Below are 60,961 nucleotides of genomic sequence, written 5' to 3' on the forward strand. Positions count from 1 at the left end.
AAACTGTCGTCATGTGGCAGTGGTGGTGGCGATGCTCACTCTCTTGAGTGTAAGAGGAGGAGGGAAGGTTTGTATTCAGAGAGCATATGAACATGTTGGTCCCACGCTGTCACTTATTAGCACCCTGGTGGCTGTTTTTTTTTTTTTTTGGGGGGGTAGAAGAGTTTTAGTCGAATGAAGAAGAGCAGATGTTTGCGCTCTGAACAATCAAATCAAGCTCTCCCTTTTTTTCCCCCTGGTTTTTTGGAATGAAAACATATTATTTTATTTAATATTTTCTCCTTTTGGATGCTGCATGGCCAGGCCAAGACAGACGCTGCATAGCGACGCAACATTAAGCAGATTAAGGAGCATGATGCGTTGTCTCTTGATATTGTTTGCTGCTGTAAATGCTGTGCCCCCTTATCTCTCACCACTCCTTTATACTGTAATACAAAGCCGTCTCTTTCAACCCCCCCCATCCCCATCCCCTCTTTCTTCCCCCCACCTTCTCCCTCTCCCATTTTCTTATTGGAAGGTAAGAAACACAAGATAAGATTTTTGAAACGTGTGTGTCAGTGGAAAATGAGAGAAAAGGAAGCAACAGACAGTTGAGAGCTTTAGACTGAGAGGGGGGAAAGTGACTGGGGCCCTTAAAGGAAATCAATGATTTACATTAACCTAGCTCATCAGCAGTCGTCAGTCCTGGCGGCAGTTTGAGTCTGACCATCACTCTCTTTTTTAGATCTGCTGGGGTCTTTCTAGACAGGAAATGGATTGAGGAAGTTTACTTTGCTCTCATGTTTCTCTTTTATCCCCAGATGGCAATGAATGGACTTATGATGTGAATGGGTTTTGCAGAGTGTAGCAACCTGTACAGCCAAAGCGAAGGGGGGGAAGAAAAAAAAATGCCCAAGAAATCCATTAAATGCATGTTATTCTCTAGAGACTATGAGCTTACGTTGTCACAAAGAGTCAGGTTTTTTTGGGGGGGTGGTTGAGTAGATATGACAAATTTAGATTCAGATTTGTTGTGGGTTTCTTTTTCTTTTTTAAAAAAAGGAGGATTGGGTGATTTAAAAGATGCTGTCGTCAACAGTGAAACTCAGTTATCTTCCCCTTTCTCTCCCTTTCTATCCTCTTTTCTTTAATTTTTTTTTTTTTACAGCTTGCAAAAGTTTACTCAACAAGAAGTCAGATTCTGCTAAGGTAAGGTTGTCTCGTCACCTCGCTGCCCTCTTTTGTTCTGTTACCTCGTGTCCTGTCTCTCCTCCGTTAGCTTTGACCCCCTTTCTCTACCTTCTGTTCTCTTTCTGTGCCTCTCGCTGTTTCTGTTTCTTCTTGACTCGCTCTCACTCTTCTCTTCCTTTGTATTATTTATTTCAAACGGTTACCCAGGGGGCAAAGCAAAAAAACGGACACGGAGCGTTGTAAAAGGTTTGACACCAGAAATGATATCTAGGAACTTCAAGGATTAAAACCTGGGTGGACAACCCGGTCAACTAGCTGCTGGAAAGCTACAGGGGGCCAAAACCCCTTTCTGGGGTCATTTTGCTGGCGAAATGATGTAAATGCAAATATTTAGGTACTACAATGGCATAAATAGTCATACAACTATAAAATTTGGCAGAGAGTATCTTGACACATAGGGGGAGGCATGAAAAAAAGATTCTGGGGTTTGTTGCAACTCAATTTTAAGATATCTCCCTCAACATCCCAAAAAAGACAAAAAAAAGTACTGTTCGCCTGACAAATTCTCATGAAAATTATTATTTTTCAGCACTTTATGCAGAATATCTATGCTTAACATGTATATAGAAAATTTCCTTAATTCATAAGCTTCCATTTGAGTCCAAGATAGCCTTTCTATCTCCAAAGCCCCACTTGCTGTGGCCAACGGTCTTCTCTATCTATCTGTTCACTTTGGGGAGACCAGAAATAGAATGGTTTCTGATCATGCCAGTTAACATGTAGTTTTTCACAATAGGTGTTGCATTGTTTGGAGACAGCCTGTAGCTTTCCAGTAGCTAGTAGAAAGGCTATCTTGGACTCAAATGGAAGCTTATGAATTAAGGAAATTTTCTATATATATGTTAAGCATAGATATTCTCCATAAAGTGCTGAAAAATAATAATTTTCATGAGAATTTGTCAGGCGAACAGTACTTTTTTTGGTCTTTTTTGGGATGTTGGGGGTGATATCTTAAAATTGAGTTGCAACAAACCCCAGAATCTTTTTTTCATGCCTCCCCCTATGTGTCAAGATACTCTCTGCCAAATTTCATAGTTGTATGACTATTTATGCCATTGTAGTACCTAAATATTTGCATTTACATCATTTCGCCATCAAAATGACCCCAGAAAGGGGTTTTGGCCCCCTGTAGCTTTCCAGCAGCTAGTTGACCGGGTTGTCCACCCAGGTTTTAATCCTTGAAGTTCCTAGATATCATTTCTGGTGTCAAACCTTTTACAACGCTCCGTGTCCGTTTTTCAAAAAACTGGGATTTTGCCCCCTGGGTAGGTTCCTTTTTTTTGTTTGTTTGTCAAGGTTTTGGGTTTTTTTTTGGTTTTTACCTCCAGGGTTTCTCTGCCCTTCTTAGGCCGTAACAATTCCTGTAGCCACATCCACAAGTTGACAGTCCACCGGTCATAATCTTGTGTGTAATTATCACTTAATTATTTTTTTTATATTCGTTTTATTCTTTCACCTTTTTAATGGGCCTCTGTCAGAGGTTTTGCTGCTCTCGTTCCCGAGCAGTCTCTCTCCATCATTCTCTCGCTGCTGCTGCTACTACTACTAAGCATCTCTCTCTCCTCCCCTCCTCCTCCTACTCCTCCCCCCTTCTCTCTCTCTCTCTCTCTGCTGCTGCCTCCCTCTCTTTCTCCTCTGCCCCAGGGGTCTCTCTGTGCAGTTAAGTGGCGGAGGCATAGAGGGTTAGTGAGGCAGTAAAAAGGATGATCTAGAGGCCATTCTGTGGCACTCACCCTCTCATTTACCCTGTTAGCTCTCAACAGCCCGGGAGCCTCCACCGACAATTAGCCCCGTTCCCTAAAAGGCGGATAATTCTAATGCATCTGTGTATATGTGTGTGTGTGTGTGTGTTTGTGTGTGCGTTTGTGTGTGTGTGTAAAAAAACAACAACCTGTGTTCACTCTGAGTGTTTGCGTTCTCGTCCCAGCCTTCTACCAACAACAGTAAGAACAGTATAGTGAGCGCCATCAATGCCCTGAAAGACACCAACATGGCGACCAACACCCAGATGGTACAGTAGGCCGCCGCAGTGTCGGTCCCCCCCCCCCCGCTCCCCTACCGCCTCCTTACACCCCCCACCCCCACCCACCCACTCGCCCGTCCGCCACAACCACAACCACCAACACCCAGCCAGTAGTTGCATCGTAGTCGCCCGTTGTGCCTCATCCTCCATTATCATCATGTACACTGCCCGTCCAAAAAAAAGTCACACTCTGATATTTCGTTGGATTACGAAACGCTTTCGCTGTGACATCGTTTCGAAAAGCTTCTGCAATGTCACAACATTTATTTCCGTCCACAGAGTTGCATTCATTTTTCAAAGATTCTCAGTGAGGTTAAGGTCTGGACTCTCTGGTCACATTAGACCACATTTCTTCCTTGAAGATGATGGTTCCCCACTCTCCTTCCAGTTTTTAATAATGCGTTGGACAGTTCTTAACCCACTTTCAGTCTCAGCGATCTCCTTACTGTACGTTCACACCAAAAGCTTCCAAAGAGGCAAAATCACCCGATCGTTGCGGTCAGACAAGACAGCTTCCAAAATATTTTTAGCTGCTTTGGTCACTCTTCACGTGACTGAGGTCAAAGTTCAATCGCCCTGGTCATTTGAAGGAGCAGGACACATGGAAGGACGTCTCTATTCTGACCGGTTGCCGCCGAACTGCGTCATAGCTAATTACCATAAAGTTAACCGAGACTCAACTTCTCGTCTGGTGACGCTTTGGAAGCTTTGGACGCCTTGGAAGCGCGGCTGACAGCAGTTGACGCTCTCATTGAAAATGAATGACTATTGGCATTTTTGAAGCTTTGGATGCTTTTGGTGTGAACGCACAGTATCATGTTTTTATCTGCTTTATTCATGCCAATAATTTGACCCTTCTCAAAAAAGATGAACATCTTTTCCACGACCACAAGATGTGTTGTCCAACATAGTAACATACTTAGAAATGAGACTGCATCAGTTAGGGTTAAATAGGTTGTTGCCAGCTGAAACATATTCATCCATGCAGTCCTCGCTCCTACAGTACCTATTATATTAGTTAAATCCAAGTGGTGACTTTTTTTTTTTTGGACAGGCAGTGTAGTTGCTGCTTGTTATTATCCTTCATCTACCATCCGGGAGGTGTCGTCGCTCCATGACAGTACCCATCCTCTGGCCATTATACCTCCCCCCTCCATTCCCCCCTCCCTCACCCTCTCCATCCCTAAGGTGCACATGTGGTCCTGACTTGTAAATCAAGCGGATAAAAAAAAAAAAAAAGGAATAAAAAACACGTTTTGGGAAATTATTTCAAATCTCAGGCTGCACATGTGCACCTTTGAGATTTTCTAAGGAGCATGACCTTGTCTCCGGGATTATGTGTCTCTAAAGAGGCAGCACGGCACAGAGACGTGTGTGTGGAGTCGTGGCTCAGAGCTCCAGCTGCTGATACATCCAAGTAGAGTTTAGTCTTATCATGTAATGGCCTCTGTGTTATTCTCTGTGTATAATCCTCCTCCTGCCATGATTAACCAGCTATCCTGTGCGACTTCCTCATTAAAGTCGACACGGCCTTGCAACCATCCATCCTAACATCTTACTCTGTCATCCAGCTCCTCTTCATCCAATCCAGCCCATCATACTCACTCTAACCTGTTTATCCTGCGCCTCATTAACAACCCCCTCATCGACATCCTTATCATAACTGCCAGGCTTTTTAATGCTCACACTCGGTCCTCAGTAGCATGTTGTGGTTTTTTTAAGATGCTTTACTAGCATGATGCATTACACATGACATCCTGTAGCGCTGTGGTGTGGATAGTTCACTATCTTGTCTTGGTTTAGTGCTTCTCAACGGGTGCAGAACCCCAAAACAGGCCGCGAGTAGGGCTGGGCCAGTTATTTATTTAATTTATTTTGCACACATATCATTTTAAAATAATATAAACAGTTATTATGACTGGGATGTGTGGAGGAGAGGTATGAAACCCAAAAGGGCTTATATGAAAACCTCAGATGAAGAACATAATCAAAAACCAAATGTTACAAAGGCAAAAAAACAAGGAACAATTAAATGATGACAAAAATGAATAGAAAAAAGTAGCAGTCAACTGAGTGATTATACATTGAATATAAGAAGGAAAGGAAAAATAGGCTAAGACAATGCCATCAGGTTAAGATACTATACTAATACTAATAAGGATAGCTTTCATTTTATAGAAAATGTCCCACTTTTATGTTTTAAATTATATAAAAGGAAAGTATTTCAATAGTTCTGATCTAATAGTTCATAATATTGATGTTTCTCTATATTGTTGTAGACCAGAAATTATTCAGCTTTTCTGCCTCTTGTTGGATAAAACAAGATTAATGATTATTTTTTGCACTTGTCTCCTGGAAAAGTGTGAGAGATTGCTATTTAAATATAGCAGGTTTTTAAACCAAAGATAATGTGCAGATGAATTGATGATGACAAAAACTTAGTTCAAGCACTAGATAAAAAGGTTCAGGAGAAATTACTCAGTACTTTAATTTCTTTAGTTTATCTTTGAAGTTATGATCCTGTCATCACAATCGGAAAGTGAAAGTTAATCAGCAGAAAACTATCGCGTCTTAGATGTAAATATGCGCTGGTTATCTTTGTCCTTATCGTCAACAGTGAAATAAAAACATCTTTCAGGTTTGTGATGAGCATTTATTTTATTTCCCAGCATTTTAAAGACCAAACAGTCATTAATTAAATTAAATAAAAGGCTGATAATGATGACCGATAAAGAAAATAATCATTATTTACAGCCTTGATCGTGTTGTTTCATCTTCTAGTCTGGACAGAGCAGGTGTAGTGCAGCTGAGGTAGAACAGGGGGCCCAGTTTGAATCCAGTTGAGAGGCACTGGTTTGGGATCGTGGCGTGTCGTGGACTCACTTTTCTGTCTCTTGCATCGCAGGAATCGCAGAGCACGGTGGTGCACAACCCTCCCGACGGAGTCAAGGTGAGACTCACGCTCCCTTCGTATGTAAAAAGGGGGCGGAGCTTCACTTCACTCGGCTCGGAGACGAGACAAGACGAGACCCTGGCCTCTTTCTTTTCCTTTCTTTTTTTTTTTTAACCTGAGTGTCTTTGTGTCGGTCTGTCTTGACTCCAGGGATCAACGGAGAGCAACGCCACCAACGACGAGGAGGAAATGAAAGGTAGGAAAGGTACTCGAGTGTTTTACTCCCCTTTTCCTGTTCTTATCCCGCTCTCTCTCTTCTCTCTGTCTCCCCATCTAGCCAAGTGTGTGCATTTGACTGTTGTGACTGACAGGCGTGCCGAGATGCAGCAAACACGTGTCTCTCACACTCTTGACCGTGTGCCTGTGATATGTGTGTATGTTTGTGTGTGTACGTGTGTGTATTTACTGTGTGTCCGGCTGCGTTCTGTGTGTGTGTGTTCTAGCGGACAGTTCGGCGCTGAGTCAGAGCAGCGCCACCGAGGAGATGCCCCCACTTCTGCCCTCACCTCAAAGCTCACCTGCCAGTAAGTTTATCCATGGCAACCAGAAGCCATAACGGTTGCCCCTGGCAAGGACCTAACACCCCCACCCACCCACCCACCTACCCCACTCCCCCTCCTCCCCCCTGGCTTTATGTACCGGCAATGACGTCTTACATCTTTGAGCTCCCTCACTCTGATCCACCAAGCTTTTTGAGGGTTCCCACTGGTTTTCTTTTTTTTATTTATAAATATACAGTATATTCCTGATTTTTATGTTTCTTTCGGGACTTTTTTCTTCAGGGAAAACTCAGGGAACATTACAAAATTTGATACCGATTGACAGTATTGATTTATTTAAAGGATAATTCCACTTTATTACAACTTGACTCTTATTTGTCTCATTTTGACTTAAAAAAAATACGATTTCACTCACCATGTTGATTGAGTCTGACAGGCGGTAACAAGCGCAAGCAGAAAGTCAAGTTTTTAAATAAACCCCCAGAGGTGCGGAGCTGTTGTCAGCTTTTAGGAAGAAGTCTGGATATTTCTGCAGTTGTTGTTTTTTTTCTTGTACCGAAAAGTACAGATGGAAAACACCCACATCTGAACTTATTTTTAAACACACGTTTCTCCTTTTTGTGGAAGCGTGATGATTTTAGGTTTATTATGTAACCATTATAAGTTGTCAGTGGAACATAAAATCATAGTATTATAAAAGAAACAAAAGAAACTAAATGTTGTGTTACCAGTACAATATTAAAATATAAAATACAACTCTGAACACTGGCTTACATCTTACGATACGCAATCAATAAATCTCTGCCTCACATCCTGATGGTCCAACCATTAATGTTTTTACCAGGGCCGTGATGATTACAGGTTAATGCGATTTCCTTTAACTGATTAATTGAACGTTTGAATCAGTTGCTGGAAATGAATCAGTTCTCGTTTATTTATTTATGGGTTTATTTAACAGGGACAATGCAACACTAATCACCAGTATTTAAAAGAAACTGCAAGTGAGCCAGAGTTGTTGGCCAGTAAGCCTAATATTCATCCATTGTCACTGGCCAGATGTTAAAGGCAACCTAAAAACCAAAAAGGGGCAACATTTAAGTAATGCATTGAAATACAACTTGCATATGAATTTACCTGATAACAGCTCATAATAACAAATAACACGTGTATATATTAAAAAAAATTACATAATGGTATAACAGCAGCTCAGATGGAGCCATTAATGTTTGATAATTTCACGTTAATGCAAATTCCTTTAACTGTTTGATTGAAAGTTTTAATCAGTTGCTGGAAATGAATCAGTTCTCAAGTTAAATCGTCTCAGCTGAAAGTTAAAACTCAGATGGAGCTGTCGTCATGTTAATTTAATGTAATAAATAAATTATACATAATGTAGTTACAATTGCATAAAGCCAACATATTTGTCCATTATTAAACACTCACAATAAATGTAAGATTGATCATGATTCACTTGTGCAACTAATCCCGATTGATCAGATCTCAGTTTGAATACAATGTTACTAAACTACAAAAACAGTAAGACCCAAGTTGTAATAAGGCAGAATGATCCTCACTCTTGTGTATTTCCCATTGTTTTGTACATTGTGTGCCAGACGACGACACTTCCACCGCTTCACCTCTGTGCTCGCAACAAATAACTTCAAAAAACAGAAGGGGCTCGTTCTTCAGGAGGCGCTTTGACCTCCGTCTGGAAACTCATTAGGAAGAGAGGAGGAGAAAAAAGTCGAAAAGTAGATTTTTATTTTTTTTTTTGGTTTTGTTTTCATCAGGGCCACTGTGGGAACCCTGAAATGTGTATGTGTGCGTGCGTTTGAGTGTGTGTGTGTGAGTCTTGGTGATCACAGCATCTATCCCCTTGTCCTCCCGATGCGACGGCTCCAGCTGGAGGAGGAAGCCTTGCTCGCCTTGCAGCTGGGCGTCCTAAAACCAGCTCTCCCAGTCTGACAAGGCCCCCGGACCCATGCGCCACCATCAGAGCATCGTGTTTTCTCTCTCTTTGTCCTCACATTTTCCTCCTCTCTCCGCTCTCTAACGCTTTCTTATTCTCCGTTATGATCTTTAATCCTCTCTCTGATTTACTCTTTCAACCATCCTCTGCTACTTTTCTTCTCTCGTCCTCACGACTCTCCGCTCTAATCTCTCTCCTCTCCCCTCCCTTCGTCTCTTGACCTCCTGACCTTGTCCTGCTGCTCTCATCAGACACACCTGCACCAAAGGACGGTCTGACCTCTCTCCTCCATCGACTCTCTACCTTTTCTACCTCTCCTCCTTTCCTGATCATGCCAAGTTCCCCCCTCCTCCCTTCACCACCCCTCCCTTCACAGGCTTTAAAAAAAAAACATGAGCTAATAACAAACAGCAGCTTTCGATTCCTCCTCTTTCTTTCTGTCTTTCTTCTTCGCCGCTGCTGCAGCTCGTCAGAAGAAGGGCGTCTTTCTGTCGTTAATGTTACAATACACGAGCATTAAGAGCAGAGTTAGACGTGAGCGGAGCAGGCAGTTAAATGACTTCCACATCACGTAGCATCACGATCAAGAGCTGCGCCGATCTCATCTCGCTTCCAGCTGCCATCCTGTCCTCACGTTACCCATCTGCATGTCTGTCACAAAACCCACGCTCACTCCTCATGCCTCACTCACTCACTCACTCACTCACTCATCCTCCTGACACTAGCCCACGTCATCTTTGTGTCTCCTTCACTTTTTGTTACTTTTGTTTAACTGCATGAGCTGTGCGTGCATGATTGCTGTGTGTGTATATGTATATATACTATATGTGTGTGTGTGTGTGTGTTTGTAGGGGAGGGGGTTCATCACATTTGTGTTTTCTGTCTCCCCTTGTCATCCGTCCATGTCGTTTGTGTTTCTGTTGACCATCCGTTGTGTGTTTCAGTACCACCGCATGACGTAAAGCGCATGGCATGGAACAGCACAGGCAACAGCTCCTGCCCCGAGTCTGAGCTCTCGCAGTCCCCCATGTCCGCCGCTCCACTAGGGAGCAACACTGTCGCTGCTAAAAGCAACACTAAGCAGAGTAAGAACACATCTGGACTAAACTGCACATCAGCTTTTTCCCCCTTTAACCCTCTACTCACTGTAGCTGCTGCACGCCTGAAGCTCGTCTCATCTTTACCAAGGGGGGCGTCGACTCGTCGAGTCTTTTATTTTCAGCTCATCTGATCGTTCTTCCTGTTTCAAGACTTAAAGGACAATTCAACCTGGAGCTGTAGTTTCCTAATATTTTAGGTCTGAAAGAATGAATCTGGAGATTTTCTTTCTGTCCCCGCATCGCCACAGCAGCGTGTAATGGGAGCGGACAGATATTAGGCTATTTTGGGCTGTTTACATCCCAAAAAAACCACAATTTATTTCCACAGACAGCGTCGGATGGCTTTAAACATACAGCGAGGGGTTTGTTTGCTTCCAGAAAGCCGACATGTTTGTAAACAGAGCTGTAATACAAAGTCTCGCGAGAGTCAGTGTGTTTACAGGTAGACAGATTCACTCTTACTGCTACGAAGACGTTGTGCCTCCGAGTTGATATTCCTTCGTTGGTAAAACAAACGGGAGCTTCGGACGACCTGGAAACATAGTGAGCCGTCAACTTGACTCTCGCAAGACTTTATATTGCAGCTATATTTACAAACATGTCTGCTTTCTTGAAGTAAACAAACCCCTCGCTGTATTTTTGAATAGACATCTGACATTTTCTTTCAGCCTAAGCTCCGTCCGCTCCCATTATAGCAGTGGCACTGGTTCCCAACCTTTTTTTGGCTCGTGACCCCATTTTAACATCACATCAGTGCAGTCATAATCTTAAAAAGAATAATAATTCGTTAAAAGAACATTTTTATCAGTCATTTTTTTTATTTTAATCAATTACTAGACATTTCAGGTGACCCCATTTGAATTCCAGGCGACCCCACATGGCGCCCCAACCCCAAGGTTGAAAAACACTGCCCTTATACGCTGCTGTGGCGATGTGCGGACAGACATAACTGCTGCATCACAGGAGACATTAAAAAGAAAATCTTCAGATTCATTCCTTTAGACCTAAAAAAAAATATCAGGAAACTACAGCCCCAGGTTGAATTTGCCTGGAATTGTCCTTTAAACGTCCATCTTGAAAATGAAGGAGATCACCGGTTCCCTCCGCCCCCCCCGCATGTATCGCACACTTTGTCTCGATACACGCTCGGGTCTCGAATCAGTTAATTTTGGCAGCGAGAGTCGCACGAGCTCTCAGTGGCAGCTTGTGGTCTTCCTCAGGGGATCGTCTGCTAATGTCATGGAGCGAGGTCAGCTGTCGCTATGTGTGAAGCTCCAGTCACGTGAGGGAGAGGAGAGGAGAGGAGACGAGATGAGGTTGAAAGGATAAAGTTAGTACGAGGAGCCTGTAGCGTCGAGTCGGTCTGTGCCGTCGCAGAGGAAGCTGCTGCTGCTGCTGCTGCTGCTGCTGCTGTCGGACTGATGAGGTTAAAAAGCGGCGGCGAGCTGTAGCTGTAGCCGCAGAGCCCGAAGGAAGGCAGGAGCTAAAGTGATGAGAGAAAATGTCATCAAGCAAATCCACCACATAGTTAATTGTTGTCTCACCCTCTCAAGTGGCTTCTCATCATTCACCATCTGTATCTCTCTCCCTCTCCCTCTCTCTCTCATTTGCTCTGCAGCTCGTAAACAGGAGATCATCAAGATAACGGAGCAGCTGATTGAAGCGATCAACAACGGAGATTTCGATGCCTACACGTAAGAACGACTGTTTATAGTGATTTTTTTTCCTCCTAATTGTTTCTCTTCTTGCTTTCTTACAACTATCTGGTGTCTCCCACTCTTTCTCCCTCCTCCTCCTCCTCCTCCTCCTCCTCCTCCTCCTCCTCTTCCTCTTCTTCTCGTCCCTCAGGAGGATTTGTGATCCTGGACTCACCTCTTTTGAACCCGAGGCCCTGGGGAACCTGGTGGAGGGCATGGACTTTCACAAGTTCTACTTTGAAAACTGTGAGTTTCTTCCTCTCTCCTCACTCCAGCAACTCGTCTCTTTTTTTTTTATTATTTGACTCTTGCTCTGAAAACCTGCTGCGTGAGAGCACAGGAACGTGCTGTGGGGAAATATCAAGCGAATTTGTCTTTTTGTGCTCGACGCCGGCACTGAAACATCCCGACGTTTACTCTTCCAGTTTAATATTCTTGTTACTGATTAATGTGTCGGATACTTTGAGAGATTGTTTTTTCCTCCAGAATATCATATAGTTGTGAAAAAACAATTCAGTTTTCTACCATAGATTGAATTTTCTCTCACTGATTAATCAACTTAAATGTTTCAACTCTGCCACCAGAAACTGGGATTTGATCAGTGAAGATGTTTTCCTCCTTTTTTTTTCTCATCCCACCGTCATAAATAGATGTTTTCAGATTTTAGTGTCTCAGCTTTAATGTGCAGCAGTTTTCCTAATTCTACGTCCACTCTGAGACTTTTACATCTTGACATTAAAATGATCTGCGTCCAAACTAATGCACCTGAAACATGTGAGCCAATGTAAACAGGAAGTAACAAAAGTAATGTAAGAGATGTATTTCAAATTAAAACACAGCGTCACCCTCTGTGCAGTGTTTTTAAACCGACTCCACAGTAGATCAGCTGTTCGGCACCTTTTAAAAACAAGGGTTTACAAAGTGTTTTGACATGAATCATAGATTTTAATTAAATTTCCTGTAACGCAGCGACACGTGAGACTCCCTGACTCTGTTTAGTCGACCAACGATCGTGTTTAAAGATGAATGAACTCGGTTTTTTTGTGTCTGTGTTTTTCTCCCAGTGCTGAGTAAGAACAGCAAGCCCGTGCACACCACCCTGCTCAACCCACACGTGCACCTGATCGGCGAGGACGCGGCGTGCATCGCCTACATCCGGCTCACGCAGTTCGTGGACACCACAGGCCTCCCTCGCTCCAGCCAATCAGAGGAGACCAGGGTGTGGCATCGCCGCGAGGGAAAGTGGCTCAACGTTCACTTCCACTGCTCAGGAGCGCCTGCCGCGCCACTACAGTGATCAGGTACACAACAACACACACACACCAGACAATGTTAAAGGGATAGTCCGGCATAAGTTCAACCCATGGTGTAACGCACCGTGAGACCAAGTAGAGCACCGCCCCCAGAGATCGAGTTTACCGACTGCAAACTTCTGGAGTTAAAGCAACTTCAGCACAGACAGCCAGACAGCAAAACACTGCTGTCTATGGAGCCAAGAGCCAAGAGCCAACCGCGATCAAAAAGCTGCTTATAGCCACAAATAATGCTCAGAACAGCACCAAACAGTACAAACAGGGTCCCAGCACATAATACGAGGCATTAAACACCTGCTGGCTTTGCCTGGATTCAATTGAAAACACAACTCACCCACTCTCCTCTACGCTACGGACGCTGATGGGATTTCTTGGTTTCCCTCATCAAACTCATCAAATACACAATCCAACAACTCCACAACACTCTGGTGGACAAGTTGTGACCTGCACATTCACCACGCTATGAGATAACGGATCGTTACAAGACTGAGGAAGAACTGCAGAGACTGCTTGCCTAAAAACTGCTCCCGACGGGAACGCGCATCAGCGGTTTTGCATGAATTTGCCTCTAAAACAACTCTGTCTCATAACGGTCCGTTATTATGTCATAGTGTGGTGAATGTGCAGGTCACAACTTGTCCACCAGAGTGTTTTGGAGTTGTTGGATTGTGTATTTGATGAATTTGATGAGGGAAACCAAGAAATCCCATTAGCCTCCGTAGCGTAGCTCTGCTCCGCCGTTCTAAAAATAGCTTGCACCGACAATTAAAGGTAACGAACCTACTGCTATGACTATAGGGATTATGGCAATGGGCCAATTTGCCAAAATGTTGAACTATCCCTTTCAACTTACGCCGGAGTAACCCTTTAAAGCTGATATGAGTCATCACAATTTGATTATTGATTAAACAAAACCTAACCCCCCCCCCTCCCTCCTCTTCCTCTGCCCTCCCAGTGGTCCTGAGCCTCCAGTCTACTGGAGTGTGTGTTTTGGGGGGCAGTTTTTTTCAGCGAGCGTGTTTAAGAGGCACGTCCTCTGCGTGGATTGGCTAGTGCCAGGAGCCCGGCCGGGCGAGATCGCATCCCTCTCCACGATAACCAACCAATCCTGTCCCTCCTTTGACCTGCTGGGGGCCGGCTGAACACAAGACACCGCCCCCTATGGGATGATGCATGCATCTGGCGCCTGATTGGAGGGCGCGTCTTTGCCCTCTATCCCTCCCCTGGCAGCCATCTTTTTTCTGCCCGCGCGAGATGAGACGTCCTGGGGGAGGAGAGGATTTACAGTTGAACTTGTGACAGTTTATGAGTATGAGTTATGAATATACTGTGTAAATTATGACTAGATGTACCAGAAAAACCACCAAAACCCAAACCAAGCATTTATATTCACTATCTAATAAAAAGGGAGGAACAGAGGAGGAGGAGTGTGAAGTTAGCAGCTGAGATTTCGGAAACACATTTTCTTTGGCTTTTCTGCGGGTTTACCGGGTAGAAAGTGTTTGTGCTCTTGATACCCGGACGTATGTAACGCATACGTTAACGCAAAACCCGGAAGGATGATGTAAACACATAGGGAGTTTTTTCCCCCACATGAATTATAAGAGGGAAAAAAAAATAAATCAAGTCGGCTCAGTCAGAGAAGTTGACGACGAGAGAAACTTGATATCAAAAACATGAAGCACCAAAGTGTAGAACTTTAGGCTTTTTATGTGTTTGTGTTTTCGTTCGTGTGCTTGTTTTTTTGTTTTTTTTTTTTGTTTTCCGTTTTAAAAAAAAAAAAAAAGCGGAAAATCGTGTTGTCGTGGGATTTTAGGGGTTTGGGGGCGGGGAGGGGAAAGGGGCGTGTGTTTTGGGGTTTACGTGTTTTTTGTTTTTACCGTCCTGTTCCCTTTGCGTTCCTGTGAAAAACCGGAGCCTTTTCTTTCATTCTTTTCTTTTCCTTTTTTTCCTTTTTTGTTTTTGTTTTGTCGTGTCGGACAGATCCTTTACATTCGAGGCTCCTTTTTAATGCAGCTGAGTTTTTAAAAAAAAAAGAGAGAGAGATTTTACTGTGCAAGTTTAAAACGCTTAACCTGCGCGTGATGATAATGATGATGACGATGATGTTGATGATGATGCTGAAAATGAAAACACGTTCTGTTGTGTCTGTATGCAGTGGAGGGAGAGAGCGAGCCGGGGAAGGCGTCTGCGTTTTGCATGTTTGCCCGCCGCCTCTCCCTCATCCTCCCCCCCGCCCCGCCCGCCCATCCCTCTCCCCCCACCTACAACCCTTCTCTCTCTCTTTAGCCATTCCCCTCTTTTATCCGTCCTTCCCGCTCCTTTTTCTCTTCTCTCTCTCTCTCCGCTTTTTTCTGCAAGGGCCTGGTTTGTTTATAATCACTGTGTAAATACAGTGTATGTATAGATATATGTAGAAAAGTGTAATATATGTACATGTATCTAAGAGACACTCATCCTGTGCATCTGGGTAATAGCAACCACCCCCTGACCTCTGTAAACCCCCTGAGCAACATTTTCCTCAGACTCAGACTTTTCAATTTGCCTCCTTAAAAAAAATACTTCCTTAAGACACTGGTAGCTCTCGATTATTCTCACACACACACACAGACACACACACACAGATACACACACTCTCCTGTGGGCTACCAGCTCAGTCCCATGGCCGTAAGACTGTTTATAGGAGACGGACGGGGAATAAAAAGAAAAACAACAAGTTGAAAATAGTTTGACGCCCTCAACAACCTCCTCCTCTTCTCTTCTTCTTCTTCTTCAATGAGTTTTTGAAATATATATTAAAAAAAAAAAACCTTCATCATAGTTTCCTGAACCTCTGATTCCACAATGCTGTGAGCCGTCTCTTCATATCATATGCACACACACACACACACACACACAGACAGACACACACACACACACACACGCCTGGTGGTGTGTTTAGGCTTTGTAACATATCTGCACCACTACTGTGTGACCACGGTGCCACCCTTGCTGTGCTGCTTAATTGTCTCCATCCATCAGCGACAGTTGTATCTTTAACCCCCTCCTCTTCCTCCTCCTCCTCCTCCTCCTCCTCCTCCTCCCCCCCCCCCCCTCCTCGTTGTACCCACAAGCCCCCTCTGCTCTTGAGATGTTTAGTTGTACCTCTCTCTGTTTCTCTGTTCAAAGTGTTAACTGGTTTGAGTTCTTTCGTTGTCGTCGCTGTTGCTGTTATAACTTTGTCGTTTGGTAATTTTTGCCGATCTGCCAAGCTGGAGTTCTGCACTCTCCCTTTGCACACAGGAAAAAGAGAATTTAATAAGCAAAAAAAAAAAAAAAAAAAAGGGAAAAGAGGGAGAAAGAAGTAAAGACAACACAAAATTACACATTGAATGATCATAGATTGATCAGGACTAAATTATTTATTAATGTAATCTACCCTTGGTGGTTTTAAATCGTGCCTGCTCAGTTGAGGAGTTGTGAGAGTCGGAGACAAAAGAGTGGAGTTGAGTTGTGGTGTGTGGGTGTTGTGGGTCTTGTGCGACCTGCGCCGTCGAAAAACCAGAGCGGGAGACCTAGTTATATGCATGTTTCAGTTACGCATTTCTACCATGTACCTACCTGAATAAAAAAGGATGGAGCCTAGTGTTAATATATGATATTTGCATCTTTTGAAATAAGAATTTTCCTCCATCCAGAATGTTGAATAGGTGACATGAAATAAAAAATATTTAAAAAAAGGAATTAAAAAATGCAAAATTTTTTTCAAAAAGTGGTTTAAAAAAAAAAAATGGATTCAGGAGCCGTAGCTTGGTATGAGGCCCTCGATGTTAGCGTTTTCCCTGCGTTGTAATGATATACTATTGGGCTGCGCTTTCTCCCCCAGCCTTCACATGGATGCTGGAGTTTTTTTGCATGATCATGATGTACAATGAAATACAAAACCATGAATTGACGACTATCAAGTGTTTGTCTGAGTGTTAGTTGGTCTTCATCATAGCTTTGTTATTCTTCAAACTTGGATCTTGAAAGTATTTAATAAAAATACTATTTCAGCACTGGTCTGTCTCTCACGACTCGTTCATTTCTTGAAGGAGAAGATTTTTTTTCTTTCTTTTTTTTGACGTCAAACGGAAACATTTTTATTTTTGTCCCGTGTCCAACAGATATCTTATTGGAAAGGCAGCTAGGCTATTTAATCCCCAGACTGAACAACCTGCCAAAATGGATTTCTGTTCACCCTGTGGTTTCACATCCTTACTGTCCAAACACACACACACACACACACACACACTCACAACAGAGCTTTTTAGTTTAGTAGTTTTCTTTTTATTCTCTAGTTTCATGAGCCGTGATTATGTGTGAGAAGCCGAGTCTCGCCCTGAAATCACCAAATTTGGAGCTAATAGAAACATTCAAGACACGTTACAGATTATATAACACTGCAACATTGATTAGTCATGCTGAATATCCTGCTCACGTACTCTTCCTGTCCAATTTTAGGAGAGAAAAAAATCATCAGCTCGACATTTAAAAGCCACAGAGAAGCTGCTGCATTAAAAAAAAAAAAAAAAAAAGAAAGAAAGAAAAACCTGCTCCTGGTTCACCACGATGCTCGGCTCCCAACATCACATCAGCATCACAGCAGGCATCATATTTACCCTCCATACTTGTCTGTCATCACATAACAAAGTCAAATTAAGCTCTGAATAACACTGCGTAGACTGCAGGCCATTAACACAAAGACACACACACACAGACACACACCAGCATCGTCCATTCAGCATCTCTCCCTCTTCTGCTCCCATTTTAGCCGAGCTGAACACAGTCAAGTGTTGAGTAATGCTTCAGCCTTATTTAAAAAAGGGTTTGTGGCGTTATTTATGATGGTCCCAGTTATTTTAAGGAGTGTGTATATATGTGTGTGTGTGTGTGTGTGTGTGTGTGTATGTGTCTCTGGGATGTAGGACAGCTCCCCCTGGTTCTTCTGCTCTCTGTGTGATTAATGAGGAGAAGCTCAGCAGTTGGTTAAGTTGGACACTCACATTTACTTTTCTCAAAGACGCACACACACGTTAAAAGAAAAGAAAGAATAATAAAATAAAAAAAGGAAAGAAAGGAAGAAAGTCTGGAGGGAGCTCGTCTTCGCTCTGCGACCTCCAACTCTTCAGTGTCAATAAAAAAAACCGAGGAGAAGTCGACCCAGAACGAGACGTGTGAATCTAAATTACTCTTGACTTTGTTCAGCTCTTAAAGGACGAGTTCCCTGTTTAATCAGCTCCAAATATAGATTTTACATTTTATTTATAGTCGAGTAGATGTGCAACTCCAAAACAATGACGGTGTACTTTCAGAGAACAACTTTTGTTTTGTTTTTTAACAACTTTGTTTTTAAATGAACCATCATCTGCAGAATTATTGCACTGGTAAGTAATTTTTCACAGATAAAGAAAATAAAAATAACAACAACAATACACCCACAAATGCACTTAAAGATGAGATCAAGGGCAAAAAGAAAGCATCAACAAAATAAAAATAATTCAAAGATATTTTAAAACAGTGGTTCACAGGTCAACTATCAAATATTGAGGCAACACGTGTCATAGTGGAGCTGCTTTACAGAGAGTTTACCTGTCGACTTCAAGTGCAAACCTGTTATACCAGTTATACACACTTTAAAATAGTTATAGAAACAGTTATACACACTTTAAAATGTTATAAAAACAGTTATGCACACTTTAAAATGTTATAAAAACAGTTATACATACTTTAAAATGTTATAAAAACAGTTATACATACTTTAAAATGTTATAAAAACAGTTATACATACTTTAAAATGTTATAAAAACAGTTATACATACTTTAAAATGTTATAAAAACAGTTATGCACACTTTAAAATAGTTATAAAAACAGTTATACACATTTTAAAGTGTTATAAAAACAGTTGTACACTTTAAAATATCTTGAAATTCAGAAGAATTTCAGGAGATTCTTTTTAAGTTAATGAAGATAAACAAACTAACAACAAATTTTGGGCGGTTTGAAACCTGTTCTCTGTTCTGTTAATTGCCGACTCACAGGTTGAATGTGTGTTTGTTTTGTGAGGTTGTTTTTGTCTCTGACCTGCACCCAGCCTCCGCCCTCCAACAGCTACATGGATAAATTGTCTGGATGGAGGCAAAAAAAATCCTCTTAACCATGTTTTGTTTTGTTTTGTTTTTCTCAACATTTCTGCAGCAGATGCATCAAAAACCAACATCCTGTGAGATTTTCCTGCTTTCAAGACAAATATCCTGTACTTTTTTAAAAGGCCCAGTCGCCCCATTGACCATTGTCAAACACATAAGCAGCTCCTGATAAGATTGTAGTGTTTCTAATTCCACTTCACACAATTAGTTAGTATGTGTTTGTGTCTACCCTATGTGGTACAATATTTTATTCCATTGTTGTTCTTTTTAAAGGTTGCCTTGTACAAACTGGCAAAGGGACAATCGATGAAAACTAGCTTTTTAAGCTAATTCGAGTGCATTTACACGTGTGTTTTTTATACAATGTTTATTAATGTGCATTGTCCCTTTCAAATGAACTAAACTGAAACTGAAACTGAATTACTATTTCTGGACAAAACCCTGAAATATTTTGGTGCTCTGATGAGCAGAAGCTGGAGCTGTGTAAATTCAGCGTGTTTAAAACTGCTAGTTTTATTTCTAAAGCCTGGAAAAGAAGACAGGAAAATTAGTTTAATTAATTTCTGATGATTTCCCTTGAACTTTGGCATTGTTTTCCATTTATTTTTCCTTTTTTTTTTTTAGGATAATGGTTTTGAACTCCTGTTTGTTTTCTTATTTCTTTGATGAAGTTGATGATGTGCTCTGGTCCCGGTTTGTTTTCTTGGTGTCTTGGTGCGCATGCGGACTGGACGTACAGAAGTATCCATGACACAATAATAAAAACCCATTCATTCATTCATTCTAATACAGAGAAACCATCACATAGATCAGACCTGTGTGTGTGTGTGTGTGTGTGTGTGTGTGTGTGTGTGTTACAGCTGTTTCCTGCCCTGCGAGGTGACGACACCGTGTCACCGTCTAAAAGCTGCAGAGAGTCTTCATCACACCACGGAGGGATGATGATGATGATGATGAGTAACTTGGTACCTGGGAAAACCTGAATGCTGAGGATGTTTTGGTCTGGAGTGAAACATGAATCAGTCAGTTTGGTCGGTGACTCCTCTGAATGTTTGTGTGTGTGTGTGTGTGTGTGTGTGAAGCAGCTGAGCCGAGCCGAGCCTCAGGTGAAGTGATGCTGATGAGGTAACAGAAGAAAACTCTTCACCTACTTTCTTCTCTCTCTTTTTTATTTATTTTTACGTAAGCTGCTCTTTTCCCTCTGAGGTGAGAACCGAGGTTTCAGGTGAAGGAAGTCGTCACTTCTCGGATGACGACCGGGAGCTTTATGTAACACCACATTGTAAACCAAACTCATGTATTTATTTCAAAGAGCAATTTGACCCTGAACTCAGCATCACAGTTTCTGTCTGTTAATCGACTTAAAGCGTAGTGGATTAGTCTAATTCCCCCGTTTAATACCTTTTGATAAAAACTGAACGCTCTCTCTATTTACAATCCAATCCCTCTCCATTAATCATTGACGAGCTTCACTGCTGAACTCCCTGACTCGACTTTCTCTGATTTACATGTGGTGTTTTGTCAAACGGAAGACGAGCAGCTCAGCGGTTAGACCGAGAGAACTGAAACCAAAACTGAACTCAACTGCTCCACAAAAAAAGCTATTTATTTATATAAGCTGCTTAGTTATATAAAAGTTATTGTGTATTTTCCACACAAAAAAATCCAGAAACAAGTGTTTTCTGTTGTTTTTTTTTGTCCTCCATGAAAAGACGAAGACTAACGATGAGTTAATCCTGTTCCCGGCTCATATATAGGAACTGGGTGACCACCACAGGCACTGTTGTTTAATTTGAATCAATCCCACATACACTGTCCTCCTGATGCTATAAATAGTTCCTAGCGTGTAATGCTGCTGCGGGAACTCGTCCCCCAACAAACACACACACACACACACACACACACAAAAATACATCTTAAAATCTGCATCGCCCACAGCCGTCGTTAAGGGAAAAAATAAAAAATAAAAAACATTTGTGGCCTGTTTTTCTTTTTTTTTTAAAACAGAATTACGTCTTCTGTAGGAGTCAAATTGGAGCCTTGTTTTCCTTTTTCCTTTCATGGGATTTGTTGGCAGTAAAGTCCGTGTGAGACCGTCCTGGTCCTCCTGCCGTCAGTCAGTCAGTCAGTCAGTCAGTATCATAAAAGGACACCTGTCTGTCCGTCCTCGTGATCCACACATACCCTGACCTTTCCCAGGCCTCTGTGGACGGACGTGGACAGGTGGAGGGACATTGATTTTATAACCAAACATCCAAACATCTCCTGTTGTTGATCCATAGATCATTTCTTCACGTCCACAGACTCCCAACAGCTCCCATTTGTTCTGCTTGAACCTTGAAGGCCGTCAATGAAGCCATGAAGCCAACAACTCTTTGATTGACTCTTTAAAGGGTCGAATGGTCGACTTCAACTTCTGTTTGAGGACCGTCTGTTTCTCTTTTGTCTTCAAACTTCTCATCTCACAGAGTCCTCAGGTTCATATGTGGGTTCCTCTTGCCGATCATTAACGTGTTGAAGATCTTAGAAAGACGTTGAAAATGGTCGTTTGGTGAGCGAGAGCTGCTCCAGCTTGGTGCATCCTCGCCTCTTGTGCCCTAATTACTCGCTCAAGAGCCGAAATGACATCTTCAGGTCTCCTCTCGACTGCCTTATTAACCCAAATCAGCTCTGATTGGCTGCTCTCAATCAAGGCCACAGGAGTAACGGAGCACCTGCACCCTGCTCGTCCGTCGTACTCAGAGCTCCGTCTTCCAGAGTCTTCATCATCCCGCCACGTGTTCACCGATGGAGAACTGGGAAAAGACACGTTGCATCTCGACCTCGGGGTTGAGCAGACTGTGTCTCTTCAGGCCTGCAGCTCTTTGCAGAACAGTGCAGCCTTGATTGATCTCCATCATCTCCATCCGATTCACCAATGCTTCCTTTAGTTGTTTTAGTTCCTTCACTACAACCAGAGGCCTCGACTCAGATCCTTGCCTTGCCCACGCCTTTGATGGCGATGGACAGATGTTTGCTGAAGACCTCCAGGCAGACTCGGCACCGAAACTCTACCTCCACTCAGCAGCCGAGCGCTGCAGGAAGCCGAGCCTGCTGCACCGTTACGTAAACCACAGCGTTACTTCCTGGAAAATGTATCAGCTTTTTGTTTTTTGTTTTTCATTTTCTCTCAAACCAATATGTGAGCTTGTGTTTTCTCTCCCCCTAATACTGAGCTGAGGCTGATGAACCAGATTAACAGAGAGAAACTCCACTGCTGCTGAGTTATCTATCGTCAAACTGAAGGACCACACACTGTTGGAACCAGTTCACACCGGTTTATACGGCTCTCAATAAGATGTTCTGCAAACTTCAAATAGTAAATAACGTCAATTCTGAAGATTTCAGTCTTGGTACGAGCTCTACCAGGTGTTTTTTTTAGACAGATGTGACTTAATAAAGCAGATTTTTTTTCCTATTCATAAGTTAGATTGTTACAAATATATATAAAACAGCAGGTACTTAATACGTCCACAATAGCGCATGTTCGGCGTTTGAATAAGACTGAAAACAGTTCAGTTTCAGATTTCTAAATATTCCCAGTAGCCGACTCATTAACACTCATTATAAATCACTTCTTTCTACAGTTTTGAATGAAAATTAGCCGATCCACAGCAACAAGGGTGTCCTCTGATCCCCCCTCCCCTCCCCTCCCTCCCCGTCCAAACAAAAGAAAAGATTAACAGGGCTCTCGGGCGACTGAGAGCAGCAGCTAAGCAGATTTACTTTTCAATTACATGGAGGCAATAAACTTGTTTTTTCTTCTTTTTTTTCCTAACTTATAAAAAACATGTATTTATGTGTGTGAAAAATGAAATGGCTCATTATTTCTGCAGATTTTCGATTCTGATTTTATGAAAAGCACAGAACAAAGATGAGATTGTGTCTCAAGTGTTTTGCTGATTTTTTTTCCCCTCCGTATTAAATCCAAATTGTCCAAACTGTGAAAAAGAAGAAAAACAAAAAAAAGAGAGAGAAAGCACCACAGCACCACTGATGATGTTTTTTCCTCACCAGGTATATGTTTTAATACTCAACCATGATTCAGCACATTACAACTGAGGAACAGACGATGGGTTAACACTGGTAAAATTGGCCTACGCCTCAAAACACTTCAACAACTCTCTGCTCTCCCTTCACCGTCCGGCCGTTGACACACAGTATTTACATTAACCTACGGGGTCTGCATGGTAAAACATCAAAGTCTCAGTAGGGTAGGGAAGGAAGGAAGGGAAGGGAGGCAGGAAGGGAAGGAAGGAAGTCTAGTTTATGTACAGGATCATAGCAACAGGCATCGATCGGACAGGTCCATGTTGGAGAAAACAGCAGTCGCAGGTTACAAGATGCTTCACGACACAGTGGTTTCACAGATCACACATCAAAGCACAAAGTCAAGTCCCAACACTGAAGAATAGCAAGAGTATAAAAAAAGGAACCATCAGGGGCCACACGTTGTCCCAACGGCCGGCGGGGCCCCTGTGAAAATAGACAGAGCAACGTCGCCATCTTGTGGTTGGATCGCGCCATCTGCTCGGCGAACAACAGAACAGACAACATTTAACTTCAACAGCTCGGCCTAATCTAATCTGATCTAATTCAGTCAAGAATGAATGCAAGTACACGTACTATCTAAAAGTCTGGAGTGGTAGCTACCTACCTACCTACCTACCTACCCGTCTACCTGACTACTCACTTTATCTATCTAGCGCCACCTGCTGGAATCAGTACAAAAAGATATTTCATGACCCACGACGGTCGACCTCCGATGGCTTAGAAAGGAGAGAATTGTCCTGTACAATTTTAAAGGACCACACCAGTTTGTTTTTTGTTTTTTTTGCATGTTTTACCCTCTTAACCACAAACTGCTGATAAAACCATGTTTCAGTTTTCAAGAGCAAGCGACTGTTTCCTTTGTTTTTCCCCTTTGGACCAGAAATCAATGAACAAAAACCTTTAAAAACCTGCAAGATTGTTTACACAGCGTCCATTATTGGTTGAGGTCAATGCACTTTAATTGATCCGCTCTGCATTAGCCTCTCGATAATAATGAAAATGACATGAAGATGCAACATTTCTGTAAGTTTTAAGAGTCGGTTTATTGATTTTCATGTTGCCTGGGAAATCGGAGGATCGCTGAGTTTACGGCAACATGATGACTCGACTCATTCGGCTCGTCACATCCTGTAGGTTTAGACGTGGACTTTCTGAAACAACTCTTTCCTTAATTTTATGAATATGTTGTTGTTTTTTCAGTGTTAATGCTTAGCTAACAACTATTGCCAGGTTGTGAATAAGCGTCTCCCTTTACAATATCAAGTCTGCTTTTATAAATAAGTGTCACAACTTCCGTTTAAAGTTAGTGCATGATCCATTATTGTAAATGGGAATATGAAAGTTGCTCTAATTCACTTCACTTAAACCTGATTTATGAATCAAAGGTAAACATTTATAAACCACAAATTCAATCATTAATACCAGTTTATAAACCCTCAACAATGAAAGCACTGGCCTTTATATTATAGATGGAGTTTCCTGATGTGTTTGCAGGTTGAGGAAGATTAATAATTACTATCTACAGGGAGGGAAGTTTCTTAAGATGAAGGTTAATAAATAAAAAGGCAATAAGAGCGAACAGTTAAATACTGAAATCAGTTTGTTTTGACAGGCTGTGGCAGACCGTTTCTTTTCCTTTTATTACCGTTAGAGCCATTTTGTATATTGCGGATAAGGTGATAAATAATTTATATTTGTTGTATTTATCCTGATTTCATATATTGAGGTAATAAAAATGCCAATTAGTTAACAATAAGTGCACTCTTCTTATTGGCTGAGACGTGTGTAACGTACTTTGGTTTAGTTGTGACGATGGAGACGAGGAGGGCGCACTAGTTTTTGACTGCACATGATTATTGCCCTTCTTCAGATCGCTGCACAGTTTTTATTTGTTGTAACTTGAAGAAAGGTTTCAATAAACCCTCGTAAGAAATAAGAACTGTAAACTACATTCTCACGCTCCATAGTTTTAGTGTGTGTTTAAAAAGTAAAAAGAGACGGAGCTAGGGATGTCACGATAACTTCTTTTCGCAATTAACGGTAGCGGTATTAAACGCCACAATTAATTAATCATCATGATTCCTAAATACTGTCACTTTCCACAAAAGATTATGTCGGAACCATATAGGCAAATACGCACCAAAATAAAGGTAAATGCACAGATACTGGTTTAAATTAAGTTAATTTTCCTAATGTAACATTGAATTGGTAGGAATTTAAATGTTAGCGTGTCATTTGTAATAGAAAAAAAACTATAAAAATAAACTTAAACATTTGGTATAGATGACAATTAATGACTTGAATATTAACTAAATTATTTGAGCCACACTAACAATTACTTCTGATATGCGGCTCCATCGTTTTTTATTTCCCTGTCGTCTTTTACATTGATTTACTCAGCTTATAATTGGCACCTGGCAACAACAGTTGTGCATCCGATTCCCACATGCGTTTCTGTGTGATGTATTTGATGTCATTATTATTCTCAGCATCGTTTGTTAAGTTGGTTGGTTAGTTAGCAAGAAAGAAAGAAAAACATGCAAAATGACTGATGTGGTCCCGAGTTGAGTAGCTTAGTCATGGGTCTAAATGAGCAACAGCACTTTTCATCAGTAAAGGTTTATATTAAGACAACAGCCTGAAGAGAGGAGCCCTGTCTGAAAGAATAAGCAACGTCACCCACGTCTGAGTTTCAGTTTTAGTTTTAGGAGTTAATCTACACTAATGATAATCTCAGAGGGAGGAGGAGGGGCGGCGATGGTTTGCAGTCAGCCTTTATATATTAGTTCTCGTTACAGCAGACACATTAATCATTAATCAATCAATAGGTGAATTTTTAGCATAGATTTTCCTGTGTGACCGTCTTCGAAAATGTCCGCCCGGATGTTTTTTAGATGCTTTTACGGTATTGTCCTTTAAAAAACATGCCATGCTGATTTTTGTTGTTGTTTTTTTTGTGTGTTTTTTGTTGATTTTCAGTATCAGTGATCATCAGCACGCCCCCATAAATCTCCCCCGGGGGGGGCTCGACGACACGGTGGTCGACCCCATCAGTCGTTGTCGTGGCTGCAGCTTCACCACACACACACACACACACACACACACAATCATCATCATCATCGTCACCCACACACCCACACTGCCAGTATGGGAGGGGTCTGCTGCTGCCCACACTTGCTCGTCTGACGCTTAGCAACCGTAAACACTTGGGATTCACAACACCGAGTTCAGTTTTGAAATGAGCACAGAGACGTCCGCTTTTTTTTTCCGTTTTTTTTTTGTTTTTTTGTAACTGACTTAAGCTAAAGAGCATCTTTCTTTTCTTTTTGCTTTCAAAGTTAAGTTTCGTCTTTCTTTAACCCTCCTCCTCTTCCTCCTCCTCCTCCTCCTCCTCCTCCTCTTCCTCCTCAGGCGGTCACATGGCACAGATGGTTAGCCAATGGCGCGGCCTCGATCAGACCAGGATTCGTGTGTGTGTGTCTGACTCCCCCGCGTGGTGTGCGGTGTGTGAGTGACGAGCGTGCGTGTGTTTCAGTTTAATCTCGCCGATTTCATTCGTCTCTTGTTGTTGTTGTTGTTGTTGTTGTTGTTGCTGCTGCTCGTGTGTGTGTTTGAGCGTGGAGCCGTGTGTGTGGAAGTATTTATCTTTGCCCTCGCCGCCGCCGCCGCGTGTGTGCATCAGGTCGTTGTGCGTCAGATCTTCCCGTGGCGCCGCCGCCGCCGCCGCCGCCTCGTCGGGACGCTGCTCGTGTGTGTCGGTGACCTCGTCGATCCAGCTCCTGAAGCGGCTGACTCGCGTGTAGAGCGCGGGGGAGGCGGGGTCGGAGCAGCTGTAACCCCCGGCGACGACCCCCGTCACGACCCATCGGCCCGACTCCCTCTGACACACCAGCCCGCCGCCGGAGTTGCCCTGACAACCGTCGCCGTGGAGGAGGCTGGTGTCCGGAGGGCTGCCTGCGCACAGCGTGCCGTGGCTGGAGAAGCTGTCGCCGTAGCGCTTCTTGCATTGCCATGACGACATCAGAGGGACCCAGGACGCAAGGACGGAGTCTGGGAGAGAAGAGAGGCGACATCACAGAAGTGATCAATTAATTAGTTCATTAACAATTCTGGTAATCATTAATCTAATTAATCAGCGGCATGCCAACATATATTTAATTAATTAATATCCAGAGTCACACTGATGAAGGAAGATGAATCAGAGGCTGTTGATGCTTTTTCACTTTAAACCACACGGGGGCGCTGCAGGAGAAACCAGAAACTCATCACAGCACCAGAGTTTAGAGGTTTAGACGATGAACTCAAACATGGATCTCTGTATCGTCCTCATCTCCCTCGTTTCCTCTCTGCTCTCTAGTGTCTGTATCTAATCGAGTGTATGAAACTCTGAGGAACATGAACGTTTTTACCTGCATCTCAATAAACTAGAATTATCATGGAAATGTTTATTTATGTCAGTAATTCAATTTAAAAAGTCAAACTAATACATTATATAGATTAATTACACAGAGAATGAAACCTTTCATGTCTTAATTTTTTTTAAATTGTAATGATTATGGCTTACATTTAAAGGGATAGTTCAACATTTTGGAAAATTGGTCCATTGCCATAATCCCTACAGTTTTAAGAGTAGGTTCATTACCAGTAATGGTTGGTCCAAGCTATTTTTAGAACGGTGGAGCAGAGCCGTGAGCTGCTCAGAGCTACGCTATGGAGGCTCATGGGATTTCTTGGTTTCCCTCATCACACTCATCAAATACACAATCCAACAACTCCACAACTCTCTGGTGGACAAGTTGTGACCTGCACATTCACCACGCTATGAGATAATAACACAACGTTACCAGACAGAGTTGTTGTAGAGGTAAATGCAGAGACTGCTTGATGAAAAACTGTCCCTGACTGAAACGTGCATCAGCGGTTTTGCATGAATTTACCTTGAAAACAACTCTGTCTTACATGTGAAGATTTCCTGCTTTTCTCAGCTACAATAACACACTGTCTCTATATACATTTTAATTTCTCCTGATTGTCATATCAGGATTTAGGCAGCAGAAACCTGTCACAAGTTCAAAATCTTCCATTTATTATTTATTATTGTTTATTCGTTATTGATATCAAAGGCTCAATATTTATTTATAAAGTGGATCTGATGAAATCTGGTGCAAATCCTTCGCTGCACCGCTGCTGCATCTGACACATATTTTTAGATACGTTGTGATGTTGGTATGAAAAATACTCCAGAGGGAAGAAGAAAAAACCCCCACACATACCTGGTCCCGTCCAGCCAGTAGTAACCATGACAACACAAGAGGATGGCACGATTCCTCCCGAAGCTGTGTCTGCGGCAGGAAGGCATGCTGCGTTAGTGTTGGGGTCAAAGGTCAGGCAGTGACCCTTGGTGCTGGGCAGCTTCAGCAAAGCCAGGTCGTGACCTCCGCTCTGCCCCTTGTACTTCCTGTGAACGACCACCTGCTCCGGGACGAGGGTCTGCTCCGACCCCCCGACACGCACCACGTACCTGGACGCATCGCTACCAAACCTGGAGAACAGAGAGATAGAGAGAGTGAAGGAACACATTTAAGGTGGATTTACAGGTGTTAGCCACCTTAAAGGAGACATATTATGGAAATATCACTTCTTGAAGGCTCTTTAACATGTATCTGGGTGTTTGTCTTGGTTTCTGGCCCCCAAAGTGTGAAAATTGACAAAAAAACTGTAATCTGTGTTGAAATCCATGTGGTTTTACGAGCTGTTCCCTCAGTTGTCATCCAATGATGTCATTAGTTTTCGAATTTGCATAATACCGCCCCTACCTGGGAGAACTGGTACCAGTAGAGGGGGTGAGGTGGAGTGAGCAGTGGCTTGTTTGCATTTAAAGGGACAGGCACTGAAACCAGCCGTATTGAACAAGGCTGTGTTGAGCGGATGAAAAAAAAAATCTTTGGGGTATTTTGAATGAAGCACGTCACATACAGTATATGTCTTTATACACCTGGGAACTATTTTAAGTTGTGGAAAAGGGGCGTAACATGTCTCCTTTAAAGTGTAGAAACCGATTCATGGCTCGGCGTTAGCTTTACCTGCTGACGCAGTGAGCGGAGGTCAGGGCCCAGCAGGGGCTGATCAAGGTGCCGCTGCAGAGAGGACCGCCGTCTTTTTCTTGGGACTGCAGCCACACCGACACCTGCCACGGCCACGTGGTCCTGAGAGAGAGAGAGTCGATCAAAATCCGATGATGGTTGTGCACAGTGATGGATCAAAGCTGAGTTAAAACCCACTCAGGGAACTGAAACCTTGTTTTGTGTGCTGAATGGTTTTGTATTTATCTCTGTTTTTTGTTGAAATTGTATTTATTTTTAAATGTATCATAGTATTTTATTGCTATTTATTCTATGTAAAGCACCTTGGTCAACCTAGGTTGTTTATAAGGTGCTATACGTATAAATAAACGTGACTTTGACCTTGATTCAACATGTCTACTACACACATTTAACTGCATTTTTTGTGTTACCACTAAAATACAAAAACAACTAAGATGAATGAAAGTCTAGTTTGAAGATCTCTATGGTGCAGATCCCTGTGGTTCATCTGCGTGCATTGTACTTAATGGGAACGAAGAGGAGGCACATAAATAATGCAGTGGGTGGTAAATACATTTGATTTAATTCAAATAAACCATAAATCATTGCTGTGTGTTTGATTGGATTCTGTATTGTTGTGTTATTTGAGTCTCAGCCTCACTCCGTCCTCGTCGTTACCTGAGCATGTTCTCCTCTCCCTGCTCCCTCCTCTTGTCGTCCTCCTCCACCAGCTTCCTCCGCCCGCAGCTCAGCTCCTGAGGTTTCACCTGAACCGTCGACTCCTGCGGCGCCACGTCGCACCGCACGCCCGCGTCCTCCCTGCGCCTGCAGCCCTGGACGCTCTGACCCAGCGACGGACACTCTCCCAGGAACTCCTCCTTCCCCGTGCACCTCACCCGGTCCAGGTGGATCGGCCCTTTCCCCTGACCGAACCCCCCGGCTGCGACCGCTCCCCCGCTGGAAAAAAATAACAAAAAAAACACACAGAGATGTTTTGGGAGGAAGGAATTTTTCGTTTTTTCTTTCGTTAACCTTAGATTTCATTTATTCTGTGTTTTATTTTGTTAAACTTCCGTTTACGTAATGCACTACGGGACACGATGGGGTTATTTGAACAAAGGACAATCAGTGCCAGGTGTTGCTGGTCGAAAGGCAAACCGTTTTCGACTGCGTCTGACGTACCGTTTCGTGTCGTGTCCGCCACCATAAGAAAAAAGTTAGTTTTTTTTGGTTTGCATTAGAACTTTTGTTTACAAAGGAACCGGATTTTGTTATAATAAATGTTGGTTTATCATTGAAACCTTGTTTTGGGCAATCTTTGTTTTATCCGCACACGCACGAAAACCTGGAGAACCTGGAAAATGGTTGACCAATTTTCCAGTCATGGAAAACACATGGAAAATGAGAAAAAAAAAGCCAAATGTCCTGGAAAATTATCTATCATATTGTGACATAAGCTACCAGAGCTCTGTTTGACTTTTTCAGACCCCACCAAGGATTTATTTTCCAAAGAAATGACAAGTGAGAAAACTAGGCTTCATGTCTCCTCTGCTGAGTGACAGATAGGGGAGCAGCAGAGAGCTGTAGTGGGCCTGGTTTAAAGACAAAAACAACATGTTTGTGTTGTTCTATGATAAATCTGTCATAAATGTAAGAGATAATTTCATAGATAAGTTAGAGCCATAGACAATAGATCTTTAAATCAGACTTCTGGGGATGAGAGAGGAATAAACATAGAAACAAACTGGTTAAATGTACAAAATAAGGTACAATTGCCGAAAAGAACACTTCTCCAAAGTATGAATGGGACGGGGGATATATAGTATCAGTGTTTGGTGTGATACAGTAACATGTCTGTCTGAAAATGATTCCAAGGAAAGAGTGGGAACCCTGACACGTCATCAACACCCCAGACCAACCTGCGTCATTTTTTTTACCTGTGTCCGAGCTGTCTGCACACGACGGCTGCGTTCAGGTCGTTCCAGCCCGAGTCGCAAATACTCCCCCAGTCTCCATGGAGATACACCTCGACTCGACCCTCCTTCCTGCTGCTGCTGCCGCCCACCAGACGCACCAGGGGACCTGACAGAGGGGAAAAAAGGAAAGAAAAACCAACATCTCTCATTGATATTCATGTCTGTGCATCTACATGGTCTTCTCTCTGCTCACACTGAGGCGGAGTTTCATGTCTGCTGACAGCGGTAAATGTCATCGCAGCCCGGCGCGTCTTTACTCAGCCTCTATTCTCATTCTAATGGAGAGTGTGTGTCGACAGGAGGCGCAGGACCTCTGGAGCGCTGAGACAGTAAACAACGCTCTGTTCCCTCTGCTGTCAACATGTGGCATTTAAACCATGGACTGATACACACACACACACATATATACACACACACACACTCATTCATACACAGGTGGTTTCACAATAAGGGAACGATACAGAACTGGTTTCCTGGCCAGATGCATGAATGAACGGATGGATGGATGCAGTCTGGCATTAGATGATCCCTCTGCAGGGACGGCTTGGCCTTTGGGTGGAAAAATGAAACGCAGTTGCAGAATCTCCAAACATCTCCAACATTGTATACCATGCATGTTTTTTTATGTCTGTGTTCTTGCTGTGCATGAATGTTCAGTGCTTCATAATGTTTCTTGTCTACTGTACTTATTTTTCTTCCAATATTTATTTATTTTATTTGTTTAATTGTGGTTTTAAACTGTGTTCTTAACTTTTTTACTGTGTTTTTAACTTTGTTCCTGATGAAATTTGTGTCTTTTATACCGTGAGCCAAAGGCAATTTTCCACCATGGTGGATAATACAGATTTATTGTATTGTATTGTATGTTATTAACATTTTTTTTCTCATTTTATTGTTTGCATGAACCTCCTTTCTCTTATATTGTGTTTTTAGGATGACAGTGTAACATCCGTCCAGAGACTACAGACGAAAATATCCTTGTTGGCTAATAACTCTGGTGCATCTACAGAAATGTTTATTGATGTGCACTATAAATAAACTACAAAATAAAATAAAAAAATCTACCGTGCAGTTAAATAATAGTCGGATTCCTTTCTTCCTCTGATTTCACTGTAATTACTTTCCGGAGAACAAGAAGTCTCTAAAATGTCGCACAGCTGCAGTCGAGTTTATTCTCTGCTGACGCACAAGACACTCAGCTGTGGAGGAAATCGTCCTGATTGCTGCACTGAAAACTGTCTGAAAATGTCATTAGAGACAAGAATCACATCACATCACACACAAGATTCACTGTTTATTTAGTTATACATTTCCTGGTCATTTAATTAATAAGTCACTTAGGGACGATGCAACTACTGCTACATTTGTATGTGTGTGTTTGCACACTTACGTTTTTTTTGCTGGACCATATTGATATTTATATTTGGCACTATTTTTTGTTAGAATTGTGTTTGTGTTTTTTTGTTTCTGCGTATCCTTTTCTCTTTTATCATATGGTGCTGCAACTGGAACCAAACTTTCCTGAAGGGATTTGACACAAGGGATCAGTTTCTGTCTTTCTATCTTTCTATTGAACCTGAGTAAAAAAGTCAATTTCAGTCAACCTGCACCAGATGCTCAAAGTCACAGTAAATGATCTGGGTCTGTCCCCAGGACCAAACCAGGTCCCTCCAAGTTCACTGATAGTTAAGTATTTATCTACTCCTGCTGATAGATAAACAGAAGACTGGTGAATCTATGACCTTTTTAACAGAGCTAATTATGTGCATGATTCATTAAATGTGGATTTAACCTTTTAATCATTTTACTCAACTTTCAGTTCTTGACAAAAAGATACTACTGAAAAGATAATGACTCTAAATGTTTAAATCCTGAGACAGGAAATGAGTCATATTATTGTTCTTACTGGGAGCAGCGGCGCTGGTTGTAGCAGAGCTTGTGACTGAACGACAGTTTGAGGAAAAATAAATTAAAACAAACAGCTACAACTGTTACAACCAGAGGCTTCGAGGTGTGAACGTGCAAACAGATGTTGAGCAAAGCGTTAAGAGCAACACTGTGAAACGATCCTGGATGGATAAAGGTTAGAAAAATGAAATAAAAAACAAACAATAACAGAGCAGTTTGAACCAGGCGTCTCTTTCTACCTGTCGAAGGTGCTATCACCGGCACCTCGTTGGTCTCGTGGTTGGATCGTCCTCGGCAGCGAACGCCGACGTCCTCGCTGTGGGAGCAGTCGGTCCGTCCCCAGATGCCATGGCGACAGTCCAGCAGGGACGTCTCAGATCCCTCGCAGTTGACGTCGTCCAGGAGGATCAGACCGACGCCCTCGCCGAACGTCCCGTCTGTCACGACCTCAGCGTGACCCCTGAGGGTGGAGAAGAAGTTAAAGAGTTCAAGTTGAAAACGCTCAGAACGACACGAGGGAATCCGAGTTGTTCAGACTTTATGATATTAAAACTAAGGTCGATGTTATTAATGTGTATTTTCTCTGTAACTCCAAATTGTTAATGTTCAATACATCAGAGTCGCTCCAGGGAAATAAACAGGCTCCAGACTTTAATCAGAGCAACAAGACAAAACATCCAGACTTTGTCTTTCAGTCCCAGATGTCCACTGAAGACAAGAGAAAGTAGAAAACAAAACTCTGCAACCTCCTTGTTACATATCTACACCGACATCACTGCAGTTAACAATAAATAATATGATTGTAATGACATAAATGTGCTGCAGTGTATCTTAAGTAAGTTAAGTAAACTTTATCTATATAGCACCTTTCGCAGATATAAAATCACAAAGTGCTTTACATTAAAGGGGTAGTTTATTTGCCATTTTGGCAAATTGGCTCATTGCCAGTTTTAGGAGTAGGTTTGTTACCTTTAATTATCGGTGCAAGCTATTTATAGAACGGCGGAGCAGAGCTGCGAGCTGCTCCCTCATCAAATACACAATCGAACAACTCCAAAACGCTAAACACAGAGACTGCTTGCTGAAAAAATGCCCCCGACAGGAACGTGCATCAGCGGTTTTACATGAATTTCCCTCTAAAACAACTCTGTCTGGTAACGTTGTGTTATTATCTCATAGCGTGGTGAATGTGCAGGTCACAACTTGTCCACCAGAGCGTTGTGGAGTTGTTGGATTGTGTATTTGATGAGTTTGATGAGGGAAACCAAGAAATCCCATGAGCCTCCGTAGCGTAGCTCTGAGCAGCTCACGGCTCTGCTCCGCCGTTCTAAAAATAGCTTGCACCGACAATTGAAGGTAACAAACCTACTGCTATGACTATAGCATCAACATCAACGTCAGGTCAGTCAGCCAAAGGCCTGAATTAACAGTACATTTCAGTTGCTTTTAAATCAACTACTATAAATTAAAACTTATAATAATGACAATAAAACATTTTGTGGCTCATATGTTTATCTTTGGATGCACAAACTGCAGGGATTCAAGCTGCAGCTATAACTCCACCCAGTGTCATTGAAGACACACGTTCATCACTGCAGCCAGGTGACTGGAGTTAAATCAGCGGAGGTCAGTGAAGAAGACACAATGTTCCACGGCCGCCAGGTTAATCTTTAAGTAAATTTACTTAGAGTTTAGCGACTCAGCTAATCTGCCACGGTGTGTGTGTTTTAACAAGATGGGACAGGCTCTTATTTCTAATTTCCTCCCTTGTTCCACGGTTAATCCAAACACAAAACTTCCTCTGTGTTTATTTTCTCCTTAATCCCCCATGAGTCAAATCCAAATCGTCTTTTGCAGGACGACTTTTAATGTGAAACCGACCTGGAGTCTGGGTGTTGGGGGTCATACGGTGTATTCGTACCTGTAACCCAGCTGTCTGCAGACCACCTCTGCGTGCTGCTGGTTCCAGTGGTCGTCACACACCGTCCCCCAGTCCCCGTTGTGGAAAACTTCGACCCGACCCTCCCAGGGACTGTCTCCTCCCACCAGCCGCACCACGCCATCTGAAAAACAGTGTCACGCGAGTCGACGACATCATTAACTCCTCTGGGACTGTAAATGTAATTAAAGGCGGATCCACTTGACTTGACGGTGCAACCACAAGGCACAGATTACATTTTACATGTTACAGATGCTGCCTTTGCCATTAACATTAACCTTAATGTTTAATTTCCAGATTAATTATTAATCTCAGATTAGTTTGCTGAATTGTAGCTGCTGTTTCATGCCAGTAGATAAGTTTCTTCTTTACTGCCTTTAATCCTGTTTCTGCCTGTCACACAGAGGATGTTGCTGCTTCATGTGGTAATCATTTATTGATGTTCGGGGGCTATAAATAGCGGCTCTATAAGCCGACCGCTGGGTTCAGAGTATATAGTGTGTGTGTGTGTGTGTGTGTGTGTGTACAGTAGATGTACCTGTATAAGGGCTGCAGGAGACCCCAGCGTCCTCCATGTGGTCACAGTTGTGCTGCTCCCAGTCCCCGTGGGGACACTGATCCAGGAACAGCTCGTTTCCTGTGCACTTGACGGCGTCCAGCAGGATCGGACCCGAGCCCTGACCGAAGTGAGCCCAGGACCAGGCCTTCGCCACCCCCCTGCAACACACACACACAAACACACACACAAACACACACACACACAGCATTAACTCACTCTCACAGAAGGTTTCGTGTCTTTTGAAGCCACTTGAAGCTGCACTTGACACGTATCTTATTTCTGATATTGATTTTATAGATGTGACAGGCTGATCTACAGGATCAAAAGATTCATAACAACATTGTTCTGCCTTTATGGCGGCGACAATAAGCCACACTGTCGTCGGCTGTGCACAGATCACAGCTCACTGGTATCTTGAGCTGCCGTCCACAACAGTATCTGGTAACGCTTTATAATAAGTACACTATTAAGCATTAGTTAAGCATTAAATACTGAATTCATCATTTATAACACATGAATACTCATTAGTATGTAGTTTATAAACAGTTAAAAATGTTTTACTCATCATTGCTCAGCACTAATTGTATTTATAAACTACATACTAATGAGTATTCATGTGTTATAAATGATGAATTCAGTATTTATTAACGCTTAACTAATGCTAATAGTGTGTACTTATTATAAAGCGTAACCCAGTATCCTGAAATACTAATAGAGTCCTACTAATTGATAAAATAAAGAGTAATTTGCTAAATGTGCAGTAATTTGGAATTTGGTGCATTTTTGACTGAATGAAAAAGATCTGGAGGAAAAGTTGAGAAATCAAATTCATTCTTTCATCATTACTACTGTATAAATTTAAAAAATCTGAAATCCATCCCATTGATGTCAATTTCAATATTCACTAAAAAGGCTTGAAAAATCAGGGAATCACCAAAGTTGAAGTCTGACCCACTTGTGCGACTATCCACAATAAAAAAAAAATGCATATAGTTTCTAAATAAGGACTATATCTAATAGAAAAAGAAGTCAAACTCATCCAAATAAATAATAAATAGCTCTTGCAAAGATGCTGTTGCATTCATGTGGTGATGATTTATTGATAACCAAAATGCAACGTTTGTTTTGTTCTCGTGTGTCCATGTATTTCTTCTGCTGCTGTGTGCAGATGAAGTTGTTACGGCTGAAAATAATAAAAGCTTTGATAAAAACAAAGTAGGAACATAAAATATACACTGTGGGCCAATGCAAGCTGAACTCCCTACACATCTACAATTTGTTATTATTATTTAAATTCAACATTTTGGAGGAAAACAGCCTCAGAAATCAATAAAAGAGGGAAGAAAAGACAAGTTTTCTCTGTGTGCTGCTGTCACTCCTGTCACATACAGTAGGACGTTGTGAGTAGATGGATGGTTGTTGTCAACAATCATATTTGTGGGAGACTTTATTTCACATGCCCATTGGGAGGGGGGGGGGGGTTGTTTTGATGGTTGAGAGCATGAGAAGTGTTTAAATGTTTGGCACACTTGTATTGTAGCAAAAAGAAAATATCCCGGTGGGAAAACACAAATCATTTTTGGTTCATTTTGTCTTCAATTGTCAAAATACCTCGGTGCCTGTGTGCAGCTGTGTGAGAACCAAATGCATCAGCATCAAGACATCTATTATTTAGAGACACAAACGCAGATGGTGAGGTGTCCCCCGCTGTTTGAGGAGATGAAATACAACCTCGTGTTCAACATGGAAGTGTATCTGACTCTTCACAGCTACGATTTCATCACTGTTTGACACTCGGAGTCGTGTGGGATGTTAAACCTCCTCTGCAGGGTTGTGCATGAGGAGGAAACACAGACTCAGACAGCGTTTCCCTAAGATCCTTCTGTGGTTTTTCACTAAATCAACCCAACGACACCCAAGTGGTCTGCCTCGAAGTCGAAATATTCCAGCTCACTAACGATTTCTCACTCAAGAGATTCAGGAAATACCTCAGCTTTTATTCACTATTGGGCTTTTAAAAAGAGTGGCGGCTCTTGTTTATCTACCGTAAATTCTCAAATAAAACGCCGGTCTCCTGTACTGGGCCGAGTCTGGCTCCAGGGTTGAGCAAATAAAAACCGGTCTCAAGTTCTTGTGAATGTGCAAAACCTCCCAAAGCCCACGATCGCCAGTTTGGGCCGTTTCTAAGCTGCTTAATTCATGCAAGAGTTTTTAATGGGCCTGAAAATTAAAGGGCATTTCCAGTCGTAATCAATGTTTACCTCAGATATCAGGTCACCTATGATCAGTTCATTTCATACCATCCATACTCCCAACTGCAGCGTGTGGGCGTTTATATTCGTTTTTGTTCAAGAATCTATCGTTTTTTTCAATGTTCATTAATGGGCCTCAGACACTGTGTCTCACATTCAGCGGCTGCAGCCTTCAGTCCCTCTACTGTTGTGTTCTCTGACCCGGCAAGGAACAATGTGTCATCTAATTTAATTGTAAAGCGAATTTTAAAATTTAAATGATGGTCAAAAGGATGTTACTTGCGACCACTAGTCCGGAGCCCATTAATGAACACTGAAAAAAGCGATAGATTCTTGAACAAAAACTAATATAAACGTCCACATGCTGTAGTTGGGAGTATGGATGGTATGAAATGAACTGATCATAGGTGACCTAATATCTCGGTAAACATTGATTACGACTGGAAATGCCCTTTAAAATCTGACCCGGTCCGACCGGTGGGTTTTGAAGCCCAGACCCAACGCGTGCTCCAGATGTGGATCTTTCCTTCTATTCTCACTCTTATAAACAGTAAGAACAGAATGATTTGACAGTATTTTCTCATCTTTGCGGAGCATAAGTTTAGTTCAAAGTTAAATAAAAGCCTGTCCCATTCAGATGCCTGTCTCTTCTATTGGAGAATTTACGGTAATTTATAGTGAAAATATACTACAGCTGTGAGGCCTGTCCCATTTATATTACTCAAAATGACCAAAGTAATTTCCTCTTCTGGTGCTGTCTTGTCTTGAGGGTCATGCTAAAACAGAAAGTGGACAGTAAAACCCTCTGACAGCGAGTCTGACTTAGTAAACTTCACTATGTCTCAACAGAAGAGCGGGGAACTTCCTCCTAGTAACTTTGTCGCATACGAACGTGTCAGATGAAGCGTTAGATCTAAAGAGGAAGCGACATCACATATGTGAACTTGTTGTAGTGTGAAGGTGTGAAAAACCGCCGGCGTACCCAAAACCGAGCTGCCTGCACACCACTTCTGCATCTCTGTCGTCCCACTGGTCATCGCAGACGGAGCCCCACCTCCCGGCGTGAAACACCTCCACTCGACCTTCAAAGTCTTCCTCGCCTCCGACCAGACGCAGAGGAGGGCCGCTGCCTGGGAAACACAGCGAAGCAGATCAGCGTCTCTCCCAAAAATGAATTTGTATTTACATTTTAAACTGCTTTTCGTGTCAATGATTTAAGATAATAAAACTCAGTCTGTGTCTCTCAGGTGTGTCTGTGCGTGGGACGGTAATTCGGGTCTGGTTGCCATGACGCTGTAGAAGTCACACTGACCTTCTGGCGGCGCGCACGCCACTGCAGCCTCGTTTCCATGGCTACAGTCACCTGTGACGAACGTCCTGCTCCGGCACTTGCTCAGGGTGTTCTCATCCCCGCGGCAACCCAGACGCTCGTAGTGAAAGAGGCCGGAGCCCGAGCCAAACTGCGAGTGCTGCAGCGCCGAGCCAATGTCACTGTTGGAGGAAAAAAAATAAAAAACCAGTTCATCAACAGAAAATTGATTGATGACTTTTCTCTTTATTTGATTGCAAGCTTTGTTAATGTTAATGTTTTTATCCTAAACTGCTGGAAGTTGTGAATTTCCCTCGGGATGAATAAAAGTATCTATCTATCTATCTATCTATCTATCTATAGATAATTAGTTAAGTGGTTTTTTCATGCAAAAATGTAAAAAGTTTCATATTAAAAGCCGCAAACGTGAGAATTATTTTGCTTCCTCTTTGTCTTGAATGTTGTTAAGGTGTCACTGGGGATTCTGGGTAATTTGTGGCAGCCAGATTAAATTAAATTAAGATAAAGATTTCACTTTATTGTCATTTTTATGTACAGTAAGTGCATAAAAACGGGATACTGTGCAGCAATTCAAAAACAATTTAAAGAGAAACAGTGCAGCAATAAAAAAAATTGTCCAAAAGATAAAATAAGTCAGTGCAGCATTAAGGAAGTGAATACATATTAAATAGTAAGATAATATAAGATAAAAATGTAGTGTGCATGGTGGGGATACACAGTGTGTTCAGTATTCTGACTGATATTGATTAGCAATATAATACATGTAATAAATCAGCTCAACCTTGACCTGGTGAAGGACTAAAATGCTGCTTTCACATTCAATTAATAATAATCTAATGATACAATATTTTAAATTCAGATATTTTTACAGCCTGGTATAAATGCTTTGTGACTACAACAGATCAAACTTGGTTTTGTTCCTCCTTCCTACCCGAGGCCGAGCTGCCTGCAGATCACACTGGCGTCTCTGTCTGTCCAGTGGGAGTCACAAACCGCCCCCCACTGGCCGTTCAGGTAGACCTCCACCCGCCCGCTGCCGGAGGACGAGCTGCCCACCAGACGAGCAGCACCTACAGAAAAACAGAGAGAGAGATGAGGGGGGTTAGTGCTCAGGAAACACATGAATGTGACTGTACATGGGTTGTATATAGATGCATATTGGCTGAATATGAATGTATATACTGTAGGTCTGTGTTGGAGGTTTCGAATAGATTTCTATATTTTATACATATATATTTATATTTTTGATATCTTGTTAAGTAACATTGACAATAATTATTAGAGGATAATATGATAAAAAGGACAAGGGATAGGATCATATACGTTTTTTTTACTTCTTCCTACTCCCTTTCAAACATGTTAAGAATGTTGATGAATATATAGTTTATTATTTTATTTGTTTTACATCACTATGCAGCCTACCGTTGCAGATCAGGACTGCACAAACACTTGAGCACTTTAAAGCAGAAGTAAGTGGTCCGGTCGTTTTCGCTAATGCTGCGTTCCAGGCAGGCTTTTGAAATCGTAAATTACAGCTTCAAGTCACAACTTACGACTTTGTAGCGTTCCAGGCAACCCACTCGTGTTTTTCCGACCTGTTTTACCGGTGAAAGTCACTATAACGGCCACTCGTAACTTCCGACCGGTGAACTCGTACCAGATCGAACTGGTGCGACTTCACGGTCGGAAAAATACGAGTTTCCTTGAACGCACCATAACAGTCCTCGTCCCTACGTCGCCACATTCACGGCGTTCCTTGGCTGCACACACAGCCCTGCATGCCGTTCTCTCTCCTCATTGGATAAAAACTGTAGGATACGATAAATGTTTTCTCCTCGGCTCAGAGCAGAGCAGAGTGACTGAGAGACCCGTGTTTCAGTCCAAACACTCTATGTAAGTGATTGCTGTCGGAAGACATAACTATTTAAGACTTATATTAACACAAATATATCACTTACTTCTGCTTTAAGTCTCTATTAAAAAATCATCTCTTTTCCTTGGCATTTCAGGATTATATGTCTTCACTTTTGTTTTATTGCATATTTTTACTGTATTCCTGTATCCCATTTAGCTTTCTTTTTGTAATTGTGGGTTTTATTGTACAGCACTTTGGACAACTTGGGTGTGCTATATAAATAAATATCTATTGTATTGTTTTTTTCTTGCTGTTTGCTTTGTCATGTGTCAGTCTTTCTTTTATTCTACCGTACATGTTCGAAACAAAGGCTTAATAATAATGAATAAATAAACATTCGGGTCTTCTGTGGACGCACCCTGGTGGCAGTCGCAGTAGGCCCAGCCGATGGCTCCAGAGTTTTGCCTGAAGAAACACCAGGGGTTGGACTCTCGGTCCGGGTTCCTGCAGAAGCTGTGGTCGCCCAGCCCTCGGCCCGGGTACTGCATCACATAGTCTGGAAAGTCGGTCCATTTCAGACAGGGGGCGCCAGAGTCCGTCTGGGACACGGTGCCGTTGTAGTATCCCAACTCAGTGAACCCCTCAGAGCAGGACAGAGGCACTGTACAGAGACAGAGGGAGGGAAGGAAGGAGGGAGGGGGAGAGGGGGAGAGTGAGTAAATGTTCAAGAAGATGCGAGAATAAGATGTTTTGGATGAAAAGAGGAAGAAGAGGAGGATTTGGGTCAGAGAGGACAATGTGAATAAAAGGGAGCGAAATGGGAAAAGTCTGATTGCGGGAGGAGGAGTGGAACTGCTCTTATTGAAATCTCATTATCGCCGTGTCTGTGTTTTATCTGAGCATAAAAGCTTACATGGGCGATTCATATGCTGTCCACTGCCACAGTCGGATCCCGCCTAATGCACTCACCCTCGCGCCTGAGCCTTGTTGGAGTGGTTGAAATTCCCACAGCCTTACAACCGCCCCTTATTTAACCTGGCTGTGACCAGAGACTCGCAGTAATCTTCTCTGAGAAGGAGGAAATGTGAGAGGAGCTGGAGTGAACTAAGTGAGGGAAACTGCTGACATCAAAGTGCTGCAAAAATTAGGCCACAAAGCTAAAAAAAAAGAAAAAAAAAAGAGCTTCTTCCACGCTGTAGCCAGCTTAAAAAACTTAGATCACACATTAATGAACAGCGATCACAGCGCACAACATCACAAGCTGAGTGGCACACATAACAGCAGCAGACATAGTAACACACTCAGAGGTGCAAAGCGGTTGTAAAGGTGCAAACTGTGATTTATTAAGTGACCTATGAGTGTGGTTAGATAAGAGTCGCAGGAGGAGTGTGGAGGGTGAGATAAAAAAATAAAAAAAACAACCTTCTGTGTCCTTAAGGCGACATTTCATGTTAATATTTTTTAAATGTTTAATATTTCTTTGCGTATTCATGAATGTCTCACAGTCTGGGTTGGTTTTAGCAGCACTGGCAGCAGGCTGACATGTTTTACTCTTAATGAAACGTCTTTACACATACTGAGTAGACTGGCTGTGAAATTCGGTGCTGAAAGAACAAATCACTGCAGCAGTGAAATCCGACCAAAACCAACAGCAGAGGAGGAGAAAAAAAAAGATCTGTGATGACAGAAACGGGCCACAAATACAGTTAATTTTCTCCGGATGTGTGGCTCTACAAAAAAAACTGCCATTTCAAAATTCAGTCAAAGTGTTTGTAGGATCTTTGGTGTGTGAAAAACTGATCCAAGTATGATGAGTAGCTATAGGGTTAAAATAACGTTGATCTCTCCCATTGGAAAGAATAGACTGAGACCTGCTGCTGGTTTCCTGAGGGGGCGGAGAGGTGAGACACGGTTACAGGAAATGTTTGAAAGTGAAACAAATGTTTTCTTTTTCTGCCAGTAACTTTGGTGATTACCAGACTTTCCCAGTGGCGCCATCATCAGGTCAAAATTAAAAGAAAAAAAATCCCCAACCTTTTCATTCTATGGCAAAACTACAAAAATAACCCCATGAATCAAAAGTGCTGTGAACTGCTGAAAGCCCACGGCCAAGACAGAATCAACCTGATGTTCATGGGTTCATCTGTGAACTGTCCTTTAAAGCGATAGTTCAACATTTTGGCAAATTGGCCCATTGCCATAATCCCTATAGTTTTAGGCGTAGGTTTGATACCTTTAATTGTCGGTGCAAGCTGTTTTTATAACGGCGGAGCAGAGCCGTGAGCTGCTCAGAGCTACACTACGGAGGCTCATGGGATTTCTTGGTTTCCCTCATCAAACTCATCAAATACACAATCCAACAACTCCAAAACGCTCTGGTGGACAAGTTGTGACCTGCACATTCACCACGCTATGAGATAATAACACAACGTTACCAGACAGAGTTGTTTTCGAGGTAAATTCATGCAAAACCGCTGATGCACGTTCCCGTCGGGAGCAGTTTTTCAGCAAGCAGTCTCTGCATTTGCCTCAAAAACACTACTGCTACTGCTATGACTATAGGGATTATGGCAATGGGCCAATTTGCCAAAATGTCGAACTATTCCTTTAAACCCACGACCACAAGAGTCTGTTTCGTAGTAGAAGAAGCAGAAGCAGAAAGAAGAAGTAGTAAAGTGCTACCTGTGTAGGGAACAGTGCTGTATGAATGGGTGAATGTTGTTTCCATTGTGTTGTTGTTCACACTATCAAACAGCTGCACACGCCTTTATGTGTTTCTGTTATTGATAAAACAAGATAAATCCACCGTACTTTGGAAACTTTACACCTTTTCTCAACTACACTATACTTCAAAGGTGAGATGTTTAACTTTTTATGTTAATCTGACAGCTGAGTGAAGCTCCAGAGTGCTCAGTATTAAATAAATCAATAAGACACTATTAAATCAATTTTAAATGAATGTAGTTTCATCATTAACAATGGCAGGACCAAACCTTACTTATCAACCAACCATCAAACTGAAAACATGAAAATCCCCCGAAAACCAGAGAGAAACCTCTGTGAATTGCTTAACACGTTGTTGTGTTGCGTTTGTTCTTTCTCTGAAGAATTTCACGACTTTCCACAGACACCGAAGCTCCGAGGGGTTTTTGAGGCCAAGCAGCAACTACACTATGATTAATGGTGGAGGTGCTTCAATAACCAGCAATGGTCTTATCTCTCCGACACACACAGCTTGGCCGTCCAGGAACATTATCAACGCAGTGCAACACTTATGCCCAACTCACACACATTTTACTGCATAGAGAGAGAGAGAGAGAAGCACACACTACAGCGCCGGCAGATGCAGAAACACACACATTGAGTGCAATTTGGGGAGAGATAAGAGGAAGAGCAGCCGAGGGAAGCAGTGAAAGCACTGGAGAGTGTGAGTGAGAGGAAAATCAATCAGGCAGAAGTGTACCGAACTAAAACAGATCTATTCTCAAACAATAAATAATACAGAATACACTCAGACATCGGACCCAAAAACAGCTCGCACTAGCATCCAAACCTTAAAAAAGAAAAAAAAAGCCTTCTGGCGTCAGAGACCAAAAAGGAAAAGGGGGCGTCTGTCCCTTTAAGAAACATGACACAGGAGGAAACTGAAAGTTAAGTTCTTTCTTTAGAAACGGCAGAGTGCTCTCTCTTTGTTTTTCTTTCAGCTTTGCACACCTACACCAGCGCACGTAAGTACGAAGTCGTCAGTTTCTGAGTCAAATCTTCATCACAGCGCACAGGACGTGAAATCTGTTGTGTGTGAGTTGTAGTTTCGTCCCACTCTTTGCTAATTTCAGCCTCCTTGTTGTGATATGTCACCAGTCACTGCTGCTGCTGCTGCTGCCGTTCGCACTGTTACAAATGAGTCGTCTCGTTCATAAAGTCAGAACACGAGGTCCTTTTAGGGAAGTTATGTATCACATGATCTTCACCAGCAGAGAGACACTCTCTCATTTGTTATATAACTGCAGATATTCAAATCGTCTGAATGCACTGTAAAGACTTCTGCTTTGTGTTACCGTAGCTGAAACGTTGACATGCAGGTTTCACTCTTGACCTTGGAGATAAAAACAGCTGATAACAAGGTTGATTTTACAGTCTGGAGCTTTTCACACACATTATGTTGTCTTCATGAAGGACATTCATTATGTTGCAATCACTTCAACAGCTGCACAGTATTTGAGCTCAAGAATGAACTCTAAACTTCAGCTTTAAATGTCTGAGAAGTGCTTTTAAGTGTGTTTTTGTGTTGTTATGTTGTGCACTTATGTTATGTAAAATACAGTTTCCACACAAACCCCTCCTCCTTGATGTTTACATAGTCAAATCCTTCACTTTCATTTTGCTGATTGTGATGTTAGCCCTGTCTGTTATATATACAGCTGCAATTTCCTGCCAGAAACTTCAGTGTCCTGTCTCCCTGTGTTCTCCCTCTTGTGATCACCCAATGTGTTTCACCTGTCCTGATTGCACCACCTGCATCTCGTTCCCTTGTGTATTTAACCTGTGTGTCTTCCCATCGTCCTTGTCGGATTGTCTGCATTGCTTCCCTCTGTCTGAATGTCTTCCTGTGTTGCTGCCCTGAGTTCTTGCATTTAGAAAGTAAGTTTGTTTTCAATAAGTCCCTTAGTCCGTACCGCGTTCAGTGTCTGCAGGGTCTGCATTATGGGTCCATCTTCAAACCTTCAACTTGACATAGCTCTGGAAAAAATTAAGAAACCCTTTCAAAATGATCAGTTTCTCTGGTTTTACTACTTATAGGTATGTGTTGGTGAAAAATGATCAGTTTTATTTTATTCTATGAACTACTGACAAATTTTTTTTCCAAATTTTAAATAAAAATATTGGCAATTTTAGAGCATATGTTGTTGTGTTTTCAAACCTTGAACACAATTTTTTTTTAACTTAGGAAGAGTTCAGAAATCAACATTCAGTGATCAAATAACCCCAAGTTTTAATTGCAGCAGTGGTTTTTATAATCTCCGTTAAATATGGTCTCTTAATTTTTTCCAGAGCTGTATATATATAGATGTACAGAGTGATTAATGGATTCCTGTTTCATCTCGTACATCACAATCACATCACGTTCTGTCGAAAAATTAAAATAAATAAAGAACAATCTGATAAGTATATTTTTTATAAGATGTAATTAATTATGAAGCTTGTGGTTAATTTATTAAATAGTGAGAGATTCTTATCACAGACCCAAACACATTCACCAGAGGAGAAAGTTGAGCCAGGGAACACTTTGTTGCTCAATAAATGACTTAAACATTAATCGGTTTTAAGAACTGCGGCAAATTAATTTTCTTTCAGCCGATCAATTGATTAAATCAACATTTGTCTGTTTGTCCTAGAAATGGCTTCCAACGTCAGTCTCTTATCTGAGGAGCAGTTCCTCTGTCCGATCTGTCTGGACACGTTCACTCGACCAGTTTCTACTCCGTGTGGACACAACTTCTGTAGCTCCTGCATCACGTCGTACTGGGACAACGAGCCTCGCTGCCAGTGCCCGGTCTGCAAGTACAGGTTCGACACGAGGCCGCATTTAAAGGTCAACACTTTCATTTCAGAGCTTGCGTCGCAGTTCATGATGCTTCAGGCGACGGATTGCCAAAGCTTGGATCAACTGAAGCCCAACTCTGGAGGTGTGGTGATGTGTGACATCTGTACCAACGACAACCAGCAAGAAGCCGTCAAATCCTGCGTGGAGTGTCTGACCTCGTACTGCGGCGCTCACCTGGAGCCTCACCACCGAGCGGCCGGGCTGAAGAGACACAAACTGGTCGATCCTGTGGAGAACCTGGAGGACAAGCTCTGCAGGGAGCACAACCACCTCCACGTCTTGTTTTGCAGAACAGACAAAGCTTTGCTGTGCGACGTCTGCGCCAGTTCGAAGCACGTGACCCACGACATCGTTCCCGTGTCGCGGGCGTACAAAGAGATGAAGGATCTGCTGGGAGACACGGAGGTCAGGGTGCAGCAGATGATCCGGGAGAGGCAGCAGGCGGTGGAAGCCACGAAGGAGTCGGTGGATGAGAGCAAGAGAGAAACCAAGGACGTGATAGCCGGCGGCGTGCGGGACTTGACGACGCTGGTGTCTGAGATTCAGAAGAGCCAGGCGGAGCTTGCGGAAGCGATGGAGGAGAGGCAGAAAGCAGCAGAAGACGAAGCAGATGGTTTTATTAGCAGTGTGGAGCAGGAGCTCACTGAGCTGCAGAGCACAGCCATGAAGCTGAGGGACTTAAAACAAACTGTCGACCAGCTGCGTTTCCTCCAGGGCTTCTCCAACGCGTCCCTGCTGCCTCCCACCATGGACTTGGCGAGCTTCAGGTTTAGCAGACACCTGGAGATCCAGCACGTCCAGAAATGTCTGAGCAGCTCGGTGTCTCAGCTGCGAACGTTGCTGCAGAACATGAACACAGAGATGAAGGACTTCTCTGTGTCTGACGACGCCACGCTGAGGAACGCGCAGCGCTACGAGGTGAACGTCCTGCTCGATCCCGACACGGCCCACCTTCTGCTCGTCATATCCGACGACAGGAAGCAGGTGAGATACAGCGTGGGTTCAGGTCTGTGGGGGGTTCAGAACCTGAAGCCGAGCATGTTCACCGAGCAGCTGGCCGTCCTGGGACAGAGAGGGTACTCGTCACACAAGTTTTACTTCGAGGTGTTTGTGGGCGAAAAGACTGAATGGTGTCTGGGCGTGGCCTCGGCTTCGGTCCAGAGGAGAGGGGCGCTCGTTCGGAGTCAGTTCTCTGGACTCTGGGCCATCTGGTTTCTGCAGGATCAGTTTGAAACCTTCGGTTCTCCCGGTGTGACGGTACACTATGGGAAAGTGGAGCGAGTCGGAGTGTTTGTGGATTATGATCAAGGTGAAATATCGTTCTACGACGTTCAGGCCGCCAGGCTGATTTTCTCATTTACCGAGTACGTCTTCGACGAGGAGCTTTACCCGTATTTAAATCCTTGTGATAATGAATATGGTTCAAACCTGGCTCCGATGGTGATCGTCCCAGTCACTCGCACTGAGTAGGGGCGGCTTTAGACACACAGTGATTTATGGGTTAATTATTATAATGCAGCTGATTATACAGTATAAGCACCTTGAATTCAATGAAGACTCTTCAGCGAGGCAGCTTTTCTTAATAAGTAGGAGAAGCTTTGATGGAGAGGAACCATCTTCACTTGTGTGATTTAGAGCACACATTTACAACCTTAAGCTGTAATGTAATATAGTTCTTTGATTAAGAGTAAAACTGTATTTCTATAGTTTGTTTTGTTTTGTTTAATCTATCTTGGATTCCAGTTTGTTATTTTGCTTCAAAGCTGATACAATCGCTAAATTATTGGAAGTACTTATTGTTAATTTATTTAAATTAATTGTTTCAACTGACCAGCTGTTGTGTTTGACTCACTGAAATAATAATAAATGTAGGACGGCTCGTTTTGTTCTTGTTGGCTTCCTGTCACGCCATCAGGGTTGGAATAGATAAGAGTTATGGTTAATTTCATATTATCTTCACCTTTGCTTTCAGGAGCTATGGAAAGTCAACATGTCTTTTGAGAAAAGGAGAAAATAAAAGCAAAAATAAATCAGCATTGAAAGTTAATTTACCAGGTAGAAAAACTCCCATACATGCCATTTACTTCAAGTCTCCTTATTAAACATTCATAAGCAATATACAAACATGTTTATGTGTTAATGAGTCTAACTTCTCCTTCAAAGACATATTTTGTATTATAACAGCTTTTTACTCCATTATCATTCATGATCTGTTAATAAACAAACTACTAATTATAGATGTTAACCACACTCATTCCTGTGACGTGTTATAGTCTATCCATCCTGATATACTGCTCATAGATGTGGAACAAGGGGCCCATGTTTTTATTTTTATCATTTTATTTCTGAATGAGTCAGTTAAGATGAGCAGTGAAGGAGCAACAATGAGCGATAAAATAAAAACCTCCACCCAGGAGCGCTTTAGCTGTCTGAACAGCTAAGAAAAACACTATATTTACCATTGCAGGTGTGTTCAATGTGATAAATATTGAACTGAGATAAATATCTCTGTTTGATGGTGTCGTTTCCAGATTCATATACTACACTAATATGTATCAATGTTATTTAAACCATACCATGTTCTTATGTTCATTTTGTTTTTTTGATGACACAACATGTGTGTCTTGGTCTCTCTGTGCTGGTGAAGATTATTGAAATGAATAAATGAAAAATATTTAAGCTGTATATGCTGTGTAATTGTAATAAAACTTTTATGTCAGCTTGATGAAAATTTAAACATGCAAAAAAAAAAGAAAAAAGCATTACATAACTAAAGCAGGCGACATTTCTGGTGAATGTCCCCTCATTTCCATCATTGGTGAAAGCAAAACATTTCATTTTTGTTTGTGTGGAGCTGAATTTCACCTCCACAGGCCTGAAATTCATTATTAAATTCGCCTTTTTTCTCCTCCTCTGAATTTCACTTCATGCTGCCTCATCTCCATCCTGTGTACCTCATTCAAGCTCTTTAATTCATCACAACTCCCGCAGCGTTCAGCCACAAACACACACACACACACACACACACACACACACACACACAGACACAACACTCGATGGTACTAACACCCTCCTCATTGCCACGACAACGGTACCCTGCCCATCGCCATGGGAACGCTCAGTCTCCCTGCTCCCATAATCCATTTCCCAGCCACAATGGGTATTTGACACGGTTCACACTCGGAGGTTTGCTGTATTGGAGGAGGGGAGTTTGAGTTTTTTTTATACAAAAACACACACATCGATTATCGGGGAAATTCAGTTTTTTAACCATTTAACCTGATTTTGATACAATTTTATAAAAAAAAAAAGGTGGATGCACGACATTTGCGCAACATTTGCAGAGTTCCCATCGTGAAAATAAAGCTCACTCATTTAAAAAACGTCAGGAAATGATAATAAAAAGCTGTTTTGTTGGTGTGTTTATAACCGCACATCATGTTCAGTTGTCTCGTCAGTGTGTGTGTGTGTGTACGCAGCTTCAAAAGCAGCAGATATCCCAGTTCTGGTAATGAGCCTGAGAAGGAGGAGCTCCTCACCCCAACCCCCCACCACCAATATCATCATCAGGGCCTCCACTACTCCTCTCAGGGATATAAAGAAAGGAAGGAGGAGGAAAATGAAAAAGCAGAGGGGGTTGCAGGCCGGAAGGAAGAGGAGAGGTGAGGCTGAGTGTGGGAGCAGTGGGGGTTTCGTGAGTGTCTGAGTCAGAATGAGGGTTAAACTGGAAGGAGGAGAGAAAACAAAAACAGGTACAGCGCAGGGAAGAGATGGTGTAGGAGGAGGAGGAGAGGACAGATGGAGAAAGTGATGAGAGTGCTGCGTTTGGAGTATCACCTCCCACCTACCTGAGTTCTGCACCTCGTTTAAGTAGCTGTCCTCAGCCACCACCTGCAGACGGGAAGAGAAAAAGATGCAACGCGTTAGATGTTTAGACATACAGCTACAGACAGTATATTAAGAGATTGATTATTTCTCCTGTCGAGGTGGTCGTGCTTTCTGATCTGCTTGTGTTCAATTAGCAGGTGGACATATGGACCACATACATTTTATTATACATTCATTAATTTCGCAACACTATGAATGTGTAAAATCAAATCAAAATAGTCAAAAAATATAATTACATGACTAAATACACAAAATAATTTAGTTAATATTCAAGTCATTAATTGCTAATAGTTTTTTATAACAAATGACATGCTAACATTTAAATTCCTACCAATTCAATGTTACATTAGGAAAATGAACATAATTTAAACCAGTATCTGTGCATTTACCTTTATTTTGGTGTGTATTTGTAACCACAAGTCCACAAAAGCAAATAATCAATCAATCAGCATCAACATTCAGTCAGTTGTTAGAAATGTGGAAATCATCAAGCACTTTTTGGTCATTTCAGTTTAAAGGTGATGGGGTCAGAGTTGGATGCACTGATCATCTCTACCATCAATCAGGAGGTATTCAACCCCCTTCATGTTTTATTTATAAATGGATAAAATGCCATATTCTGCTAAGTGAATCAAAAACCAAGCCATGAAGTCCAGTGAAATCCACGTGAAGCTCTATGATAAATTGGAAACCTGGCTGTTAAAAGCAAGACAAAGCTGTCTAAAACAGTTAAAATGAGCAGTAAAATCACAGGTCGCAAACAAATTCAACTGTCCCGTCACTATGACAGAGCAGTGCAGCGGTTGAGTAACAAAATCTTAGATGATTGCAGGCGTCCTCTACCGTACATCGCTGTATCCGGTTACTACCGTCAGGGAAAAGGTTCAGAGTCCCTAAGGCAAATAAGAAGAACATCTACAAAAAATCCTTTGTCCCTGTTGCCATAAATCATCTGCACTAAAGATAAACACCTTGAAGCCGGCCCGCACTACTGCATAATGCACTTTATATTATACTGGATTTTATACTTTACTTTAGACTTGATACTTTTTCATGTGGCTGCTATTGTGACTGATTGATTTATTATGTAAATTATTTAATGGGTTGCTGCTGATGTAATGAAATGTTTTCTTTCTTTTCTTTATGCAAGCCAAAGACTTTGCATGCAAAGATAGACAATAAAGTATTTCTATTCTGAATATGTGGCGAGTCTCAAATCAGGACAAGGACACAGAACCATTTCCGAAGCTGTGAGTGTTTCAGAGGAACAGCGGCCTCTGAAATTGTGTATGGATGAAGTTTGGCAACACAGGCTCACCCCCGTCCAAGCGGAGTTAGTTACCTGGCATGCAGCCCACGGCTCACACTGATTGAGCTTCAGGAGTCCTACGCAGAGACGGAGAAGCTGCTCTAACAGCGACCATCTCCACCAACCAGGCCCTTTGTGCAGCGGCCAGACAGAGTGAAAGGCTCATACTGTAACAGCACTGCTTGGAGTTTGCCAAACAGCATTTTAAAGGGATGAATGAGAGCAGGAGGAAAAGGGTTGTGTGGTCTGATGAGACAAAAACTGAGCGATCTGGGCAGAACTCCAACCTTATGTCCAGAGAACGCCAGGCATGGCGGTGGCAACAAGACAGGATAAAGAAAGATGTTGGTTCAACCTTTTGACCGATTTTTCAAATTAGATACTTCAGTTTTTGATTTAATAAGTTTAGGAAAATGTCTTGGAATAGTAGAGTGTAGATTTGTGAGCAAAAATAACAATTTTAAAGGAGAATTTTTTTCTAAGTAACGCTCTACAGCTCTAGGTCCCCGAGTGCGACCATAGGAAAAGTATATGTGCAGCCCGGACCTACAGTAGCTCTCCTGCTAGCTGCGCAACGCTGCAGTTAAACAGCGAAGTAATGGGGGCAGAACTTTAAAACCGTGACTTTGGCCGCTCAAAATATCACTACACATGCTTTGCAACATCCACCAGTGCCTTACCACACAACACTGACTGTTCATAAACTCTGTTAACATGAGAGAGCAGTGTTACGTGTGTTTTTGTTACGTAGCTCTGTTCATGCTGGCTTCCTTGGTAGACCTTACTACTAGTTGACTGTCGAGCTCGGGACTGTTTCCATATTAATGCAGACTGCTCCTCATCTGTATATTCTGGTTCGAATAAACACGCACGACCATCAAATTCAAAAAGTTCCTCCATCTCTTCAACATCGGATCTGGACATATTCTCCTTCTTCCACTTTCTGCACCGATGCAGACTGGGCATGCGCTCGACAGTCGACAGGAAGCTAAAGTAAACAGAGATACGTGATAAAAACACACGTTAACACTGCTTTCTCATATTACCGGAGTTATGCACGCACTGGTGGATGTTGCAAAGCATGTGTAGTGATATTTTGAGCGTTATAGAGGCCAAAGTCACGGTTTTAAAGTTCTGCCCCCATCACTTCGCTGTTTAACTGCAGCGTTGCGCAGCTAGCATGAGGAGAGCTAGGTCCGGGCTGCACATACGTTTCTAGGGTCTTTTCCTATGGTAGCACTCGGGGACCCAGAGCTATAGAGCGTTATTTAGAAAATGACCAGAATTCTCCTTTAACTATTTAAAAATGTGATTAGGGAACAGTCAACATTACAAGGAGAGAGTAAATGTACATCTCTGGGAGGGTTTTGCAATATTATTTTAAAAAACAACAACATCCTGGTAGTTTTGCTTTTGCGAGGCTCCTCACAGGTAAACAAAGGTTGTTCAGAGTTTCAGACTTTGTGTCCTTGAAGGCACCATGTAGTTACATCCAACACAGAATAACACAACACAATACTCGCTCTGACAAATCTAAAAGCTCTCAGCACTGAAGGAGTTTATTTAAATGGACACGTAAAGGAGGAATCTGACTCATCCTTGTGCAAAGCCCTAATGTTTATTTAGATTATGCATGTGCGCGTGCGAGCACCGTCTGTTACAATGCTGTGCAGCCTTGGTTTAGGTGTGCGAGCTACTGTGTGAGTGGTTTCTACTTTCATTCTTCAATATGAAAAACATTCCAGAAAAAAGTCTGAGTGATAAAAAGGTACTGAGGAATGTTTTCACAGCTTCCTCGTGAGTTTATTGACTGATGATGAGCGATCATCCTAGGAAGAAACATTACAAGTAGACAGACACCACCCTGCTATTGTGTATTATTGTGTAAACACACACACATCACACACAGACACACCAATAGTACTTGACAGCATCAGATGATACCTGACAGAGGAGTGTTTGTTTCAGTTTCAGAAATCAGGTCACACTTCTACACAGCAGGGCACTTGACAGAAGAGGAGACACACACACACACCCATGCACTCCTCTCTCTAACTCACACACACACACACACACACACACACACACACACACACACACACACACACACACAGTAGAATAACTACAGTGAGGGCAGTGAAATACAACACATTTCACCTTGACACGGGTGAGTTCTGCTCCCTGATTCTGCGCTATCCTTGTTTCTCTCCAGCAACCACACACACACACACTTATACACACATACACACACACACACCCACACACACACACACACACACACACCTCCCAGAAGACGCTGCTCATTCTAATGACATTAACGCGGGAACAGGTGACCTGTGGTAGTGAACATGGGGACTGATATCTCCATTCATATCAATCACACGGCTCGATTACTGCACTAATCGGTTATGATGCTCTCACACCTGCATCCACTGCAAACACACACACACACACACACACACACACAAACAAACAAACACACACACATACACACACACAGAGACCATAGGGAGGGTTGTGTACTGGTACATGGGAGGACATTGAAAGGAGAGTCATTTTGCTCTGGGTGAAAAGACTTCCTGTTACCGTAGGAGGAGAGATTCACCAAAGTGATGATTTAAAACTCAGCTTTTAGTTTTGAATAATAAAATTCATCTTATCCTGGCTGATAAGGAAATGTTTTCCACTATGTAACAGCATATTTTTTGACAGGTAAAGGGCTTGTATTGTTTTTTTTTCAATGAATAAATTATTTTTTAACCAAGAAAAACAACTGGTTCCCAAGGTTGGAACAAATTACTCAAAAATAGACATATTGTACTGACAAGACCAAAGTCATGTTTTGTGAAGTCACCATAACCTAACTACCGATAATTAGACTATGGCAAACAAACTAATCAACCAATCAGAATACAGCTCCAAAACAACCAACTAACCAATGTGAGTACGGCTACAAACCAACTAAATAATCAAAACACAGCTACAAAACAATCAATTGAAAAAGAGCTACGAAGCAACCAATCCAAATTGCTACAAGGCAATTAACCAATCAGAATACAGCTAAGAATCAATTAACCACTTAAAATGTGGCTAAAAATCCAACAATTTACCTGCAGCTACAAACAAACCATTCGGTATATGGCAACAAATGAACACGTTTGCGTTTTTAACACAACACTGGCTCCCCTGGGGACACTGGTGGTTGATTGAACTATGTCGGGGGTCCTTCTCTCAGAAACCTAATGTTGCATGTGACTCACAGTGAAGCACAGTCTGCTGCTTCATAGGACTTGCTGTGTAATAGATTTCACAGCTGGGTGTCCTTCCTGTTTACCTGTGCAGGCTCAACATCTGTGATACTTTGTTCTGATGATGCCGACAAAACAAAGTGCTGCTGCTGCTGCTGCTGCTGCTGTGTTCGAGATCCTCCCAGAGAGAAGATTTGTCTAATGAAGTTGAAATGAAAAAGAAAAAAAAGAAAAGCTGAAACTAATCTTCTGTGTGCTATTTGTGCTACATGCACTGCTGCTCCCGGTGTTAGTGTTTCTAATTAAATCCTGTACATCACTGTTCACCACTAATGACTCCTAGAAACACAGGCTACATGGATCCTATATGCACAACACAACACAACACAAACAGGAGAAGACACTAAAGAAAAACGAAAATGTGTAATGATTAGTCTAGTCTTATAATTAATTGATTGATTTATCATTAATGGATACTCTATCTGCTCTGAGATTCAGAACCATTAAGCAATTTTGTCTCATAAATTACTGATCATCATGACCTCCAGCTGACACTCGGCATGTTTCTGACTGACTCACACACCTGACAACAACAACAACACCTGCTTCTCCTTCACCACCACATCTCACTCTCTCAACGTTGTCAGTCTGGAGTTGACTTGAGTCGCTGTGACAAGCTCCAACAGCCCGTACAGGGTTCAATCCCACCACACCGCGGGGGTTAGAGGAGCCTCCGACGGGTTCCTCTCATGATATCCCACCGATGGGAGGGGAGGGGAGGGGTAGAGGGGGGGTGATTAAGCCCATGCATGACTATGTGTGTGTGTTTGTGTGTGTTTGTGTGTGTGTGTGTGTGCATTGTGAAGACAGTGCAGTGTCCGCTTTTTAAAGTGGATAACGACTGTGTTAATCAATGTTTCCGACCGGAGGTGGAGGTGTTTGATGCCTTGTCATCGCGCGCGCGCCGACCTGCACCTGCTTTGTTGGGGGAAAATGCATCCTGGATAAAGGGGGCTCGCGCCGCAAGACAATCTGAAGAGGGCTGGTTGCATGACTGCAGAGTTGCTCGTGCGGAGGTTTCACAGACAGATACTGTGCGTTTACTATACAAAGGACCTCATAGAGACATTAGATATATTTGTTACCTATATAATAAAAGCATGAAAGCGGAGTCTATGATACTGTACAGGCTATATACTGTATATAAGAGCCGGCGGTGCTCAAAAAAATCTTCATGGTTGCACTGCCCTCAATCCTGGCACACAGGCTTGTCAATTCAATTTAATCATCAGTAGCTACATTATCAAATCGATTTAAAGGGTTTTGATCAAATGCAGCACAGGTGATCAAAGCGTGATGTCATGGGTCAAGCTACAGAAGAAAAAAGAAAAAGACAGAAAGCGTAAAAAAAAAAAAAAATCAGGCCAGATTGCAAAAAAAAAAAAAAAAAATCAACCCCATCATCCTCATCATCATAAACCGGCTACATACAGTAGCTACGTACCTCCGCCAGCAGCGGCAGCCAGAGGCAGGTTCCGATCAAGCAGAGCATCTCCCGGCTGGTCAGAGCCATCCTTCTTCCTCTTCTTCCTCCCGGTGCCCGGTGTGTCCGGTGTGTCCGTGTCATAGCTCCTCCACTCCCATCTCTCTCCGGTTCCCCCCTCCTCAAACTGTCCGCGAGGTGAGCGGTGATCCTCCGCGCGCCCCGCTGCTGCTGCTGGAAGAAACGTGGTGTGTGGTGATGATGGTGATGGTGATGATGATGATGTACGTGGGAGCTTTTACGCACAGAAGACAGGGTGGGGCACAATGAACGGGATGGAAACACACACTCACACATGCAGATACACCGACCCCGACCCCGGGTTAAACAGTGTCGAGCTCTGAAAAAAAACCTGATGACACTAGTATTACCTACTCTCTCTCTTCTACACTGACACACACACACAGGTTGTGGTATAATAAGGTAACACTTCACTGAAACACATGTCTGTTAAGTGTAGCTACAGTAGCCTATATTCAAACATGATTAAACAAGATACAGTAGTGAATGTAGGCTACAGTAATTATGCAAAAACTTTCCCCCAGTTTCCCATGTGGGCACCAATACCAAACAAAAATAAGACTAAAATGTAGTAAAAGGGACACTTCACCTAAATTCAATAATTCACCAATTGTCTACTCACCGTCATGCCAAGGAAGAGTTTGGAGAACTTTCGGAGTCATAGAAACGCTTTAGGAGTTCCAGGGGGGGTCCGGCTGACAACGGATTTTCATATAATGGCGGTGGATAGTGCTCACTTTTGAATCGTCCAAAACACACACTATGAAACATCAAATACCTCCATACTGCTCGTCCGTACTGACCCAAGTGTCCTGAAGCCGCCACATGAAAAAAATGTTTGAAAAAAATTCATTTGATCTCTGTTTTTATCCTTGTTGTAGCAGTAGCTCCCAGTGGCTGCACGAGATTTCTGCGAGATGTTCTTCCGTGTTTACATCAACAGAGCCACTGGGAGCTACTACTACAACAAGGATAAAAACAGAGATCAGATTAATTTTTTCCAAACAAATTTTTCATGTGGCGGCTTCAGGACACTTGGGTCAGTACGGACGAGCAGTATGGAGGTATTTGGATGTTTCATAGTGTGTGTTTTGGACGATTCAAAAGTGAACTCTATCCACCGCCATTATATGAAAATCTGTTGCCAGCCGGACCCCCCTGGAACTACAAAAGCGTTTTGATAACTCCAAAAGTCCTCCAAACCCTTCTTGATTTTGGATGAAGTATCCCTTTATCAGATCCAAAAGGTTAGATGCAGGAAAGCGTCATTCACATCTTGAGATAAGGAAAACAAAACCAGCAACACTGCTCTCTCAAAATGTACAGTATACAATTAAAAAACATACAGTAGTCACACTCATGCCGCAGTTTTCCACACAACAACAGCTCCATCTTGTTACAGTTCAGGGTGGGGTCACTTCACTGTTGGTGCTGGATTTCAAAGTTCACTGCAGGATCAAATTGGAAACCTGTAAACTCCAGAGTAATTCATCTTCCTCCCCCGTGACACCAGATTGTTTTCTTTTTTATCAGAGGCAGTGATCCGAAATAAAGACTCAAAACTCTGATGTGTTGGACCAAAATGCTTTCGGCCTGCTGCAAACATTTTCAATTGTGACCTGGTTGACAGCAGAAAAACACATTAATACAAAAGAGCAAGAAGGGATTAATACAAATAGCCTGTTCCAAATATAAGTCAGAAAATCAATATCAATATCCAGAGGAGTTTTTAGTTGTTTGACTGATTGATCTGAAACTGAGCTTTGAGTTTTAACAATGACTGCAGACTTCAGACACTGCAACAGGCCACATCAATATGCGCAGGGAAAGATTTAAATGTTCACAGATTTAAAGAAAAAAAGAAAAAAAAACGATAAATCATAATCAGCTTTGTGAGGAAACATGCAAAACAGAACCTGGCTGTGAAATGAAATCCGCAAAGCAAAGATTTTGGCTGACGGTGACAAAAAACCTATTCCAGAAAAAAAGAAAATAGGAGGGGGTGGGGGAGGGGGGGTAGTGGTACACATTTTGATTATAGTTGTTGACAAAATTGTGTGTGCTGCTGCTTCAAAATGTTGCATTTGAAGCTGATAGGGGAGGAAGCATTTCAGATCAGGAGCGATGAAAACAGAGTCAGCTGCCAGGACGTGTTGTCTTTATTCAGCAGTTGGACAGCGCTGGCTGCAGAGAAGTGGTCAGCTCAGCTTTTTCCAACTTATCAGCTCTCCAGAAACACAGTGACACCACCACAGTGCAGTGTGGATGCACATCCAGCAAAGTCACTCACTCAGGAAAGGCATTAACTACATTACAGCTGCAAATTACTCCAATTTATTAGGTCAGAAATTATTGAAACCAATCAACAGTAACCAGATCCTTATGTTTTTGTGAGCTGCTGCCATCTCAGCCAGGACTCTGCTGTAAAATCAATCAATAAATAAATGGATAAAATAATGGATACGGCATTAAAGCCCCTGTACAGACTTTCAGTGTTGATTGTGGCAGCCCCTGTGGACGAAAGCAGCTAAATGAAGACTGCATTTCCCACTGTCATGAAGACGTTTGTTTGGCCGGCGCATTTTTTTTTTTTGCAGCGTAATGTATCGATTCGTATTCGTTTCGTCAGTGGTCCAATCCGACCATGCCTTCCAGAGGTATAGAATTAGACTACTTAGAAATAGCGTATCTTCACACTGATGGGCTCATTTGCTGTTGTAGGTAACAGAGACACATCAGCAGAAACCAGAGACTTTTGTGAATCCAGTTAAAAGCTCCGTACAGGGGCTTTAACAGGGCCAAGTCTCAGCTTTAATCATCAGCGTAGAAGGAAAAAGGTTGGACATATAGCCCTTTCAATGCAGTACATACCATCATTCCCAAAGATTAGAGTAGAGAAATGCACATGACATCAAAGAAAATCATTGTATTTAATATTTTGTGCTGATTTTCTTTGCAGTTAGTGAAGTAGTCTGAAGTCTTCAAAGCCACAGACATCAGATCCTTTGTTTTTGTTTTTTTATTGATGATGTTTTCCCAAACCTTCTCTGCACGATGAATCATTTTGTTTCATCAGTCTCTGAAACTCTCTTTTTTTCTTTCAACCAACTACTTTTTTTTTTTTACCAGGGGTTTGCATCTTGTGATGAATCATCTGAGGTTCTGGTCATGAAGCCCTCTCACTTGTTGCCCGCCATGGCCGCCCACATCCAGGAGACCATTTCTGACCTGCTGTGCAGTTTTCTTCACCATTAAAATGATTTTCTGCTCATGGTGCTCCTGGGTTTACCACAGGCCATTTTCCATTTTCTAGTTTTTCCTGCACACCTGTGTTTTTACAACATACTGAGCTGTTTTATTTCAGCAGACCAGCTACTTCTGATTTCTCCGAGATAGATTTTTTCTTTTTCAAGTGTTTTGGCCACAGCCATATGGTAATATTACTACAATCCACCAGCTTTATCTCATTAATTTACACTCTCTTTTCTAGCAGTAACCCAATTGCATTTGCAATTGTCTCTTGTTCACACCTTGTTTAGTTGTTATACTGTGTATAGTTCGTTTTTAAACGTAGTCATAAATTATACTTTTTTTTTCTTTCCTCATTGCCTCAGACAGACACATTATTCCTCATTTCCACACAGTTGCTCAACATAGTTTTGATTGGCCCAGGTGAAAATATTTTTCTTTTAAATGTGATCAGCTTATGATCACACTAATTTACACCGTACTTGTCCTTCTGGATGTCTGACACTCAGACATAGACGTTCATTACCTTCATCTATTAGTTAATCAAACGAATAACATGACAGTGCAATCTTAAAACTATTAGATTATACACTACCAGTCAAAGTTTGGACACATCTTCTCATTCAATGGTTTTTCTTTATCTTTATCCCTTTCTATTACTTTCTATACATCAAAACTATGAAGGAAGTATGGAGTTATGTTGTAAACACAGTTAAGTGTTAATTAAAACCAAAGTGTTATCTGTCATTTGACCTAAACCAAAGTGCAATGCTGAAGGCAAAACAGCCAACAAGTGCTCAACAACACCTCTGGGAACTCCTTCAATGATGCCAGAAGGTCAAGAGTTTGCAAAGCTGCCATTAGAGCAAAAATATGGCTACTTCAAAGAATCTAAAATATAAAACATGTTCTGCTTTGCTTTGTTTAACACTTTTTTGTTTACTACATAATTGCATATACAGTATGTTTCTTAATAGTCTTGATGTCTTCAATCTGAATCTACAATGTAGTAATGCATAGAAAAAACAGTGTCCAAACGTTTGACTGGTAGTGTATACAGTATAATTAGACATATTTTCTTTATATTTTACCTGCACATTTGTCTTGTGTATACTTTCTTTATTGTAACCTAGTTTCCTAATGAATGAAAA

The 60,961-nt window shown here is 42.2% G+C and overlaps 3 protein-coding genes across 27 annotated transcripts in view; 2 read left to right on the plus strand and 1 right to left on the minus strand.

Annotated features, from left to right (window-relative positions):
* Positions 1-16,825, plus strand: part of LOC146967415 (calcium/calmodulin-dependent protein kinase type II subunit gamma-like) — a 42,206-nt gene extending 25,381 nt beyond the window's left edge. For 2 of the 23 annotated variants that reach the window (XM_085761873.1, XM_085761875.1), the window contains 10 exons: positions 1,148-1,188; positions 3,158-3,241; positions 6,159-6,203; positions 6,357-6,411; positions 6,650-6,730; positions 9,620-9,760; positions 11,394-11,469; positions 11,624-11,718; positions 12,537-12,773; positions 13,741-16,825. In XM_085761873.1, the coding sequence (XP_085617999.1) occupies positions 1,148-1,188; positions 3,158-3,241; positions 6,159-6,203; positions 6,357-6,411; positions 6,650-6,730; positions 9,620-9,760; positions 11,394-11,469; positions 11,624-11,718; positions 12,537-12,769 (851 nt within the window). In that variant the 3' untranslated portion in view covers positions 12,770-12,773; positions 13,741-16,825. The remainder of the gene's footprint in view (positions 1-1,147; positions 1,189-3,157; positions 3,242-6,158; positions 6,204-6,356; positions 6,412-6,649; positions 6,731-9,619; positions 9,761-11,393; positions 11,470-11,623; positions 11,719-12,536; positions 12,774-13,740) is intronic. The other 21 variants (XM_085761879.1, XM_085761884.1, XM_085761876.1 and 18 more) reach the window with 13 other exon arrangements.
* Positions 16,826-26,167: 9,342 nt separating this feature from the next.
* LOC146967416 (neurotrypsin-like) lies at positions 26,168-56,728 on the minus strand. Its single transcript, XM_085761465.1, has 14 exons — positions 56,502-56,728; positions 50,401-50,443; positions 41,366-41,608; positions 40,024-40,162; positions 39,075-39,253; positions 38,745-38,892; positions 35,490-35,668; positions 34,934-35,075; positions 33,252-33,472; positions 31,066-31,210; positions 29,807-30,085; positions 29,129-29,251; positions 28,319-28,587; positions 26,168-27,095 (listed from the first exon to the last, which is right to left on the minus strand). The coding sequence occupies exons 1-14, from the start codon at positions 56,622-56,624 to the stop codon at positions 26,500-26,502; spliced, it is 2,829 nt and encodes a 942-aa protein (XP_085617591.1). The 5' UTR covers positions 56,625-56,728; the 3' UTR covers positions 26,168-26,499.
* LOC146967417 (E3 ubiquitin-protein ligase TRIM39-like) lies at positions 44,305-49,386 on the plus strand. 3 transcript variants are annotated; one of them, XM_085761572.1, is made up of 2 exons: positions 44,305-44,745; positions 46,344-49,386. In XM_085761572.1, the coding sequence occupies exon 2, from the start codon at positions 46,346-46,348 to the stop codon at positions 48,020-48,022; it is 1,677 nt and encodes a 558-aa protein (XP_085617698.1). In that variant the 5' UTR covers positions 44,305-44,745; positions 46,344-46,345; the 3' UTR covers positions 48,023-49,386. The 3 variants fall into 3 exon arrangements, with proteins under 3 accessions (XP_085617698.1, XP_085617695.1, XP_085617697.1); XM_085761569.1 differs by having other exon boundaries at positions 44,305-44,675; XM_085761571.1 differs by lacking the exon at positions 44,305-44,745 and adding an exon at positions 44,775-45,588.
* Positions 56,729-60,961: the final 4,233 nt, after the last annotated feature.

Source organism: Trachurus japonicus, chromosome 19 (assembly GCF_045865225.1).
Source record: "Trachurus japonicus isolate A0001 chromosome 19, Traja_1.0".
NCBI lineage: Eukaryota > Metazoa > Chordata > Actinopteri > Carangiformes > Carangidae > Trachurus > Trachurus japonicus.

Excerpts from the sequence above, each read along its gene's own strand:
- LOC146967417 (XM_085761572.1), top strand. The coding sequence starts at position 46,346 with ATGGCTTCCAACGTCAGTCTCTTATCTGAGGAGCAGTTCCTCTGTCCG.
- LOC146967416 (XM_085761465.1), bottom strand. The coding sequence starts at position 56,624 with ATGACACGGACACACCGGACACACCGGGCACCGGGAGGAAGAAGAGGA. Across the intron at positions 35,076-35,489 it reads CTCCTGCAGCCCTTATACAG|ATGGCGTGGTGCGGCTGGTG; the intron begins GTACATCTACTG and ends ACTGTTTTTCAG. Across the intron at positions 27,096-28,318 it reads TACTGGCTGGACGGGACCAG|ACTCCGTCCTTGCGTCCTGG; the intron begins GTATGTGTGGGG and ends CTTCTCTCCCAG.